Below are 72,089 nucleotides of genomic sequence, written 5' to 3'. Positions count from 1 at the left end.
TTGACCGACCATCTCGATCACTAAACCATCACTAAACTTAACAAAAAACTCTTTTACATTGCTAAAACGGTTTTCAAACTGAGTTTTCCGACCAAACAAGTTGATACACTATCGTCGATTTCTCGTCTCAAGCCTAGCATGTAAGTATGAGGGTGTAAAAAACTCACTTATTTCATGTCTTTACTGATTTTATGACTTTATAAACATGAACAATGCATAACACGATTCAAATATAGGTTAGACGAGCCAAAACTGAGTTTTGGCCTGAGACAGAAGCCCTTTGCCATGCAAAGAGACTCGCGCCTCATATGGCTTCTCGGGTCAGACTCAAACGTGTTTGAGTTCATCTTCCTTTAACACTTTCTTTTATTTTCTTTCTTTCCTTTTACGGTTTTTACTATTTCAAATCATTTTTATGACAAACTTTTTTACCATTAAAAAATTCATCCTTGGTTCCTTATACCGTAACGGTTTATTCCGTGACTCGATGATATTATTGGTTAATTACACATTATTGGGTACTTTAAATCATAATATCCTAAAATTTTCAAAAGGGTTTCAGTTTTCTTCTCATCCGAACTTCGGGACGAAGTTCCTTTTAAGAGAGGCAGATTATAATACCCCAAATATTTTAATATTTTATTTTAATAATCTGTTTTCTATTTTAATATTATATTTTAGGAAAAAAAAAACATCAAGTCGGTTTAATCCTACATAAGGTTTAACCCTTCTGTTTATCTATCCATCCTTTTCATCTCATTGCTTTGGCCGCCTAAACCATATTCCTTTTTCTGCTTTGTAATTATGCAAGCACGTGATCCATCACCTCATCAAATTATTTCACACTTTAATTTAATTTGTATTAGTCGTCAATCTTCGTCAAACTTGTGTTTAGCTGCTGTATCCATACCAACGATATCATGGTCATGAATCTTCTTAAACTCCACCTTTAACCATCATAATCATATTCATCGAGGTTGTTTCCGACATATATTATTTGAGGTAACACGATTCTACCAATCCTATTATAATGATTATTGTTTGGCGTTATATGTTTATTTGTTAGTTATTTGTGTTATATGTGCTTAATTGATTATTGAGTATGGCCAGCGATAATTGTTACTCGATTATTTATAATACTAATTTTATATTTTCTATTATATTAGCAGTGAGATGGCGTAGAACTGATGAATTTGATGGCCTAATATTATGAGAGTTTAGTTAAGTTGATGAAGGATGGTCAATTTTACCGTAAAAGTGTGTTTGTCGAAAGGTAGTGGTATTATTCATATGGGAGTAATCTTCGGTGCCAAGAATTAGCTAGTGCATCATTAGTGATATTAAGAGAACTTTGGTAAATTTGCCCGATGATGGAGGAGTACTTATATTTTTAAAGGAGCAATGTATGAGGTTTGTTAAGATAATGTGGATTGTCATAATTATAGACGTTCGAGCAATTTTATAGTTACTCCGATTTATGTTTGGTTGTTTTGTGTTTGAATTATCGCTCCTTTGACCTTGACTCGTGGGTGAGTAGCATAGAGTTTATTCTAAGTGTTGAGCACGGTTCTTTAAACTTTTGACAATATCGATATTGAAATTGAGATGGAAATTGGTTACTGGTATTGAGTTATGAGTTATGGGGCCTTTGAGCCGAGTTATGTTTTACGGTCCAGTGTGACCATGGTTATTGAGTTATTTGAGTTTGAAATCGATATTGAGATGGAAATATTATTTCGCGTTTTTTATCCGCCAGTTCACCCACCCCTTGTTCTGGTCTTAGGGACGACGATGAGAATACGATATTTGGTTACTATCTTATGAGACGGAGTAATGAGTGAGATGGAGTAATGAGTGAAGATTGAGCTAATTATTAGGATGAGAGTGTCTATTATATTATAAAGTAAGTTTGAGTTTGAGATTAGTTTATTGGGAGTATTTTTATTATTCTCCGTGTTTCTTTTTATTTTTACATGTCTATGTTTCCACGCCATGACCAAAAACTACGCCGGGGAAAACTAGGACATTTGTGCTTCCCCCCAAAGTCCTTCTAGAGACTGTTACAGGAAGACCTATCTAGGATCCTGGGAATTCCCCTCAAGATCATAACCAACATCGCTACACCCCTAAGTCTTTCTAGAGATTGTTATAGGGAGAACTATCTAGGCTTCTAAGGATTCCCCTCACGCTCGTAATATCACACCTTACCCTTTAAGGTCCAGATATGGGATTCTGATCCCACATTGTTTACCAACCCTTTCGTGCTCAGGCCACATCAAGCTTGAGACCCCATTTCGAACCACATCACAAGCCGTAACCCATCGGCCTAAACACCACAAATACAACCTCCAGATTTTTATCTGTCAAACAAACCTCTTATTACCAAGCTTCACATTCTAAAATACCGAAGCCATTTTCACCCTGACCCAGATACGGAGTCCTCGAAAACATTGCTCCCCGGAACGGGACATGCCCATTTCATTCATAGAGTCCACTTTTTAGTGTGCTCATGTAACAAGAAACATTTTCAAACTATGCCTCTTCGATTCATGATCAAGAGGGAATTCTCTCCAATCAACTTTCGAATCACCAAACGAAATTTACCGTCGTGACCCTCAGCTCCAGATTTCTATCCGTCACACAAACCTATTATTACCAAGCTCCACATTCCATAATGTCGAAGCCATTTTCAACCTGACCCAGATACGGAGTCCTCGAATGCTTTGCTACCGGGAACGGGACATGCCTAGTCTACCCTTAGGGTCCACTTTTTAGTGTGCTCATATGATAAAGAACATTTTCACAAACTATATCTCTTCGACTCATAATCGAGGGAATTTTCTCAAATCAGTTTTCGAGTCACCAAACGGTATTTACCGTCGTGACCCTCACACTTTAAGGTCCTAACAGTTAGCTTAGGCACACACACTAGGGATGTCAATGGATCGGGTTCGGGTCGGATGAAGCCTCATCCGTCATCCATCCGTCCTTTTAAAATCTCATCCAACCCGTCCGTCATCCGTGAACCATATCATCCGTCATCCATCCATCCATCATCCATGGATGAAACGGGTGGATCGGGTGATAAACGGGTGTTGTGTATTTATATATTTCAAGTTAAAAAAAATGATGATTTTTTTTTTCTCTACAAAAATAAAGTTAAGATAATTATTTAGTTTAACTTTCTAGTGGGTAGGTTCAAAAAATTTCTATATTGAGAGTAGACAAATATGAAAATTTAAATATTTTATATCTTAATAATGTGTTATACGTAAAAAAATTAAATAAAAAGTAATAAAATCGGGTGATGGATGGATGTCGGGTGGATGTCGGGTGGAATTTCTTCATCCAACCCATCCGTCATCCATCATCCGTTTCATCCGTCATCCATCCATCATCCATTTAAGTCGGGTTTTCATCCATCTTTTAGGATCGGGTGGATCGGGTTTTGATGGATGCGGGTGAAATTGACATCCCTAACACACACATGCAGAACTACGATCTAGTTTGATTTCACACCACGTGAATACGTAGGTAGTCCTTCAAGGATACAACCATACACCTCAAAATCAATTATCAACACACAGCAAGAACTACGATCTGGTTTAATTTCGCACACACGCGAATACGTAGACAGTCCTATTACAAGGGCACAACCACAACCCCACACACAATCAATTCACACCCAGCAGAACTACGATCTGGTCTGATTTCACTTCAAATGAATACGTAGGCAGTCCCCCAACAAGGACACAATCGCATACCCCTTTCACAATCGCATACCCCCTTTCAATATCAACCATCAGCATCAATCCTCAAAATCAGCCCACCCAGCTGCTAAAATTTATCTTATACCTCTTTACTGGGGGGTTGTTTCCTTAAGACGTCACCCATTCCTCTTTTTGTCAAATTCCCATCTTCTCACTCTCGGAGATTCTCTTTAGAGACGCTACCCGTCCTTTATCCTTAAACATATTTTGAGTCTCAACTACAGTCCAAAATAAAACCACCCATAGTCTAGCGCTCGGTTTGGACGATGACAAGATCTTGGTTCCGCTCTCCGAATCATCAAAACTCGAGAAGGGATCTCACACAAGCAAACGGAGGCAAAGATGGCTGGAGAAGATAATAAATTCGTGTTCCCTAGCCAAGCAGACCTTCTACTCTAGGGATCTGATGCACGTTGTCACCCTTTATTGGCTACGAGTGCACTTACATGTGCAAAGTCTGTCAAAGTCACCCCCGAGTCGTGTCGATACTGAGCTTGTATCACATTCATGACCATCTATTTGTCAGTCTGTCAGTATGCGTCCGTGTGAGTCAATGTCGCAACGATCACGTGTCTCCAATCTATCAAATCACGGATTTACGAGTAACAAGACTCAATTTAAAGCTTCACAACTTTCAAAACTCCTATCTCCCCTCACGCGAGATGTTACGTGCTAATTGCTCACATGCTTATGTGCTTACGTGCTTATATGCTTGCATACCTACGTGCTTGTCGATGCGACTGCGGAGTTCTGTGATCATTAACCATGCAGATAATCTTGAGAAGACAAACGCACACCAACTGAGTACTAGGTTCTTCCCAACAAACACCGACCCGTCAAGTCCAAGGGCTTTGACCGCGTCGATTGCATGGCATACGCTACCTCCTAACGAGCAGCAACTCATATCCCCGGCGAGTCCTGAGAAGTTTTTAACTCCCTAGCGAGTACCGATTTTCAAATGGAAGTCACACGGGTCTTTTAAAAGATCCTCGCAACATCGTTCATGATCCCGACGCAGCGCTCTCCCTAAATGGTTTTCCAGAGAGCCTTACTTAGATGATTTATCCCCACGGAGTTCGTTTAGGACCTCCTGCAAGTTGGAGTTTGTTGCTCCCTAGCCAAACCTATCAACGTCAACCTGGTTGGAAGTCATTACCAAACAATATCTCGAAATAAGCCCGATGTTTTAGGCTATTTCCCGCAGTCGATCTTTCGACCATCGATGGTTGGCGAGCCTTTACGCACCTTCGATGGCTGGGGAGCCTCAAAACGTACCTTCAACATGGCTGGCGAGCCTATACGCACCTTCGATGGCTGGCGAGCCTCAAAACGCGCCTTCAATATGGCTGGCGAGCCTCAAAACGCACCTTCAACATGGCTGGCGGCTTCAAAACGCACTTTCAACATGGCTGGCGAGCCTCGAAACGCACCTTTAACATGGCTGGCGAGCCTCAAAACGCACCTTCAACATGGCTGGCGAGCCTCAAAATGTACCTCCAACACGGCTGGTGAGCCTTTGCGCGCGAACAAGAAACAATTCAAGGACATATCCCGAAGATGCCTCAGGTATGACTCCTTCCTATGGCTGGCGAGCCTTTATACGTAGTCTAATGCACTTTAAACGACCCGCATCGACAGTCGACAGACTCTAAAATGTTCCCGATGGCAGGTTCTTGACTCGCATCCCCGAGTCGCCTTGACGTCACCCTTCCCGACGGCATGTCCTTGGCTCAAACCCTTTTGAGTCGCCTCGACGTCGTAATGGTCTTCTGGTTGTAATCTTTGATTGACCTGGAGGCCATACTTTGACTTTCGCCCCGTCCAAGCCTCAGTCAAAGTGGGGGCTCTGTAGATACCCAGTATCTGCACCTTCCAAAAACCACCCGATGATGATTGGACTATAACGTGTTCCTGACATGCGTGCGTGGATTGACTATACATGAGACTGTGTAATGCATTACTCGGATATGAAAATTGATTTTAAAAATGGTTTCCTATCTTCATTTGCATTAAAACAACACTATTTACAGTTAAAACCGTCTTCGGACCCGAAACCGATTCAAAAACCCGCAACTCGAGTCAATCTGAGTCAACCCGAGTCTCGAATGTCAATAATAATGCCATGAATGGCTTTCGCACATCATTTGCATTAATATGACACTAATTAGAGTCAAAACCGACATCGGGCCAAAAACCGACTCAAAATTCAAATCCCTACTCAACACGGATCAAACCCGAGTCAAACACAAAATGCCTACCCCGAATAACACCTAAAAATCATCTTATTAGATGCCCATATTTTTTCACGTCCAAATTGAAAAGGACAGGGCACTCCATTGCGTAGCAGGGGAGCTCGCGCCTCTTTAGGCTTCCTGCTTAGCCTCTAATCAAACTCAACCGACCTACCACCACACATTTCTCTATAAATACCCACCATCACACACCATAATCTTCACGTGAGCGTTCGCCCCCTCACATCTCCCTTAAACTTCTAAACTCGACTTCTTAAGTCAAAAAATCGACACTTGTTTTCGACCTACCGATCGAAAACACAAGCCTTACACATTTTGTTTGGCACCGTCGTCATGCATTCGACCGACCCATTCGACCAACTCAACATTAATCAATATGTTTTTCAACAAAATCCTTTTTAAGGCACTCTTTTAAACTTCTTTGATCGTGAGTAGTAGCATACGAGAAAACCGTCTCTAAAGTCATCTACCTCGCAAACATCAATAAATGTAAGTTTGAGGGTGTAAAAAACTCACTTATTTCATGTCTTTACTGTTTTTATGACTTTATAAACATGAACAATGCATAACACGATTCAAATATAGGTTAGACGAGCCAAAACCGAGTTTTGGCCTGAGACAGAAGCTCTTTGTCATGCAAAGAGACTCCCGCCGCATATGGCTTCTCGGGTCAGACTCAAACGTGTTTGAGTTCATCTTCCTTTAACACTTTATTTTACTTTCTTTCTTTCCTTTTATGGTTTTTACCATTTCAAATTATTTTTATGACAAACTTTTTGACCATTACAAAAATCATTCTTGGTTCCTTATACCATGACGGTTTATTCCGTGACTGGATGACATTATTGGTTAATTACAAATTAATGGGTATTTTAACATCCTTTTCTTTTATTTACCATTTTTCTTATTTATTTACACTTGCAAACATATTAGTCATAATTCATAGTCATCCTTGGTTCCTTATACCATATCGGTTTAATCCGAGTACGATGATAAACGTGACTAATTACAAAATAAATGAACTTAACATATTTAGTTCAAATCAAACATTTTCCTTTCACTTTTATTTCATTTTATTTTCATCTTTGTCTTGGTCATATTTCATGTCACCCTTGGTTAAAATAAATACCATGTCGATTTAATTCAAGTACGGTGATAAAATGATTAAGCACACACATTTTACATTTTTATTTGTAAACTGTGCTTTTCAAAGTTGCAAATCTGACAACGAATATTACTAACATAATAGTAATTATTCCGAGTCATGCAAATCATACTTGCAAATCATTTAATCACAACAGCGGTTTTAAACAACCTTTTTAACAACCAGGAGACGCCCCTTGGGTCGTCGTCTGACTCGCGCCCCAAGAGGCCGTCTGTTTCATATTTCAAAACCTGGACAGGCCTTGTTCCCTCGCCTAATGTCTCGCGTCCCTACGCGGGTGCCTGGCATTGTTCTGTCTTGTTTTGGTACTTGTTTAGGACGATCCTGATTACGGTTAACCTGAATACGTGACAGATGAGATTGACGAGTTTAAATTTTATACTTTGTCACTTGACACTCTTTTTCAAACAATTGGATCGTGTTAAGCATCATACTCCAAATTTGGTAAATGGATGTTTAATTTCCGTTTTCACATGCAAATCAATCTAAATCCAACTCGACATCATTTTCTTGACATTTGGATAAACAAACCGACTTAGAAAATTATCACATGTTAGGTTAAACTTTTGGATGCGTATTCATGCATTTAGGAGTCGTTTGGTTACATACGGGAACTTACAATGCCTAGGAAGTGTCATATCACATGATTTTAGAATTCATGTGAATTAGAAAATGTTGTTTGGTACATGTAGGCATTCTAATTCATGTAGGCATTCCCACTTACCCAGGGGGATCTAGGTAAGCAACTTCCTCCATTATGGAGGAATTGGAATTCATGGGAAGTTCCAATTCATGTGAATTGGGGTAACCAAACAACCTACCCATTTTGCAATTCACATGAATTAAAGTTCCTGTGTAATTTAGTGGGCAACCAAACGACCCCTTAAACCGTTTTATCAACTTTTGCACTTAAACAACAGCGATTGATCTGTAGAGGCCGCTAACGCGGGCGGGATTGGGTGTCCGATTAAAGGGCTTCCCAATACGTACCCTCACCCCTTACTCAAAACCTTTGGATAGTGGATGGCCTTATCCAGGGCGTACGAGATTCATTCTAGCGATATGATGCTAAAGGGGGACGAGTCCTTATCTTTAGTACCAATGGCAAGCACCGCTTTTTGCCTTGATTGACTTAGGTATAAAGTGGATTCGAACGGTTTCCAGGCATCCCATAATTTCTTGGTGGCGACTCCGAACATCTCTGCATCGTTTCGAGACATTTACCGAGACGAAACTGACCGATCTAAAACGATCCGGTCGAAAGCATTTTCACGCCGCCGAGCGTGGCTTTCAAAAAACCGCCTAGCACGAGTTTCCTTCTCGGAATGGATCCTCAATGGATCTGCAACAAACACCGCACTCGGGCTCCTACACGGCCCGATACCCGGCCCAAGCCAAGCCCACACACGGCCCAAAGCCTCCTTGGGACCCAAGATCCTCTTCTTGGGCGGCCTCATCCTCCTCGAGCTCATATCATCATCAAAATCATCAAAGAAAGCACGGTTCGCCTTGGACGCATCCAGGTATTTCAAGTCGTTGACTTCATCCTTGCAGAACATTGACCTTTCTTCCAAGTTGGAAGCTCTTGACCATTTGACATAAGCGGGAGTCACCCATGTCGTACGGGCAAGATTCGGCACCTCCCAAGTCGGCCGAGTAGCCCACCACCTCTCAAAAGCCTCCACTAGTTCGGAATTTCGGAACACGCTCTCTTCGACAAGAGCATCTTGAGCGGGCACCTTTTGTTGGCGGCCCATTTGCCTCATAACCCTCTCCGGATAAATGATGGAAGCAACCTTCAAACCAACAACCATCAAAGAACAGGAAGAAGAGGCCGAAGCAGACAATCCCGTGAAGGATCTCGAAGGCCACCACGGCACCACTCAACGGATGTGAGGGCATGTTGGAGCTTGTGTCCTCCACAAATTAGTGTGATACATTTATAAATCTCTTACAGGTTCACAAGGGTATACTTCGTATTTTATCAGTTGACTAACGATTACCTAATAACAGTTGGCTTGCTAGAAAGTTTGACGTTATTATCATACAGATGGCGGTGATCAACTGGTCCCTAAAAGTCACACCTAAAGGATGTGTTTGAGAGATGTGGTTATGGAAATGTAATCACATTGATGCCTTATACGACTAAACAGTTAGTCAATGTGTTGATGAGACGATTATTTAATGCCGATTAAATAATATTAGCTGAGACGAATTAACTGTCAATTCGTAAATTGAATATTATAATATGTTATATTTAATTAATGTATATAATGTTAGCTTGGACGAATTAATATGTTAATTTGTAATTAAATGTAATCGGTTATATTTAATTATAGTTAAAGTATATTTTACACGAGATTGTTATAATATATGTTGTCAGGTCGGACTTAATAAATCGACTACAATCAGTTATGTATGGACTTTATTAAAACGGGACAACATATATGACAATTAATAAAATGTACGCATTATATATAATTTTAGAATAACCAAAAATAAGAGGATTTTATCCTAATTTGTGGTTTTTCCTAAAACCGAAAAAAAGAGAAATATAATCCTCTTAATTTCGGAAATTTGGGCCGAGATTTTGGAAGAAAAATAACTACCCTATTTTACGTAATACACGGTTTTATAAGGTAATAGGGAGATCATTATTTTTCCTCTCTAATTCTCTTTTAACCTAGCCTCCTCTCATCAAAAGAAAAAAAAACACAAAAACCTAAAGTTAATCAGTTAATTTGGGGGATCGATTCTAGCAAAAGAACAAGGGCATATCTCATATCATCTTGGGTGCAACTGATAGGAGAATATCATTGCGATATTGTTCATAGGCCTTATTAGCTAGGACCTAAGGTTATTTCTTATTCATTCTCTACTTTTGTTTATGTAATTCATTTTATGACTCGCATTCGTCATTATAATTCGTTATAATCCTTATATACAGATAATTTCCCACAAGTGATATCAGAGCCAAGGCCACGAATTTTATTTTGATGAATTTCATAAACTTGGATGTAAACAATAATTAGGGTTTCGAAAAAAAAAAAAAATTAATCGGCTGCAAATTTTTTATGCCGAGTTGTTTTGTTTTTTTTTTGTTTTTTTATTTCCATTTGATTATTTCATATTGTTGTTTTAATTAGTTAAGATAATAATATGATAATTTGTAGATGTTTCGATTTAATAAATCGAGATGTAAATGGAAATCGTTTTTCCGGATTGTTGAATTGTTTTTGCTGTTTTTTTGGCATATAACTTAATTTAACAAAAGTTCAAATCAATTGTGATAATCGGTTTTATCATGATTTAGATATTCTTTTAACAGGTGAATATGCCAATCTTGTTAATAGCAACTTTAAACATTTGTTCATTTTTTTTTTCGATCGAAGGGTGCGGCTGTTTTTCCAAAAGAAAAATATTGAGTTTTTTTTGTTTTAGGGTTTTTCAGCCGAGAGAGAAAAAAATGGGTGTTTTTGCTGAAATGCCGAGAAAAAGGAGGAAAGAAAAATTATGTTTTTTTTCGTTTTACTCCAGCCGAGAGCAAAGAAAAAAAACTCTGTTTTTTGTTTTTTTTGTTTGCCGAGACCAAAAGAAAAAAAAATCGGTTTTGTTTTGGTTTGTTTTGGCCTAGAATGATTATACATTAAATTTACAATGTATGATAAATTATTGTGAAGCGGTTCATAATTTATAGATACCTAATTATTTTAAAGAGGTTTAAAATAATGATTGGATTAAATTCATATTACAAGTTTAATGTGAATTAAGATTAAAATTAATGTGATTAATTGAGGAATTGTCACTTAATTTGATCAATTAAATAGGTGGTTTGGATAAAATTAATCTACATAATTAAAGAATTATGTCTTGCATGTTTAATTTTTTTTAGTTGTTAGTTGAATGAATCGTTGAATGGTTTTATTTACGTATTTTTGCAATCGGTTGTAATTTGTAAAACCTAGTGTGGCCTTAGTCAAATTATGTTTTCGTAATGATGGAAACATAATTTTTAATGTATTTGAGATCTCGTATCTCCGTTTTGGTTTTCTTTTTATTACGGTTTTGAAATTAGAATGTAAATAGGTTTATTATGTAATTTTTAAATTGTAATTTTTGAGAAGACTAAAGATGGAGATTGGAGCTCACTCCCGCTACATGGATCAAGATGGAACATCAAGACAAGCTTCTCGGGTCCATGGATGGATTCCAAAGTTGTATTTATGTTCATTTTGATAGGATAGGCCACACTAGGACTTTATTTTGTTTTACGTTTTACCGTTCTTATTGCTTTTCATTCACATGCTAGTTAAATGCATCATATTCCGCCTAAAACCAAACCACCTACTAAAATGCATGAAAATTGAGACATATAGGTTGTATGTTAGTTTTCATAGACATACAGATGTCACATGTTTATTAAGCCATCACCTTAGTTTATCACGCATGCTAGATATTAGTTCACTTAAAATGAATTAAAATAAAGTTGATGGGATCTTCCTCTAAAACGGAAATTGAGATTAGTCTTTATAAGGGCAAACAACTATGAATCCCTTCTTCGTCGGTAGGCATAATATGACCCCTTCTACGTTAGGTAAGTAGTTTGTGTTGACTTAGTTTATCTCAACATTATAGTCCGAAGAGTTTCTCGTGATTATGATGGGCTAAAGATAGAATTTACAGAAATTTATCGACCAAGAATTCAAACAGTAGAATTAGCCAAAAGGTTGGCTTATCAATTTACAGATAATTGAGTCTTGGGATCATTTATATAATTCTTGAGGAAGGTCAATTGTATATATGCATGAGTCCTCGCGTTATAACAGTATTGCAGTAGACTTAAATTAAAATCGATGCACATGCTTATTATTTATTCTTCTTTTCGCAGTGTAGAACACGTTTATATTACTGTTACAACAAATGGTTGGAAATAACGAAATCCCAATGCCAAGTGCCACACTTGGACGCGAGTCTGGTGAAAGTTTTTATGGACAACATGAATCAAGTACACGCGATCGAAGAATGATGGGTCCAACTTTGCGGATGGGAGGCGGCACTACGGAATCTTTGCCATTCGACGGTAAGCTCAAGTACTTAATCGAGCCAATACCGGTAAACCCAGGCCCCAATGCGGGAGTTAACGAGTCACTTGCTTATAGTGATTTCGTCATGGAAGCGGGTGCGATAAAGAACGTACTCATCTTTGCAATGGAAACAAATTTGCAGAGACGCTTCATTGCCCAGGGTGCAAACAAGATTTTCACCACGCTCACTAACGAGTTCTCAAAAGCACCGAGGATCGTTACTTATGAGCATACCTGTCGCTTCTTTAATGCGAAACTCCAAAAGGGCCAACCGGTTAGCCCACACATTCTTAACATGATTGAGAATGTCGAAAAATTGGAGGCACTTGATTGCAAAATCAGTGAGAGCATTGTCATTGACCGAATGCTTCATTCTCTTCATAATGGTTTTGCCCTTTTCAGGGCGAACTACTACATGAATAACTTAAAGAAAAGTCCTCATGAGCTACACTCACTTCTCGTACAGACCGAGAAGGATATGAAATTGAGTGGGAGCATGAAGCAGGATGTTCTCACGATTTCCAACAAGGGTAAAGGTAAGGGCAAAGCTCCAGGCAACCTAACTGTAGGTAAGCCAAAATTCAAGAAGCCAGGAAATGGTAAGAGTGGGCCTGGTGAGAGTAGTGGCTCACAGGGCAAGGCAAAGAGCAAGGGCGGTGACATTGAGTGCCACCATTGTCACAAGACTGGACATTGGAGGAGGAACTGTCCCGTGTACTGTGAGGACATTAAAGCAGGCCGCGTCGTTCCTGTTGGTATGTCATCTTATATTCATATGATTGAGATTAACCATGCAAGTTTCGGAACTTGGGTACTTGATACTGGTTGTGGTTCTCATCTGTGTAATCATTTGCATGGCCTAAGAAACATCACACCTCTCGGAAAGGGTGATGTGGACCTGCGAGTCGGGAATGGAGCTAGAGTTGCTGTTGTCTCGAAGGGAATATATGTAATTCAACTCCCTAGTGGTTTTGAGTTATTTTTAAATAACTGTTACTATGTACCCAGTTTGTCTAAGAACATTATTTCAGTTTCAGCAGTTTCCATGAATGGAATTTACATCTTAGATCAAACCACGGAAGTATTACACGTGAATAATAAGAAATTAAAGGTTGGTGACAAAGATCAAACCTATCTATGGCATTGTTGAATGGGACACATCAATGAGAAACGCGTGAAGAAACTCGTCGATAATGGGACTATTCCCGCATTCGATTTTTCTACATATGGCACGTGTGAATCATGTCTCATCGGCAAAATTACTCGAATTTCCTTCAAAGGTGTTGGAATGCGCGCTAGTGACCTATTAGGACTCATACATACTGATGTTTGTGGACCTATGTCAATTACCGCTAGAGATGGCTATAGATATTTTATCACTTTCACAGACGATTTGAGTAGATACGGATATGTCTACTTAATGAAGCATAAAAGTGAGTCCTTTGAGAAATTCAAGGAATACCAGAACAGGGTTGAGAACCAACTGGGTAGAAAGGTTAAAGCACTCCGTTCAGATCGGGGTGGCGAATATCTTTCAAATGAGTTTGATCAACACCTTAAAGACTGTGGAATCGTTTTGCAGATAACTCCACCTGGAACACCTCAATTAAATGGTCTGTCCGAACGGAAAAATCGAACCATACTTGATATGGTTCGATCCATGATGAGTCACACGGTAGTGCCTGATTCTATATGAGGTTTTGCTCTTTGGTCAGCTGCTCTTATACTTAACCGAAGTCCGACTAAAGCTGTCGACAAGACTCCATATAAAATGTGGAAGGGAACGGTCCCTAACTTGTCCTTTATTCGGGTTTGGGGCTGCGAGGCTTATGTCAAGTGGAGACACGAGGATAAGATCGGCCCGCGATCGGTCAAGACATACTTTATAGGTTATCCAAAAGGAACGTTTGGTCATTACTTTTATTCGCCTACCGAACATCGAGTATTTGTTGCGGCTAGTGCGACGTTCTTAGAGAAAGAATTTCTCGAGAATAAGACAAGTAATAGAACCTTCAAGCTGTCGGAGATTCCAGAACCAACAACCGAGGAACAGATGGAGGAAGTAGTTCCTCCAACTGATGATACGGTTAATATTCCTGAGGAACCTAGGAGGTCGGGTAGAGTCTCTCATCCTCCGGACAAATACATTGGTATGGTCGAGGAGAATAACGTCAGCTGGAAGAGTTCCAAACAGAGTGTTGTAGCAGATTCTACCACTGAATCCGAGTACTATGCCGCTTCGGAAGCAGCTAAGGAAGCGATATGGATGCGTCAATTATTACAAGGACTTACGATAGTTCCTAGTTCGAATGACCCGATCACCATCTATTGTGTCAATAGAGGTGCCATCTTCCAGGCTAAGGAGCCAAAGTCTAGCAACAAATCTAGACATGTACATCGGAAAGCTCACCTAATCCGTGATTACGTGGAGCAAGAAGAGATAGTGATTGACAAGATAGCTTCGGATGATAACATCGCGGACCCTCTCACTAAACCGTTGAATTTTGATAAGCATGAAGGGCACGTTATTTCCATGGGAATTAAACGTGTTCTTGAGTTGTAGTAGTTGATTATGGATTTGATACATTATCTTTTTCATATACTATTTATAACTTCATCGTTTTTATAATATTTTGTTTTTCATGTGGATTTATCGACAACATTGAACGCCACAAAGTGAATGAATTACATTATATTTTGTTTGGTCCGTAATCGCCTTAGTGAGCTGATAACTCTGGCTATTTTATTTGATCGATTGATGGTGGGTTCAACGAGCCATAAGTCAAACGGTTGGTGATCGATCACGAGATGCGAGATTATAACGATACCTCGTAGGACAAATTTTTGTGACAACGTAATGGAGTCCTAAATGTTTAAAAACATTCGGTGCCAGGTCGTGGATAGGACATCCATTGTGTTCCTAGAGTCGATTCTTTTGACTATCGACTGTCTCTTGAGATTAAGGCAGTTTTTGGGTGACTTTGGTTTCTTTCTCACGGTCTGCCGTGAATCGGAGGCTAAGTAGATTTTTTCCGGGTCATTTCATACTGCGTGCTTATATCTCAGGATTCGAGTTGAGGAAAATATCCAACCTTTATCAGGTATAGTTATTTCTCAGGGCCACTCGAGGTGTTGTAACTGAAATGCATGGCCATGCCCGAATGATGATTCGTTTATCAGTTAAGTTACTCTCTAGTCGGGGAAACCACTCTTGATACATATCACTTGTAAAATAAGACCTTTGTAAATACGGATTTTGCAAATTGTTTTACATTGAGTGGGATAAATTTTAGGATATGAGAATCGGTTATCGCACATACACTTGTGAGGACAAGTGGGAGTTTGTTGGAGCTTGTGTCCTCCACAAATTAGTGTGATAACATTTATAAATCTCTTACAGGTTCACAAGGGTATACTTCGTATTTTATCAGTTGATTAACGATTACCTAATAACGGTTGGCTTGCTAGAAAGTTTGACGTTATTATCATACAGATGGCGGTGATCAACTGGTCCCTAAAAGTCACACCTAAAGGATGTGTTTAAGAGATGTGGTTATGGAAATGTAATCACATTGATGCCTTATACGACTAACAGTTAGTCAATGTGTTAATGAGACGATTATTTAATGCCGATTAAATAATATTAGCTGAGACGAATTAACTGTCAATTCGTAAATTGAATATAATATGTTATATTTAATTAATGTATATAATGTTAGCTTGGACGAATTAATATGTTAATTCGTAATTAAATGTAATCTGTTATATTTAATTATAGTTAAAGTATATTTTACACGAGATTGTTATAATATATGTTGTCAGGCCGGACTTAATAAATTGACTACAATCAGTTATGTATGGACTTTATTAAAACGGGACAACATGTATGACAATTAATAAAATGTACGCATCATATATAATTTTAGAATAACCAAAAATAAGAGGATTTTATCCTAATTTGTGGTTGTTGCTAAAACCGAAAAAAAGAAATATAATCCTCTTAATTTCGGAAACTTGGGCCGAGATTTTGGAAGAAAAATAACTACCCTATTTTACCTAATACACGGTTTTATAAGGTAATAGGGAGATCATTATTTTTCCTCTCTAATTCTCTTTTAACCTAGCCTCCTCTCATCAAAAGAAAAAAAAACACAAAAACCTAAAGTTAATCAGTTAATTTGGGGGATCGATTCTAGCAAAAGAACAAGGGCATATCTCATATCATCTTGGGTGCAACTGATAGGAGAATATCATTGCGATATTGTTCATAGGCCTTATTAGCTAGGACCGAAGGTTATTTCTTATTCATTCTCTACTTTTGTTTATGTAATTCATTTTATGACCCGCATTCGTCATTATAATTCGTTATAATCCTTAATAATAAGGTAAGTATACAGATAATTTCCCACAGGGCCGCCCTCCTCCATCAACTTCGAGGTCCAATAGGCCTCGGTGCAAGCAAAACTATCCGCATACAACTTCTTTCTCATGGTAAGCTGGCGAAAGGATTAAGAAGAAGCATCAATAGGAGGCTCAACATACCTTAACCTCTCCATAAGCCATACTTGGAGATATCTAGGTGATCCAAACGATGGTGAATCTCCACAAGGCACCTTCTTATCCAAGGCTTGAACGATCTCACCAAGCACCAACAAAAACGGGTCTCGTACATGCTCCATTTGCTCAAGAATGCGAATGAGGGTCATACTACCATACCATTTTGACAAGAAGATAAGCATGCACTAGGTAAAAGGCAAGGGCCTTTTTCCTAGAAACCTCTGAAACATTAGCATGCAACCGATTGACAAAGATGTTGATAAAGGACAACATGTCAACACCATGAGGAGTAAGAAGGAAGTTCATTTGGCTCACCGACAAGCCGATCATGGAGCGGAATGTCTCCTTATAGCACAAACGAGTCGGAGAAAACACCAGAGTACAACCCGACCACCTTCTAATAACACCTACTTCGCAGCAAGTGGGCAAATTTCACCTTTCGGAAAGACGAAAACATGATGTTTTGTATCCCAAAACTGAGAGCATGCATCAAGGAATGAAGATTGAACCTTGACTGGGCAAAGCACCAACAATTGACCAACTTCCATTACATCGAGTTGATATTTTTCGGGATGCTATAAATCTTGACACCAATGTCGCAACCTACCTTCGAAAGTATCCATGAAATTTTTGTGGAATAAGAAGGGAAGTTTTTGTGTAGTTTTTTGTGTTTCGGACGATGAAGCAATGAACACAAACTCGCTATTTAATCAAAGCAACCAGAGCATTTATTCAGAAAAAAGGGGAGTCCCCTTGCATCGCTAAGATGCTCCCGCCTCTGTAAGCCACTTCTAAGGATTCGCACCTTAACTTGTCTCTGTCAAGTTGTGTTTTCTCCCGACACCTCTTTTTTTTCGCCATAATGCTCGCATCTCTTATGGATGGCCCAGGAATTTTTGTGTTTTATCACACTCACATTTCATTGGATTCACGTTTTACGAAATCCGACACGATTTTCACGACTCGGCTTTAAACATACGAGTTTCCTTTTCTTTTTTTTTAAAAGGGAGGAAAGGACTAGTCGCCCCGATCCCAACGGATCGTTTCCTTGATGAAAAATTTTCGCAATATCGATTTTATAAATTTCGGTCTCGCAAATCGCTCTCGCAAATTCGAGTTTCGATTTCGCAAATCCAAATATCAACACATTTACAAACTCTCCTTTTATTTTCACTTCTTCTTAAATTCAAAAAACGGTTTGAGTTTCAATTTAAATTGCAAATCAATTTTGGCAAAATTTGATGCAGTTTTTTCGAGATAATTTAATTCAAACACGAATTAACTGCTCAAAATTTTGAAACAACTCCCTTTAGAAAAATCCAAGCGTGACATTTTATCGCGGAAGTTTCAAAACTCCAATTTCAAATGAGCGATTTCAAATTTTTACTTCGAGTCATCGCAGTTATTTCGACAACATTTTTGCCTGTTTTTACGTGTTTATGTGCATGTATGGATGCGTACGTTCTACCTGTTGTTTGTTTTCTACACTAACATTGCAAGTACAAATGACCAAAGCAAGCGAGAAACCATTCGTCGACCATACTTCTCTGAAACACAACACAAAAAAGCCAAGCACAAAAAAAAAACTACAAACCAAAAACACACAAAAGGCCATATATAAAAAACCGCCTCAAGCAAATATGCCTATACACAAAATACAAACCAAAGTCCGAAAGGTAACTACAAACTGCTTAACACCTCATGGCAAACACGGTCTCGCAGTCAGCAGCACTGTCAGGGGAACTCCCCAATGGCTCCCGCTCCATCACGATGGCCGGCTCCGGAGAACCACGAGAAGCCCCCATCGCAGACAGCTGAGCTCTAAGAGAAGCGATGTCAGTGTCCCGACTCCGTAGCTCCTCCTTGCGACGCATCAACTCCTTGTCTCGAGTGTTTAGTCCAAACTCCTGTGTTTGGATCGTCGCTCTCGCCTCATCCAAATCAGCACGGATCCGGGCCAACTTCGTCGGATCCGCAGTACTCTTAAAAAAAATGAATCGTCAAGTTTGCGAACCGTGACAGCAGAGCAGAAGCAAATCACAATGACAACCGACAAAAGGTACCTGAACGAGCCTCCCTCCCTCCCTCCCTGCCAAGTCACTAGCAAGCGCCCTCTAATGGTTAGTTATCTGCTACAGAGCCTGATGACCAGTAGTCGACACCTACACATAAAAAGAAAACCTGTAACAAAAAAAAACACAAAAAACACAACACAATTCAAAACCAAAACCTGGACGGAAGAGTTCAAGCTAGCAACTCACCCTCAAAACTGTCAGTCTCCACTCAATGCTGACGTCTGTCACCTCAAGAACCTGCGGGCTGTGGCAGACGTAACTCCAACTTCTCACCACTCTGCCCCAAGTAGATGGTTTGTGCCGTGAAAGCTGGGGGCTGGGTCCCCATGAGGTGGTCAATACCCTGCGTAGGAAACCACATTAAAAAGACCGCCAATTCCTTTCACAAAAAACAAAAGCAATAGGCACGGGGTGATGAAGACGTACCTCGATCGGATACCAACCAAGCCTTGACAAGCATAACGTCTCGTAAGACACCCCAGCAACAACAACTCCTCACCTCCATGAACGTTAAGGTGCTCCAAAGCCTCGTCAGGCGTCGACTCCTGGAACAACACCCAAGGCGGGTCGACAAACACCACGAAAGTCTCACTGAAGCACTGGCGAGCTAAAGGCTCACCAAGGTATCCGACCGGGTCGATTGCTTTCTCTAGGTATAGGCGACGACAACTACGAGGCCGTAAGCGCTCTCCAACAAAGGCAGGCACCCCTGTGTAGTGCACCCAGGGCCTCGCAACGAACTAGATTCAGAACAAGACTAGTCCAATAAGTTTGGGCTTTCTAGCTACCTAGTCACCATATTCCTACCAATTCTCGCAAAACGGAAAGGTTAAGGAAGGGAAACTCACGTCGCCGAGCTGAATAGTGTTCACCTGATGTCTGCACTCCAAGTAAGTCGACTTGATGGACTTCTTCCGAACCCCCGTCCAACCCCACACAGTTGGGTAAACCCGAGGCACCTCGCCCACCTTCTTCGGACGCAAGGCAGGCAGGTAAGAAAACTACCAAGCCTGCAACATAAAACACAACAACAACAAAATAGCCAACTTTCAAAATGTCGAATGGCAACACCCACAAAAATAAAAATATATGTTCGTCCCGACCGGACACTTCACAAAACACAAATTTTCAAATGACAGAATAAAAAACCGTTACTTTTCTCACAATTAAAAATGGCGAAATTCAAATTCGCTATTTTCAAAAAATTCTCAATTATTGGAATTAAAAACCATTATTTTCTTCACAAATACAAATGGCGAAATTCAAATTCGCTATTTTCACAAAATTTTCAAATAACGAGATTAAAATCGTTATTTTCATGACAATTGCAAAATGGCAAAATTTAAATTCTCTAATTTAAAAAAAAAATTAAATAACGGAATTAAAAACCGTTATTTTCCTCACAATCGAAAATGGCGAAATTCAAATTCGCTATTTTCAAAAAAAATTCAAATAACGGAATTAAAAACCGTCATTTTCCTCACAAACGCAAATGGCGAAATTCAAATTCGCTATTTTCACAAAAAATTCAAATAACGGAATTAAAAACCGTTATTTTTTTCAAAATTGCAAATAGCGAGATTCAAACTCGTTATTCTCGGGAAATCCAAATGCCTAAACCTTTCAGAACTGCAGGTGGCGAAATTCAGACTCGCTATTCTCGCGAAAACCTCGAATGGCGGCAATAAAAACCGTCACTCCTCCTCAAATTCAAAATTATAAATGGGAGTAATGGAAGCCGCCATCTGCAGGAGCCAGGCCCAAGTTATAAAAGGCCTTCTTCTCCCAAGCACTACAAGAATCTCCTTACAAACACCAAAAATTCCCCAGCGGAACTCTTGAAGACCTCCATACGGAGTCATCCTTTAACAAACTTGGAAATCTACCTGCATAAGCAGCAACGACCGGGCATCATACAAAGCAAAATCTAGCACCTTCCGCCCCCGGCAGCATCGATGTCAAACCCCATTGGGTCGGTTGGACAAACAACCTCTTGAAATAGGTCTGATGATTCAGGCCCTTTCCCGCAGTCGATAATTCGACTAATAATGGTTGGCGAGTCTCTACGCACCGATAACAAACAACCTCTTGAAATAGGCCCGATGATTCAGGCTATTTCCCGCAGCCGATCATTCGACCATTAATGACTGGCGAGTCTCCATGCACCGACAATAGACAACCTCTTGAAATAGGCCCGATGATTCAGACTATTCCCCGCAGTCGATCACTCGTCCATTAATGGCTGGCGTGTCTCCTCGCACCGATAAAAAATAACCTCTTGATGTCGGCCCGATGATTCAGGCTATTTCCTACAGTCGATCACTCACCATCAATGGCGGGCGAGCCTCAACGCACGTGCAAGAACAAACCAAGGACATATCACGAAGATGCCTAAGGTATGACTCCTTCCTATGGCTGGCGAGCCTTTATACGTACTCTAACGGACTTTAAACGACCCGCACCAGCAGTCGACAGACTCTAAACTGTTCTCGACGGTAGGTCCTTAACTCGAATCCCCAAGTCCCCTCGACGGCGCCTTTCCCGATGGCAGGTCCTTGGCTCAAATCCTTTTGAGCCGCCTCAACATAGCTTCGGTCTTCCGGTTGTAATCTTTGCTTGACCTCAGGGCTGTACTTTAAATTTTGTCTTGTCGAAGCCTCAGAAAAAGTGGGGGCTCTGTAGATACCTGGTGTTTATACAATCCCTAACAAACACCCGATGATTATCGGAGTACAACATGTTTCGGAAATCGCTACGTTTGATCGATGGTTTATATAACTATGTGTCGGAAAGCTCCGAAAACGGCTTCGAAAACATTTTAAAACATTTCAAAAATACCTGTAGTGTTTTATGCACGACGACGGGGTCGCAATGACATTAATTAGAGTAAAAACTGACACCGGACCAAAAAATGACTCAAAATTCAAATCCCGACTCAAAACAAAATCAAAACCGAGCCAAACACAAAACACCCACATTGAATAACACCCAAACACAAGTTTACATGACTTTGCAAACACAATCAACCACAAAAAACATCTTAACAAAACCTAGGATAAAGCAAAACACAAATTCCAAATTTACGAAAAGGTTAGGACTGCCCTTGTATCGCCCACATGCTCGCGCCTCTTTGGGTAGCCAGCATGGCCACGTCGCCCAAAATGCACAACACCACCCATTTCTCTATAAATACCCCCAAGCACCACCATTTACAACCATGCGAGAGTCTGCCCCTTCTTTCTCCCTTAAAATTCTAGACCTCGCCTTCTAAAGTCAAAAACTGACACGTGTTTTCGACCTACCGATTGAAAACATAAGCCTTACACATTTTTTGGCACCGTCATCGTGCATTAAAAACATCTGACTTACCACTTCGACCAACTACACTCACACTAAAGCAAAGCAACACTCCATATTTAGAAAACAGATTTTCAAATCGAGCTTTCCTACTCACAAGTTTTACACTTTGTCGATTTCTCGTCAAGCAACCGAGCATGTAAGTATAAGGGTGTTATTAATCTTCTTCTTTCATGTTCTTTTTACTGTTTTCATGACTTACAAATCGTAAAACATGCATAACATGATTCAAAATTTGGAAAGATCGAGCCAAAACCGAGTTTTGGCCTAAGACAGAAGCCTGTTGCCTCGCCTAGGGGCTCGCGCCTCATATGTCTTCTCAGGTCAGAACTCAATGTGTTTGAGTTCATCATTCCTCAATGTTTTATTTCGTTTTTCTTTCCTTTGTTAAAGCGGTTTTTACCATTTCAAATCATTTTTATGATGAACATTTTTAACCACGAATCATAATCACCCTTATTTCTTTATACCATGACGGTTAATTCCGTGATTCGGTAACATTATTTGGTTAATTACACTTTAAAGGGTATTTTAACACTCTTTTCGTCATTTTAACAATTTTTCTTTTTTATTCACATTTGCAAGCATTTTAGTCATATTCATAATCATCCTTGGTTCTACATACCATGTCGGTTTAATCCCGAGCACGATGATAAACTTTGACTAATTACAAAGCAATGAACTTAATATAATTAGTTCATATCAAGCACTTTCCATTTTATTTCCCCCTTCGTCTTAACTATATTGCATGTCACCCTTGGCTAACATACATGCCATGTAGATTTAATTCGAGTACGATGACGAAACGGTTGAGTAAATACATTTTACATGTTTATTTACAAAAATATTCATGTCAAGCTTGAAAATTCAAACCCGACAACGAATATCATCAACATAATGATGAATACTCTGAGTCACATTCTACACTTTAACACAAACGCGGTCTTATCGACCTTTTCAACAAAAGCGGTTTCAAAAACCTTCTACACGGTTTTAACAACCTTTTGCATAACCAAAAGGCTCATTTGGGCTGCCGCCTGACCCGCGCCCCATTGCCCTTCCGTTCTTCATCTTTTACAAAACCAGGGGGAGCCCCCTTGCATCGCCTATAAGCTCGTGCCTTAAAGGCTGCCTGGCACTGTTTTTATTTCATTTCCAGCACTTGTCTAGGACTATCTTGATTTCGGATAACCCGAATACATGACGGATCAGATTGACGATTTTATATTTTACATTTCACATTTTAAACACCTTTTTTTAGACAAATGGATCGTGTTAAGCACCGTAAACCTAACTTGGTAAATGGATGTTTAATTTCGTCTTGGCATGCAAATTGACAGGGCAGTCGTATACCTATCAAAAATAACTAACTGGCTCTAACTAATATACCTAGGGAAGTCGGGTCGATCTCCACAGGGAGATGGGAAAATGTCAGCTTTGTCTAAGTTCGTCACGGTAACCAAACTGGGGGGTTTAATTGTATTATTCTAAACTAATGAGAGTAAGAAAGAGAATAAGGCAGAGAAAAAGGATTAAGCAGATAAGGAAAGCAGCTAAGACAGACGGTTCACCATGATCATTCAGTCAAGTAATCTAGGTTTCAGGTTAGTGCAAGTATAGTCTAAGGAGCAGTGAATATCTCTTTTCGGTCTCAATTCGCCCTAAACCACAAATAGCTTAGCTTTCGCCCTCACTATAGTGCCCTATTGTTCGCTACGAGTCTCACCCTTTCCAACCTTTCGGTCCAGGTCAAGGTCAAGGTTTACTATAATTTAAATGCCTAATTGCGTCGACTCAATTAGACAGATACAGACAAATGCAGCAATTAGCAACAAAGACTACACCAGCATTAACCTAATATGGCAACTACTATCCCTTCTTAATCATGGATCCCCTAGTCTTAGCAGGGGAAATTAGCTATGCATCACTATTGAATCAACAACAATAACATATAAATAAATGAAATTAGACATACTAACAAAGCTAATAGAGATTGAATAGGGTAAAGATGATAGCAATGAATGAAAGAAAGAAATAAAGCAACAATTAAGATTAAGGAATTAAGAAGGAATAATAATACCGATCATAAATCTGAATTCGAGTAGCAAAAGGGTAGAAAGAGAGCAAAATCCAAGAAACAGTAGGGAATGATAGAGTAAAAGTGAATGAGGAAGAGTTACGCAGTCTACTGTATTTAGTAGCATACGAAAATCCCCCTCTAAACCTAATCCATAACTAAATTACAAAAGCCCATACGAAAATAGGCGGAAAAACTTTAATACAGGCAAAACCACTCGATCGAGTGGAAATAAACCACTCGATCGAGCAACTAAGCACCAAACCCCTCGATCGAGTGGAATTAAACCACTCGATCGAGTAACTCCTTGTAATGCCTACTTGATTGAATACTGGGACTGCTCGATCGAGTAACCTTCAGTATATAAAGCATTCGATCGGCTAGAAAAGTAGTCGATCGAGCTAACTTGGTACGTTTAGGCACTAAACACCTTCCGAAACTAGCTCACGCGTCTTCATAGTGATAGATTCCAAGCTCCGACTCCTTGTTCTCCATAAATGCATGCAAATGGGATGAGTTTAGGCTCGATTTAGCTCCTCTTTGGTTTATTCCTGCCATTTACATAAAACGAACCAAAGTAGTAAATAATACAGAAATGCGTGTAAAAATGAGGTAAAAACCTTATATAAAATACACGCATCAAATCTCCCCAAACCAAACCTTTGCTTGTCCCCAAGCAAACTATGAATGCAACTAAGAATAAACAGTGGAACGGGACCAACACATCAGCTACAAATCACCCACCAAAACCAGTTTAATGCAACAACTAACAAAGCGGCAAATGAAAAGTGCAAACGAGTTAAATCAATGTTTCAAACTTACTGAACCGTCGACCTTGCAAGACTCAAAAGTATCGGACTCTCATGGGTCGCTCATCACTCAAAATTAGGCACAAGGTGAGTATATATGTGAAAGATAGAAAGAAGTAAAGACACTCACCTAACTCGACCTACAAGAACATGCATGCAGTTAACATGAATAAAGTCTCTACAACCGTACATACGCATTCCAACCATACTAATGACCAAGAAACATGTCGAGGACTTACATTTGGGTAAGTGAGGTAATGGGTAAGAAGGGCCAAGATGAATTTGGATATGTAGGGCTAATAGCCAGGCTAGCAACAACGAATCCAAATATGAACTGCATCCCAACTTCGTACTCAATATAACAAAACAAAACAGTGCAAATTCCATGCACTCAACTCACGAAACATCAATACTTGTCAACTCCCCACAAGATATAAATTAGACATGGGAGTGAAAATCATCCGTACAATTTCTCATTTTTTCCTTTTCGCACGTGATTTTTCTTTCTTTTTCTTTTTCATATTCCATTTTTTTTCATTCTTTTCTTCTCTTTTTTTTTTCATCCGTCATTTTTCTTTAATTCCCTTCAATTCTTTCACCATCTTCTGATTTCAAATAAAAATAACCAAACTACAGTAATGCATTCCAAACAGCTACTCATTACTAGCTCGGTTAGGGTAGGAAAAACTATAGTATGTAGCTAAAAGGACAAAAAGACAATTTGGCTATGTGGGGCTCATGGGTAGAATGAAATAAAAGGGAACTGCCTCTCCTAACATGTGTCACCATCCACAGACCGAATGCATACAGGTATTAAGAAGACTAGACTCATGCTTAAGAAAATTGATGTTACATGTCTTAAAGAGAGTACTACTCACATCCTAAATGAAACCGGTCATGAATGTCACCAGTTTATAAAGCTCTAACCTCAGAATGTAATGTAGCTTGCCGATATATGAGTCAAGTCTATTCGTTCAGATAAGAGAGAAACAAAAACTCGTAGATCATGCATATAATCATGCCAACTAAATGTCAAGAAAATGCAAGGTTAAGGTAAGGATTCAATGTAGCGTCAAATTTCAAACGTTCCGACTCAAATTAAACGTGAAAATTATTGAATTTTATATGATTTTTTTGAATTAAAAACGACAATTCATGCGAAAATAATGAAACGTGCAGGCAAGCGAAAATGTAAGAAAACATGCAGACACAGATATGGATGCATACCTCCCCAAACCAAACCGTACAATGCCCTCATTGTACCAAAAATAGAGAAAGAAATGTAAACTGAGGAGAAAAGGATAAGTGGAGTCGGAATACTTACAAAACGTCGTGAAGAGGGACCTCCCCAAACCGACCATGAACATGGGAGGTCAAGGAAGTCAAGCAGTAGCTCAATAGACGTAAAGTAGCAGCTGGAAGACAAAACTACTCGATCGAGTAGCTTGGAATAGCTCGATCGAGTGAACTAGTGTCTGGAAGGGCTCGATCGAGTAAAATAATCACTCGATCGAGTAAACGTGATTATGCAGCTTGTCGATCGAGTATATATATCACTCGATCGAGTGAATATTATCCCAAAAGTGCTCGATCGAGTAGGAAAACTACTCGATCGAGTGGATTTACCTGCAAAACGCGAATAAAAAGCAAGGAGAAAACAAAGGGAGTATAGAAAAGCGTCTAAAGTTTAACATAAAGCTACAAGAAAGGAAATTGTTCAACAAAAATACAATAAATCAGTCCGGGCTGCCTCCCGGAGAGCGCAGGTTTAAGAGGTCCCGCACACGACCTTTCTGGCATCAATTAACTGGCGTGTCAAGCTCGTCGAAGTACAATACTTCAACGCAATTGTCTGCTTCATTTGCCTCGTGATAATGCTTCACATATTGCCCATTCACCTTGAACCTACTTCCTTCGGAATCTTCAAGCTCCACGGATCCAAATTTGGTAACAGCCGTCACCGTATAAGGACCACTCCACCTGGACTTCAGCTTGCTAGGAAACAATCGCAGTCGGGCATTAAACAGCAACACCTTTTGCCCGACATGAAACTCCCGAGGTAGAATTCTTTTGTCATGCCATCTCTTCGTCTTTTCTTTATAAATGTGCGAGATATCATAGGCATTAAGCCTAAATTCTTCCAACTCATCTAGCTGCAAAAGACGATTCTGACCACACAACTTAGGATCAAAGTTAAGCTCACGAATTGCCCATCAAGCCTTACATTCCAACTCAACAGGTAAGTGACATGATTTCCCATAAACTAACCTATAAGGTGATGCACCAATTGGTGTCTTAAAAGCGATTCAGAGGCCCATAATGTGTCTTCTAATTTAAGACTCCAGTCCTTCCGTGATTTAGAAACTACCTTAGACAAGATCTCTTTCAACTCGCGATTAGAGACCTCAACCTGACCACTAGTTTGGGGATGATACCCCAAACCACGCCGGTGTTGGACACCAACTTTAGACAGAATAGAAGTTAGTTTCTTTTCTTTAAAGTGCATTCCCCCGTCACTAATGACGACCCTAGGGACACCAAATCGGGGAAATATGACCTTTTTAAACATTTTTATCACGGTCTTGGCATCACAATGAGGTGAGGAAATTGCCTCAACCCATTTCGACACATAATCTACAGCCACTAAAATGTACCTGTTACCTTTATTAGACGGGAACGGTCCCTTGGAAATCAATGCCCCAGACATCGAAAACCTCAACCTCTAAGATACCATTTTGTGGCATCTCATGTCTCTTTGAAATGTTCCATTATCGTTGGCAAGCATCACAAGCTGAAACAAAAGACTTAGCATCAGCAAACAAAGAAGGCCAGTAAAAACCAGACTGAAGTACCTTAGCCACGGTGCGCGATGGACCGTGGTGACCACCATAGGAAGAGGAGTGATAGCCTTCCAGGACTACTTTGGCCTATCACTGCGGAATACACCGTCTGTAGAGACCGTCTGCACATTCCTTAAACAAATTAGGATCGTCCCAAAAATATTGCTTAGCGTTATACAGAAAACGCTTCCTCTGCTGATGAGAAAGGTCAGGCGGCAGCTTGCCACTGACAACGTAATTAGCTATATTTGCATACCAAGGCTCTTGGTTAACAATAGACGATAATACAACAAATAAAGTATCGTCAGGGAAAGAGTCATCAATAGGTATAGAATCTTCCCCTTCCTATCGCGTCAGTCGCGACAGATGATCAGCTACAACGTTCTAAACTCCTTTCGTATCCAAATCTGCAAATCAAACTCCTGAAGAAGGAGTATCCATCTCAATAGTCGTGGTTTAGCCTCCTTCTTAGCGAGGAGATGCCTCAAAGCTGCATGGTCAGTAAAAACAGTAACTTCTGACCCAATCAAATAAGAACGAAACTTCTCTAAGGCATAAACTACAGCTAGCAGCTCTTTTTCAGTGGTAGTGTACTTCACTTGAGCCTCATCCAGAGTTCGGTTAGCATAGTAGATTGCATTTAAAGCTTTGTCTTTCTGTTGGCCCAGCACCGCTCCTAGTGCATAGTCACTGGCATCACACATTATCTCAAACGGCAAGTCCCAGTCGGGAGGCTGTATGATCGGTGCAGAGACTAAAGCCTGCTTTAACCTGTGAAAAGTAGAAAGACACTCATCAGTAAACACAAAAGGGGCATCCTTAAGTAGCAGCTGTGTAAGTGGTTTAGCAATTTTTGAGAAATCCTTGATAAACCGGCAATAAAAGCCGGCGTGGCCAAGGAAACTCCTCACCCCCTTAACATTAACAGGAGGTGGTAATTGCTGAATCACTTCCACCTTTGCTTTATCAACCTCTATTCCCCTATCAGAAACTAAGTGCCCTAAGACAACTCCCCGTTGACCATGAAATGGCACTTCTCCCAGTTAAGCACGAGATTAACCTCGATGCAGCGCTGCAACACTTTATCAAGGTTAGACAGACAGTTAGAAAAATCACTTCCATAAACACTGAAATCGTACATGAAAACTTCCATAATAGACTCGATAAACTCTGAAAATATCCCCATCATGCACCTTTGGAAGGTGGCAGGGGCATTACATAAACCAAAAGGCATCCTGCGATAAGAAAACACGCCTTGAGGACAAGTAAATGTAGTCTTAGCTTGATCGGGTGGATAGGGATCTGAAAGAACCCTGAATACCCGTCTAAATAGCAGAAAAACTTATGAGAATCTAACCTTTCTACCATTTGATCAATAAAAGGAAGGGGAAAGTGATCTTTCTTGGTGGCGGCATTAACCTGTCTGTAATCTATACACATCCGCCAACCGGTCACTACTCGAGTGGGTATTAACTCATTTTTGTCATTCTTAACCACGGTAGTCCCTCCTTTCTTCGGGACTACCTGCACTGGACTCACCCATTTAGAATGACCCAGAGAATAGATAATACTGCGTCGAAAGCAACTTCATTACCTCAACCATCACAACATCTTGCATCTTCTCGGTTGGTCTGCGCGACCACTGTCGCAAGGTTTGTGATCTTCCTCCAGCTCTATCTTGTGCATACAAATATCGGGACTAATCCCCTTGATATCGTCCAATGAATAACCCAATGCTTTCCTGTTTTTCTTAAGCACAGCTAACAAGAAAGTCAGTTGATCATTATCAAGCTTAGCACTAACAATGACTGGATATTTCTCAGTATCGTCTAAGAAAACATATTTTAGATGTGAAGGAAGAGGCTTACGCTCCGGCACCTTTACCTCAATGGAGCAAAGAGTGCTAATCATCTGTTCCACTTGCTCTCCCTCAGCGTCGGTGAGTCCACGCTCATCTAAATCATCTATAAGCAAATCCATCACAGCGTCATCGTCATCTGGGCTATCTGCACACTCATCCAAAAGTATAAGAGCTTCTAGTGGGTCCTTCATGAAAGAACCCGACCAGAAGTCATAAATAGACTCGTCAATAATATCAACCGAATAACAAGTATCCTCTATCATTGGCCGAGCCAAAGTACTAGGCTGAAAGTGATTGCGTCATCCCCTACTGCAAGAGTCAAACGCCCTTGTTTGACATCAATAATGGCTCCAGCTGTACAAAGGAATGGTCTTCCTAAGATAATTGGGGTCCGGGTGTCCTCAGCTATATCTAAAACAATGAAATCTACTGGTATAAAGAGCTTGCCTATTTTCACAGGCACGTCCTCTAAGACACCTAAGGGTCTCCTAACAGATCTATCAGCCATCTATAGGGTAATGTTAGTCACTTTAAGATGACTCATGTTCAATTTCTTGCAGTTAGATAGGGGCATGACACTGACGCTGGCTCCTAAATCACAAAGAGCCTTTTCAATAACCACATTGCCTATAACAGGTAATAGAGAAGCTACCCGGGTCTTTAATTTTAGGTGGAGCCTTATTTAAAAGTAAAATACTAGACTCTTCCATAAATGAAACTGTCTCAAATTCACTTAGCTCTCTCTTACGCGTCATAATATCTTTCATAAATTTAGCGTAAGTAGGTACCTGGGTAACAAGTTCGGTAAAAGGGACAGTTACCTAGAGGTTCTTCACAACGTCCACAAACTTACCATACTGTCGCTCGATCTTCACGTCCTTCAGATGACCTGGGAAAGGTACTCTGGTAGTAATGAGTGGACCCGCGACTTTCTCTTTACCTTTATCAGTGCGTGACGTCTCCACAGTAGGGGAAGATGACACGGTAGCGGTATTAGATAGCAAAATAGGGTCTCCGCTGCTTCTGGTACTCGATCGAGCACTTTTACCACACGATCGAGTGGTTTCATATTGGCTTTTACTCATTGACTTGCTCACTACCTCGGGGATTTCCATATTCTGAAACATGAATGGCCATCTCTTCAATAAGGCGCCACCCTTGGTCATCTTTAACATTTTTCGTGAATCTCCCCTTAGCTACACTATTTAGAATAGATCTTTGGTTTCGATATAACCCGTTGTAGAACTGGGTACAAAGGAACCAACGTTTGAGACCATGGTGAGGCACAGAACGGACGAGCTTCTTGAACCTCGCCCACGCCCCATCCAAATCTTCAGTAGGTAGTTGCTCAAAAGAAGTAATCTGAGCTCTCAAGGCATTAGTGCGCTGCGGTGGGAAATATCGCCTGTAAAAGGCCAAGGCAAGGGAACTCCAGTCGGTTACACCAACTGCCTCCCTATCTAGATCCCTCAACCATTCCCGGGCATCATCAGCTAAAGAAAAGGGAAAAAGAGCTCCCTTCACTTTGTCCTGTGTCACCCCATCAGCAAGAGGAATGGTAGAGCAATACTCCGTAAACAGCTCTATATGCCTGCATGGATCTTCTTCAGGTACCCCCCTAAAGAGATTTCTCTCGACCAGCTGTATGTAAGATGGGTGGATTCCAAAGGTTCCCGAATCAGTAATGGGTAGTAAGAAACCTTTTGGAAGGGAATCCACATTCGGCTCTGAATGGCTGGTTATATTCGGCATTATGGCAAATAGAATTTACAAAGCAAAACAGGTAACCTGCAAAACTAATCAAAAACTTTGCAAAAATGAGATCAGTCTCAAGGAATAAATTCCTTGAGACGAGAAACAAACTTAAATAAAGCAACAAAATTGCGCCACCTCCCCGGCAACGGCGCCAAAATTTGACAGGGGCAGTCGTATACCTATAAAAAATAACCAACTGACTCTAACTAATATAGCTAGGGAAGTCGGGTCGATCTCCACAGGGAGATGGGAAAATGTCAGCTTTGTCTAAGTTCGTCACGGTAACCAAACTGGGGGGGGTTTTAATTGTATTGTTCTAAACTAATGAGAGTAAGAAAGAGAATAAGGCAGAGAAAAAGGATTAAGCAGATAAGGAAAGCAGCTAAGACAGACGGTTCACCATGATCATTCAGTCAAGTAATCTAGGTTTCAGGTTAGTGCAAGTATAGTCTAAGGAGCAGTGAATATCTCCTTCGGTCTCAATTCGCCCTAAAGCACAAATAGCTTAGCTTTCGCCCTCACTATAGTGCCCTATTGTTCGCTACGAGTCTCACCCTTTCCAACCTTTCGGTCCAGGTCAAGGTTTACTATGATTTAAATGCCTAATTGCGTCGACTCAATTAGACAGATACAAACAAATGCAGCAATTAGCAACAAAGACTACACCAGCATTAACCTAATATGGCAACTACTATCCCTTCATAATCATGGATCCCCTAGTCTTAGCAGGGGAAATTAGCTATGCATCACTATTGAATCAACAACAATAACATATAAATAATTGAAATTAGACATACTAACAAAGCTAATAGAGATTGAATAGGGTAAAGATGATAACAATGAAAGAAAGAAATAAATAAAGCAACAATTAAGATTAAGGAATTAAGAAGGAATAAGGGGTTGTTTGGTTCACTATGGGAAGATGAAGTTCCTAGGAAGTTAAGTTCATGTGAATTTACAATTCATGTGAATTATAAAAATGTTGTTTGGTTGTCATGTGGGAAATGAATTCATGTGGGAAGTTGCACTTACCAAGGGGGGGCTAGGTAAGCAACTTCCTACATTATGGAGGAATTGAAGTTCCTTGGGAAGTTCTAATTCCCATGAAATGGGCAACCAAACAACATCATATTTAAGCAATTCATGGGAATTTCTACTTCCCATGATTTAATAGGGTAACCAAACAACCCCTAATAATACCGATCATAAATCCGAATTCGAGTAGCAAAAGGGTAGAAAGAGAGCAAAATCCAAGAAACAGTAGGAAATGATAGAGTAAAAGTGAATGAGGAAGAGTTACGTGATCTCTTTTGTATTTAGTAGCATACGAAAATCCCCCTCTAAACCTAATCCATAACTAAATTACAAAAGCCCATACGAAAATAGGCGGAAAAACTTTAATACAGGCAAAACCACTCGATCGAGTGGAAATAAACCACTCGATCGAGCAACTAAGCACCAAACCCCTCGATCGAGTGGAATTAAACCACTCGATCGAGTAACTCCTTGTAATGCCTACTTGATTGAATACTGGGACTGCTCGATCGAGTAACCTTCAGTATATAAAGCATTCGATCGGCTAGAAAAGTAGTCGATCGAGCTATCTTGGTACGTTTAGGCACTAAACACCTTCCGAAACTAGCTCACGCGTCTTCAAAGTGATAGATTCTAAGCTCCGGCTCCTTGTTTTCCATAAATGCATGCAAATGGGACGAGTATAGGCTCGATTTAGCTCCTCTTTGGTTTATTCCTGCAATTTACATAAAACGAACCAAAATAGAATATTCGGGGGCAATTATAGCTAGATGCCACGTAAATAATACAGAAATGCGTGTAAAAATGAGGTAAAAACCTTATATAAAATACACGCATCACAAATCAACCTTTAAATCCAACTCGACATCAATTACTTGATACCTGGATAAACAACTAACATGGAAAATTTTCACATGTTAGGTTTAAACTTATGGATGCACATTCATGTATTTTATCCGTTTGATCAACTTTTGCACTTACCCAACCAAGATCGATCAGTAGAGGCCGCTAACGTGGGTGGGATTGGGTGTCCGATTAAAGGGCTTTACAATATGTACCCTTACCTCTTTTTCAGAACCTTTGGATAGTGGATGACCTTATCCAGGGCGTACGAGATTTATTCTAGAGATATGATGTTAAAAGAGGGACAAATCCTTATCTTTGGTACCTATGTCAAGCACTACTTTGTGCTTCATTTCACCGAGGTATAAAGTGGATTTCGAACGGTTCCCTGGCATCTCATAATTGCTTGGTGGCGACTCTGCACATCTCTGCATCGTTTACGAGGCCTTCATCGAGACAAAACCGACCGATCTAAAGCAATCCGGTTGAATGCATTTCTACGTCACCGATCATGGCTTTCGGACAGCCGCTTGCTCACAGATTGACGCGCGGGTGGCCCATGTGCACAAAAAATACCACTTGTCGGACCTTATCTAAAGAGTGAACACCGACCTTGTGATGCGGTACTTTCATGAAATGGCCTATAACCATGGTGTGCGACCCACACATCGTCAAAGCTATTGGTCCGGGGATAGGGACACCTCAGGTGTCTTTAAGGCTTACGAGATCTAACCATCGTATTGGAAGACTACGATTCCCCATGGTGCAGGGAACTTTTTTGGCCCTTGGTCCGGACCTCACTATTCTATGGGTTACTACTATGTCAATGACTCCCAAGGAGGTGGAAGTGGTGAAGGTACATCCGGGGTAGCGGCGGAGCCCATGGAGCATGATGGCGATCGTGAGAAGGAGGTGCTCGTGGAGGATGAGGGTTTAAATGAGGAAGAAGAGGATGGGTGATGTGAAGGGGAAGAGGAATCAAGCTGGAAGAGAAGAAGGAGTGATGAAGAACAAGGTGGCTTGGAAGCCATGAGTGAAGGTGTAACACTACGGATCTTCTTTGGAGCCTACTCGACCGAGTAGAGCCTACTCGGCCGAGTAGTGCTCTTAGTGCGTGTTATTTCGGTTCTGCCGAGGAATACTCGGCCGAGTATAGCGAATACTCGACCGAGTATTGGACACTCGGCCGAGTGTAGTTACACTCGACCGAGTGTCCGGTTTGGCGAAGTTATATTTCGACGGTTTGATTAAGGAGTGATTAGGGTATTTTATATTTCCGCGTCAGTTTCTAATATCACTTTTCACAGCGTTATCATTTCTACGTTACCCTAATCATACCCAAATCATTCCCTAATCATTCCTTTGAGCATTTCGTAGCATCTTTGTGTGGATAATTGCGGTGATTCTTGCGTATAAGTTCTTGTTGCACTGTTGGTAAGTACATCTTTGTAATTATTGCATCATTTCGGGTTGCTATACATTTATATGGAAGGGGATGTTGGGAATTGTACAAAGTATAATTGTGTTGTATGATCATTGTATAGGAGAAGACTTCGTAGAGGAGCCTTTTTGATTGTCCGTGTTGCTTCATCTGCTTTGTGATTGCTAAGGTAGGGTTTCCCTACTCGGTTCTTGTGCTTTTCATGACATGTTGTTGTAATTATCGTTTGTCTGTTGATCATCGTAATATGGAGATTGTTGTGAGTGTTGGTGTGAGGAGATTGAGATGACAAATGTAATGTCATGTGATTGTGATTATGGTGGAGTCACTTGCGGGAGTGGCTTCACACCCTAGTTCGCCCTCCGTGGAACCCGCCACGGGAGGGGATGTGCACATTAAGGGACGGGGATCGTTGTCGCTCGTTGAGGAGCTGGACTAGGTGGGATCGGCTGCGGTCACCCACTGGCGGCGAGGATTACCTGTTGCGATGGGTAATCTGGCAGGGCTACACACTTTAGTGTGTAGTCGGTTACTATGTGAGACAGGGTGATTGGGAGTTGATGATGATCAGACGAGTATTGCATTTGTTTGTCTTGTTTGTTGCATAATATCCGACCCGTTGTTGTTTGTGGAATCTGCGGTGATCCATTCGGGGATGGTGAGCAGGCTTGACAGGTTTTGCTAGTGAGAGCTTGGGGATTATCTTGGGAGAATTGACACCACGAGTCATAGCATCACTGTCTGAGTTCTTAGCGAGTTTTCTTTTATTATTAAGACTTTGAAGTTGTAATTCATTAAACAGTATTTGGTTTCGGATATTGTAAACTTCGCTTTTTTACATTACTTTAATAACTGTGCTCAGTTCAGACGCTTTTGATATGTACTAACCTCGGGCAACCGAGATGGTAACGTACTCTCATGGTAGGGTGGTCCTGGTAAGGCACCTTGGTATGAGGGGGTGTTACAGAAGGGCCTTAACAAGAGAAAGAAGTCACTCCGTAATGTTATGATTATGAGTCGTATTCGTGGAACATTTGTGTCGGTTTGACACTTGAATTATTTATTTTAGATGTTATAACCTTGGCCATAAGGCTAAAACTCTTCATATCTTTAATAGTATGATGGTGTGGTAGTCACCATTGAGACTTAATTGTTTTTGTGTGGGAGGTAGATACATTTGGAGGCCATTTGCGGGCCAAAGACACCTTACTCAGGCGACGCTCGACCGAGTACTCACTTCACTGGAACGAGTGTCAGTTACTCGACCGAGTGGACCCCTTCACTCGATCGAGTGGAGCCATGAACAGAACGTGGAACATCCTAGAAGTTGGGCACTCCATCGAGTAAGCTCAGGCACTCGATCGAGTGCACCTGTTTTACCCCGGTTTGCATAATTTCGACTAATTATCAAGTGCATACCCTTGTTTAGTGACCATAATGACCTCCTACTAATCGAGTGGGCCTAGTAAGACTTGCATAATCAATTTTCATGAATGGTTTACGTTTGGTAATGATACTTGGTGTGCCACTTTTGCTTGGATTGTTAACATTAAAAGTGTGTTTAAATAATATTTGCGATATAGCATGATTAAATAGACGACACAAACATGTGATAATCGTATGTAAACCGTGATGATTTTAGTAAAATTATAACAAGTGCTACTAATGAATTTCATGATGGTTGGTTGATACATAAATAAGTCTTATCACGCTTATAGACGGGAATACTTCCATGAAGGGAAGATATACACAATGTATGTGTGATCTAGTGGTACATTCGACGCGGTATATCTGTGGCATAAGGATGGCAATTGAGTTCCGTTAGAATACATAAATTATTAGGTGTGGATGAGAAGAAGTTGAAGACCATTGATCTAAAAACTCACTCCTCTAAACTCCTCTTACTTTCAAAATCATCACATTAAACATTACAAAATACTCAATTCAATCAAATAATAACAAAATAAAACACAACTCAAAATGAGGAACAACACCGCACCAAGATCTGAAATTATAGAAAATGATGGTTGGCTTGGTTTTATTGGGTTTAAGAGAATCCGGTAGTGTTGGTGGTAGCGGATGTGATGGCGTGTAGTGGCGTAGAGGTTGGGGCGGTAGGTGTCGCGTGGGTGGGAGGGATGGTGGGGGACATTGGTGGCCGGCTGATGGTGGAAGATATGAGAGAAGAAATTGCTAGGTAAAAAAGAGCAAAGGAAATATTATGTAAATCACAAATTTAGATCGGAAAATATCATGAAGTATATTAAAAAAAAGTTTTTGCAAAATAATCAGAAAACTATTAAAAAAAAGAATGATTATCCAACTTCTTAAATTTAAATTTTAAATTCAAAATTTTCAATTTTAATACCCAAAATTTTGTAATTGAAAAAGATTCTATATGATCCCTACCCAAATTCACGTGTCCTCTTATTATTCGTCTAACATGGGCCTTATACACGCCGTATAGCCTTCTCGGTTAAAGTAAGTCGAAAATCCAATATTAAAACACAAATTGTTATTTCAGACTGTCATATTCGTCTGAAATGGTTAAAAGACGGATATCATTTCCTTTCACAAAAAACCCATTTAAGGTGTGGGTGGGAAAGCACAAGGGGTGTCCCACCATCCATATGCTTCTCACTTGTTAGAGGTCTTATTGCGATTAAGGCGATCTGAAGCAAGACGGACTGATATTAAAATGCTCAAAATGTCTGGATGTCTCTTTCAATCTGTCTCCTTGCTTTTTAACACTCTACTCTCTCTTTCTTAATTTTTTTTAATAAAATTGTCTTCTTTCTTCACTGTCTAACATCACTCGCTCACTTTATTTCGCTTTTTCTCACCTCCTTTGAAACACAAATTCTCATTATAGACGGACGGATAGTATCCGTCTATACGTATAGACGGATATCATTTTCCCTCACAAAATACCCATTTGTCAGTGGGGAGCATATGGGTTGTCCCACCTTGTCCCCCTACCCATTTTATTAGAAATCTTTACCCGTATGTTCGCTCCACCCGTCTATACCAAGACCTATTGACTCTATTCATTAAAATACCAACATTTTCCCCCAAGCATAATCATTTTTCTCACCACTTGTGTTCTTACTTCGAGTAGTACACAGTACACACACCACTTGTATAATTGCAGTTTTCAATTTCTAGGGTTTCCAATTTGGAGATGATAAGTAACCAAGGAATTCAAACAAAGATTCCGTATGTTGATTATGGAGTGTAATTGGTAGCTGTATTTGTGTTTTTTTAGCTAATTCTAGGAATTTCGAAGTCGTAAACATGCATTTCGGAAAGCTTGATGATTCTCCTATGTTTCGCCAACAGGTTTCTTTCGCTTATTTAACTGTTTAATTTGCGACGTAGTTCTGGTTTGTTGATTCTGAGTTATTGAATTTGATAATGCACATATCTGATCTGCTCTTTTTATGTTGAGTCTTGTGTGAGACGGTCATACATTAATTTGTCCCATATTCGTCGTTTAATTGCAAGGTTAATGCGTTGGTCGCACCTGTAAGATCGTCTTATATTAATTTGTGTAGCAGTTTTCAGCAATGCTCGTACACCTATGGCTATAAGACCGTCTTATATTATAAATGCTTAATCGCCTGCAACTAATCTTTATGAACTAAACATGTTTGCCTCTCAGTTAATACCACTATACCAGTGAGCTTGCTTATGTTGGTTCCTCTGCAAATTAAATAAATAGAAAATTTTGCGAGTGCGGGTGGATATTTTTATTTTTTTGTTTCCTAGGACCATATATATGAGGGTCTAGATTTAGAAAATAATGTAGGTTACTGCGGTTTATGGTGGATACATCTTTAGAAACTTTTTGATAGATGATCTACCTCTAGCTTAGTCCTTTACATATATGGCAGCATGTTGAAGAGGCTTCAATTAGGATATGTTTACTCACATGTTTGATCATAGATGAGAGTATTGATCATTTTATGAATAAAAGTAGGGAGTTACTCCGTTCATTTTCCGTTGGTTTTAGGATGAACATCCTTTGGATTTATGAAATGGACTCTCTTTCTTCATTATGGCTGTGACCTTGACCCGTTTTATGTGGAATTTCACATGGTATGAGATGAAGATCCATTGGCTTTGTCCTATGTTTTATGAATTTAAATTGGGCGAGTTGTGCTGCTGGAGAGAAAGTATTGGTTAAGGCCCTTGACGTTCAGGGTTAATGATTATCCCTCAAGAATCAAGACTGTTTTTTAAGAGGCCTCACTAAAATATGACTAAGGCCAACAAATGCCTTCGTTCACGATGCACTGCCCCAACCTCCTACTGTGTGGAGATAACTTTCCTCATGATGCTTTGAACCCCTTCCCTTTTTATTCTCCCTTTTCCTATTCTGATCTCCACTATGTTATTTGCCTTATTTTTGACTCCTCACTTTCCAACCCGACACTTGGGGATATGGGTGCAAAATCAGTACTCGACCGTTACGACCTTACTAATTTAACACCTTTTGTAGCAGACTAGCAGGGACATAACTGGAGGTTCACACGACAAAAGTAGAGGAAAAGATTAGTATATGAAACCTTTAGTATACTTCTTTTGATTTTAATAGTTGTGCCTCAATATCTCTCTATATCACTCATAGATATCACTCATAGTTAGTAGTTCAAACTTTCAAGTAAAAATCTATCTTGGACTTGGCCCCTCATTTCGAATATAGTCATCATGTCTCAAAATTTGAGTTAGGACAAGTACAACACTTTGATACGTATCCGTGTATAGCACTAGTACCCAAGTTCAAGTAACATAGACCACCACTGATTCCCTCCCGCGTCTTCCATGGCCGTCTGAACTCTGAATTTCTCCTCCGTCGCATATTCTTATTTCCTCTTTCTTCTCCCTTTAAGGCTGCATGTTAAGTGTCCAGACAAACAATTGCTTTTAGATTACATTTTTAATGTTTGAACCTCTACATACTGTTGCAATGGGCTATCTTGGCACCCCATGCACCAGTGTGCTGCGTGCCTACCTATTGAATTATAGCCTATCACCGCTCTCTCCCCCACCCCAACTGGTCCTCTGACTCATCTCTTATATTCATGGAATATAAGCATGCTTCTAGTTTGCTGCGGTCCATGAACTTGTTAGTGTTAATAGCTAGATTCTTTTCCATCTATTTTGACTATGTTGTGATGCAGCTTCAGGGCTTGGAGGAGAGTTCTGAATCATTAAGGGAGAGATGCCAGAAGTTTTACAAGGGAAGTCGAAAATACACGTATGTCTGAACTTCTTCGTTGGATTACCCATTTTAATGAGCGCCAAAATTTTGAATGTACCTACTTATTGTTCAAGCCCGCAACTTAGCTTACCGGCATGCTTTTGTCCTTAGTACACATATTTTTAGATGTCTACGATACTTGGAAGAAATATGTAGCGTCCATGAGACCTTAAGCTCTTAACTCAACAATCAAGGGGTATTCAAGAAAGGGACATGCTAAATCCAACACAGAAAATTCTAAATCCTACACACTTTTTCCCCCTTATTTCGACTTTACCCCTCTCATTTCTAACACAAATAAAGGACATATTATTAATAAAAAAACTATAAATCCCCAAAAAAAACCTCCATAGAAGCCCTACCTGCCGCCCCATCAGCCACCCTATAAACTGACCGATGACGGAGCAAGGTTAGATGTCAGGGCTTAAGGATGGGTGGAAGCGATGGAGGTGTTGAGGAAGAGAGCAGTTAGGGGAAGCATGGGTCGCATGCGGGGTACTCGACGCCGCAGGATGGACGACGGCAGGGTTCGTTGACGACGCTGGGTTGGTCATCGGTGTTGGGGAAGGGAGAAGGGGAAGGATGCGTCGCACGCGGGGTTGGTCGTCGCCGCAGGTAAGGTGGTTGACGGCTGGGTTGGTCGTCGGTGCTGAGGGATGGGTGGTCGGTGCTGGGTGGTCAGGGGCTGGGGTGGGTGGTCAGGGATGGTGAGGAGGATTGGGTTTGTTTTTAATTTTTTTTAAGTTATTTTTTTTATGATGAAGGGTAGTGATGGGAAAAAAAAAGATAAAATGTGTAGGATATAGTAAAATTGTGTGCGGGATTTAGCAAATACGTTCAAGGAATATGTGTTTTTTCTTCTTATGCTAGGAAGTCTATAGGCCAGAAGCTATGCAAGGAAATTGAGTGAGGACCTTGTAATAAGAAAATGCTGATATCCAAATTTTTTTTATGTCATTGTTGAGTTGTTGCCTTGACCACTTTGTATATACTTATACTACTACAATGAAGATGATTAATCAGTGATGTAATTAGAAACTTTTTTATATTGGCAATATTTGAAAATTGATTAATCAATGGGTATTGGAAGTGCTATATCTGAATCAGTCTATCATGTTCATGTTCACCATGATGTGAACAGCTCTAAGTCTAAAATTGTACCATTGCTGATTGGAGATGCTTATATGCTATTTATTTTCTTTTTGTGAAAGAGGTATTAAGTACCAAGAATTCATCTGTTCTACCTTATAGTGAGCATTCGACTCATGTAAGCTTGTCAATACTTATTTTCACCATCTATCAGTAATATATGATTTGAGCTCACAATTTGGTTGAAATGATCTTTGATTATTTTCTGTTAGCTAAACTCCTTCAATTTATTGCTTGACGTTAGATTGTCGTTGTCTTCATTAAGACTACTGGTGGCAGGGACCCAGAGTCCCTTTCTCCCTTTTCATGGTCTTCCATTTCCAGTTTTAACAATGACAGTGGATCTTGTTTATTTAACCTTCCGTTCCGATTACACCTTTTCAGTGAAGGGCTTGGTGAAGCATATGATGGTGATATAGCATTTGCAAGTGCTTTAGAAGCATTTGGGGGAGGGCATAATGACCCGATAAGTGTTGCTTTTGGAGGTACGTGAAAGGTGTTTCATATGTTTCTTTTGGAGTATGTATGAATTTCCCATGTTGTTTGTGGACTAGTGCATTTGTTTACTGGTCACATCGAAGCTCTTACTGATGTTCGAATTTATGTTGCCTGTTCTTTCTCTTGTTTTAATTTTGCTAGTAATACCTCACTTGTATTGTGTCTGAGTGAATTTTGACATGTTTTCTTTATAGTATTGATGGGAACATAATTGTATTCAGGTCCTGTCATGACAAAATTTACCATTGCGTTAAGAGAGATTGGAACCTACAAGGAAGTACTTCGATCTCAGGTAGACATCGCTCATCAAAGTTGTACCTTTCTTACTGTAGTTAACCTGTAGTAATGCTGGGCCTTGACTGTTGCTATGATTCCTATGAAACCTCTGGTTGTGCTTCACAAGTTTTCTTTCTTTCTTTTTTTCCATCTATTTGTTTACCTTTCCGTCTGCCTATCAAAACTTGTTTACCTGTTCCATGTGGTTATCCTCTTTATTATTGCTGATCGCTGTTCATGTCTAGACACTACACCCATTTGGGGATTGGACGTTAATGTCCAAATGGAATTCTAGTAATTTATCAATCATATTTTTAGACACTAGTTGTCCGAGAAAATTTAAATGTAGGAGTGGAAGTACATGGTGTTGCGACTTGCGAGAAATACTTTCTGTTCAGGGTTCCATTGTCAATCTTCTACAGTTTGCCAACAGAAAATCGTTTTTTCTTGTTGTCTTTTTTGCTACTTCTTGACCAACGGTGTTGTTTAGGCCCGTCACTTATTTTCCATTGCAGATTGGAAGTCAGGTTCTGGACTTTTAAGTCTACAAATCTTCAATTTTTCAAATTGTTTGTGTACGAGAACTATCGAGTTTGTGTGGTGCTCCTTAGTAAATTTTTCGTAGTTTCTCTCAGTGATCCTTGAAGGTGGTTTGTAAAGGATACCATCAAGCCTTGGTAGAGCCAGCTTCCGCTATGCCTTTTTGGCATTTATGGCTTTTGCACTGATTTGCTTGAGATCCTTGGCTTTCCAGGTTGAGCACATGGTGAATGATAGGTTGTTGCAGTTTGTCAACATTGATTTGCATGATGTGAAGGTATGCTGTTTATACATTTCATACAATTATATGCCTGGCTTTCTTGCATAAACAAATCCCTAGTTTAGTGTTGAAATTGGAGATTTTCAGATAGTGCATTAGATTGATTTTTGATGAAATTACACTGTCATGGATAAAAGGTTCCGTGTTACTTTCTTTTTTCAGCGGCTATCACTTAATTATGAATCATGATTTTAGTGCTTCCAGTCATTGAATTTGTAGCAGAGAGTAATCATTGTTATTAATCCTACATTTCTTTGTTTTGTTATTAAAAATTTGTTTTACTGCAGGAAGCACGTAAACGTTTTGACAAGGCATGTCTTGCATATGATCAGGTTTTTCTCAAACATTTTATGAATAAGTCATAGGATTGAATTTTGTTGATTGTTCATATCATGTCTTCTAAATGTTTGAAATCAGGGTAATCATCAAACAGTGTCTTCTTTTGGGGGAAAGGGGTGATAATAGAAATGACAAATAATCGTGTAAAAAGAGAAATAGTTAAATTGTACAGTTCTAAGTTTCAATCTTATCATATGGTGTTTGATACATGCCTATGTTCCATGTTCAGTATAATATTTGTGTTTGTCTTTCACTTTGGTAGATTGGTATAGCTAGACAATCCCGATAGTGAGATATATTTACAGGTACACAAACCTCTCTCATGTGATTATTTCCCCTGATCACATAAATGGTACATCATTTTTTTACCAGGCACGGTTTCCATCACTTACCATTTACATCTTCAAGGACAATTAATTAGGGATGAGGCATTTGAGACACCTTAACAGTCTCTTCTTATGTCTTTTGACAAGTGACTAGTGATGCTCCAACACTGATATATCGCTGGTCTTTCTTGGATTTTCTTAGTTCAAGGTTTTAAGACAATCCTTTGTCTTGTTCATCAAGCATAATTAATTCTATCCGTTACTAGAAGAGTAATAACTCTCTCACAACTTCAAATTTCTTACCTAAGCTAGGGAACTGTTGTCTATGCTCCATATCATTTCCATTGAGCCTTATGGATAGGGAACATGTTGTGCTAAACTAGTTTCTGAAGTTATGGATGTTGTTATGGTTTGGGACTTGAAGCTTCTTGCTACATAGGGACTATGGTTATTACTTTGAGGTCACTTGAGTTTGAATTAAATTGATTGAAAATATATGATTGGAACAGGCTCGTGAGAAGTTCCTGTCCCTGAGGAAGGGAACAAAAAGTGATGTTGCTACGCATGTGGAGGAGGTATGAATCGATATTTATTTGTGGCCTTATATTCACTATATGCTGTATGGTCATCTAGTTTTGGTCATCGTATCTTGGTTTTCAATTTTTCTCGGAAATAGGAGCTCCATCAGGCAAGGTCTACATTTGAGCAAGCTCGTTTTAATCTGGTATGAAGTGTGCTACTATCATCTTTGTCTTTTCTTTGCAGTAACAATGTGTTTGTCAAGTGTTGCTTATATAATCTTCAAATTTTCCGAGTATCATTTCCATCACCAGGTGACCACTCTTTCTAACATAGAAGCAAAAAAAAGATTTGAATTTCTGGAAGCAGTTAGCGGGACGATGGATGCACATCTTCGATATTTCAAGCAGGTTCTTGGATTTATAGCTTCCTTTTAATTTTTAAACCCCTCCATCCGAGTACCCACCATTTTTAGCTGTAAAGGTTTTGGTTAGAACTGGTTGTATGTTTCACTTACTGTGAATGTACATCTTGTAGGGGTATGAGCTCTTGCATCAGATGGAACCGTATATAAATCAGGTTTGCTCCTCTTCAGAAATTGCATCGTTGATGTTGTGTAGAAACATAGATGCAATTTTCTTCGAAGTTCTCTGAAGTTCAAGATGCCACTAATAACAATATTTTTTGAGGGTGACTTTTTTTTTTTTTTTTTTTTTTTTTTTTTTTTTTTTCGTGTGATATCTTAACTGCTCACTTCGCCTAAAAATAAGAACTTTGCGCAATTCGTGAAAGTTTGTTTGGATACAATAGTTAGAGGGAAAGGGAGGGAGAGAGACAATGGGCTATGGTGTTCTCTTTCAAGTTTCAAGATCTTCACTATGTTATGAAGATTTTAATTTGGATGGTAGGCTTGGAAATAGATCCCCTCATCTCCCTCTCTCATTTCACTCCAATCCAACTTACTCTTCAAACAAAAAATTTGTTCCTGTCCCTTTCCCTTCAAATCCCTCCACCTAAACGAAGGGGAAGTTTCAGAACCTTGTCTTTGTTGTCAGAACCTCAACATTTTTGGGGATGCTTCTCTCTTCTCAGCATTCCCCTTTACCATGTGTCACTGCTTTCAGATTGCTTTGTTGGGTAACCACTGGTAAATTGTAGCCATCTTGTCTCCTCCCAGCATTCTCCATTCTGTGTCACTGCTTTCAGTTTGGTTTGTGTGAGAAAACCTTGTTGATTGCAGGACTTCGATTGCTGCCTTGTTTAGGAGATGCTTTATAGGGTAATTACTAGTGATAAATCACAACCTTTTCTTCTTTTGTCTTTTCCTTGTTTTTTTAGGGGGTGGGGGAAAGAGAATATTGGCCCTTGATCATTCCTTCTACATTCAACAATAAAAAAAGTTACCAATTTAGTTATGGAAGTTGTAACCTCTTTTTTTGGGAGGCGGGAACATTGGTTCTGAACTATATAGTACTTTCTTGTCTGGGAGGTTGAATGGGTAGATTGGGGCACCTTGGATATTGAGTTACTACGTATTACTAATCTCATACTCAGTGACTTGAACTTTGAAGTGACTTGAACATTGATTTAACCTAGAATCTCGTAATTGGGATATGGTGTTTCTGACTCTTTCGCTAAAGTCAGTTGTTCTACTGACTGCATGCATACACATGTTATCCTCACCTGACTGTAAGCAATTGCTGTAGGTCTTGACTTATGCTCAGCAATCAAGAGAAAGGTCTAATTATGAGCATGCAGCTCTTAACGAGAGGATGCAGGAGTATAAAAGACAGATTGACCGTGAAAGTAGGTGGTGTTCTAATGGATCTAATGACTCCCCTAATGGTGATGGTATGCAAGCAATTGGTAGAAGTTCTCATAAAACTATTGATGCAGTTATGCAATCTGCTGCGAAAGGAAAGGTTCAGTTCCGTCTCCTTGCAATTTTTGGTTTCCTATCTACTGTCTTTTTTATTGCCGCCTTCATGTTTTTGACTTTGTTGGATTTTTTTTCTCCATTTTCTGTTTTTGTTTGTTTCTCAAAAGTGTGTTATTCAACTTCTACTATTTAGGTTCAAACCATACGACAGGGTTACCTGTCGAAACGTTCATCTAACTTGAGAGGTGACTGGAAAAGGAGGTTTTTTGTCCTCGACAGTAGAGGAATGCTTTACTACTACAGAAAGGACATCAGCAAACCTTCCGTAAGTACTATTCACTTTAAAGGGCAATTAGTTTACTTGAAGGCATGCTAGTACACATGTCACGCTGTTGGACAGGCACACTTAATTTCGGATTGAATGTGACCCGAGTGTTCTTCGCATTCAAGTTGTATGCATGTTGGGTTAGGGTCAAAATATGGATCGTTCAACGCCTTTTAACGAATTGTTTTCAATATTTTTACGTAATAAATATATACGAAAATTAAGTTTTTGACGTGTTCTATTTTTGTTTGTTTTACAAACCTTTTTGCCACTTGAATTTGGTCTTTCACATTTTCTTAGTTTGTTTTTATCTTACAACATACTTACTCCCTCCTATGCAGTCTTTTCTTCCCCATTTCCGTTTTGGCTTGATACATCTTTTCTTCCCTATTTCCTTTTTCGGGAAGCTTTGTGTGGTCCAAATTCACTTTCTTATTTCTTGTGCAAAAAGGAAAGGGGAAGGAAAGAGTGAATAGGAGGGAGTTTTTCGTTTATCTTTATTTTATTTCATTTACTTTTTGTTTTATCATACCCTTAAAAGTTTCTTTTATTTTTCCACATAGTTGGACTCATGCCTAAACTTGGACGCATGCCTAAATGGTTTGGTATAATGATTGATCTTAGCTGACCCCAAAAATCATTTTGAGATTATTGTTTACTGTTGCTGTTTGTTTGTTGTTTGAAAGTTAAGTGTTCCTATATGGTGTATGTGGATATTGAGAAGTGACTACAGATTTTATGTGAGAATTGAGCCTGGGACACTCTAATCTATTTACTACTGTACTTGTTCTGGAAATATAAGATGAAATGACCGAACAGGCTGACTCTAACCATTACCTGTTTTGGTGCTGGTTTCTTTGCTTATCTGGGGTTAGTAGTTGAACATTCGGCTTTAAGACAGCAAAAAGTCAGGTCAATTAATGACAGGTCCACATGCAAGTGCTTTTTCCCCTATTTCTGGTGAAATTGTTTTTAAACAAGTGCTTTTCCCCCTATTTATATTCTTAGGATCTGCTGTGATTCTACTGGCACTTGTATGAGTTCTATTTCCTTGTACTAATTATTTTGATGGATCTGTTATACAGAGCTCTGGACCTCGTAATTCAGGTCAGAGGAATGGTTCGGAACTTGGATCTGGATTGCTAAGTCGTTGGCTTTCTTCACATTACCATGGTGGCATGCATGATGAAAAATCAGTTGCTCATCATACTGTCAATCTACTTACTGCAACAATTAAAGTTGACGCAGACCAGTCCGATTTACGCTTTTGCTTCCGGATCATCTCACCAACGAAAAACTACACTTTACAGGCCAGTTAATATTTGATTTCAACTTTGTTTAGCAAGAGATTTTTTGCAATACGCCCAAGTTAATGGTTAATTAAAAGCCATAGGACTAACTCGTTTGTACAAATTATCTGCTTTCTGGTACAGGCAGAAAGCGCTTTGGACCAAATGGATTGGATTGAGAAAATAACAGGCGTCATTGCTTCCTTACTTAGTTCTCAAACCCCTGAAAGGGTAAGCATTGTATGAAATTCCTGAGCGGTTGTGTTTCTTCCTTGATGTATAATGCTAATTTGGATAGCCATTTATGATCAGTGTATGTCTACTCCCATGGGATGTCTTCATCGATCAGCCAGTGAGAGTAGTTCTGTTGAAAGTTCCGATTTTGACCATAATGTAAATGAAGAAAGCACTTCTGAAAGGTGCCTCACATCACTGTATCCTGATAGGCCATTGAGAAGTTCACTACAACAACGTTCTTACTTTAAGTCTGAAAAAACGATGGATGTGCTGCGACGGGTGAGTGGGAATGATAAGTGTGCTGATTGTGGAGCTCCTGAGCCCGACTGGGCATCCTTAAATCTTGGGGTCTTAGTCTGCATTGAATGTTCAGGTGTTCATCGTAACCTTGGTGTCCACATATCAAAGGTTAGCTCCGTGCTTCCCTGGTATATTGTGTTCTATCGATTTACATTGTTGTGATTGCTGTTTGATTTGTGCTAGTTTGTCAGTCAGTTTTCTTGGCCATGGCTATATTTGTTTGGGAATTTAGATCTGTCGCAGGTTAAGTAGCTATACATAGTGTAGAATTGATTTTTTTTATTCCCTTAAGCTGCACCATCTCAAAATAGGAACTTGTTAAAGACTGCTAGGAACTTCCAGTTCTTCTAAATACTTTTGATATTTTGTCCCAAGAGCGTGTAAATCAATAGGTCCTCTACAAGGTGTTCACTAAGTGCTCTCTAAGGTAGTCTCAATTGTTGAAGAGCAAAGTAGAATGTTTTTTTGCCCACAATAGAGGCTCTTCAATGAAAAAGATTCATACAGTAGCTTCTTCATTGAGAAGGAAACATACAGTAGCTCTCTATTGAAAAAGTAATAGAGTTTACAGTAGCTGTAGCTCTCCTTATGCTCTCCCCCAAGAGCACTCAAGGGTACTTGAAGCTTGCTGTCAAGATTGGGTCATAATTAGACCTGACAAAATTGACCCAGCTCGAATGGCCTGATCCGAGTAACCCGCCTCGATACCCGATCTGAGGCCCGAGGTTGACCCATAACCCACCCAAATGTTTATTGTTGCACACTTTTCATTATTCCTAAATAACTTCATAATAACGGACCCGAAAGTGACCAGAATCTGAACTGACCGATCCATTTTTTTTTTTTTTTTTTCAATTATTGTAACTTTCATAATAACTGAACCTAAATAACTTCATAATACTGGCCCGAAAGGGGCGAAAGCGAGTGAGTGTAAATGGAGAGCAAGCCATGTGCTCTTAGGGTATGTTTGGATTGAAGGATTTGGAGGGAAAAGAAAGGGAGGGAGAGTAGGGAATTTAAAATCCTTTGTTTGGATATCAAATGAGGGTGGAGGGAAATGGAGGGGGAGAGATTTGGAGTAGGGGTGTTCAGAATAAACCAAACCGCAATAACCGAACCGAAAAACCGTCTATTTTAAAGGTTCGGCTAACCGAACCGTTTCGACAAGGCGTTTCTTTGAACCGAACCGTTAACTTTATTATGCAAAAGGTTCGGTTAAATTTCGCAATTTTAGAAAACCGGTTAACCGAACCGAACCGTTTCACAAAAAAGTATGCGAAAAATTAAAATATTGTATAGAAAACTGTTCTTCCGTTTAATTTTTATAGTGTATCCAAATTTAAAATTTCTTAAACTGATAAAGCTAAAGTTTAACTAATTAACTTTATTGTTGGGTATGATATATAATTAAAATTTAATCAAACTATTAGAAAAAATAAACGAAAACTGAAAACAAAAAGTATATATAGAACGATTATCGATTAACCGGTAACCGAACCGCTAATAACCGTTTAAAGTGGTTAACCGAACCGTTTATAACCGTTAGAAACGGTGCGGTTTAGGTTCGGAGTTTTGCCGAACCGAACCCTATGCGAACCGAATTAAATTAGAGGTTCGGTGAACCAAACCGCGAATGAACACCCCTAATATGGAGGGATCCAATTTCCCTCCTCCAAGCCTAATCAAAATCTCTCCACAATAGGCAAGATTTGGAGGGAAATTGATCCAAACACAGACACCCCATTCCCCCTCCCCTTCCCTTCTCTTCTCTCCCTTTCCCTTCCCTCCTTCCCCCTCCCCTTCCTTTCCCTCCACTTTTGCTATCCAAACACACCCTTAATTTTGATTATTCTATATGCTCTAAGAGGCTAGAAGCTTTTACTGGAAAATAAATTTCATATTTTCTCCTTTTCTAGAAATAAGTATCGCTAGTGGACTTGTTATTGTGCAATGTATTAGGTGTCAATTAAGTCGGGTTATATCGGGTTTAGGTCATAGCAGGTGAACATATCCTTTCGGATCAATTGATGTGTCGGGTCGGGCTTGGGTCGGGTCATTATCAGGTGAACATATCCTTTCGGGTCAATTGATGTGTCGGGTCGGGCTTGGGTTGGGTCATTATCAGGTGTGGTTATCGTCAACTTTTTTTTTATCGCGTTACTTCATTCTTTTACCAATAATTTTAGTTTTCGGGCATTATTTGGTTTGGTTACTTTATTATTAAGTCAAATGTATCAAGCTAAACACTAAATCGTTTTCATTTGGATCAATACTAAGCTTAATAATTGTCGCCTTGTCGGGGTCATCAATCTTATCGGATCAGTATAGGTTTGGGTTCGGATCATGATACGGTTAAATCGCACACCTATAAAAAATAAACCAACTGGCCTAAACTAATGCAGTAGAGGTAGTCGGGATCGTATCCACAGGGAGGCTGTTTGCAATCTAAATGTCAATTCAAGTCTGTGTCACAAAATTGGGGGTTTGAATTGGGTTTGTCTATTAACTAAAGTAGCAAACAAAGAAAATAAAATGATAAACGATTTCAAATAAGAGAGAAGCAGCTAGGACGGTCGGTTCACCACGGTCTACAACGATCTAAGATAAGGTCAACGGTCAGCATTAAACGGTCTAGCAATAAACGGTCTGAAGGTTACTGAATGAAGGGTACTGAACAAGTCCTCTCGGTCCACTATTCGCCCTAGAACTCTAATGTAGCTCTCGCCCTAGTTAGAGTATTCTATTGTTCATAGCAAGTCTTCGCCTTTTCCAATCTCTCGATCCAGGTGAAGGTTAACAAGATGGTCAACTAATTACTTGCACTTAATTAATCAAACCGCTATCAGATGCTACGATTAACAATTCAGACGGAGTAAACTGCTAAACCTAGTAACCTAACAAATTACATCATAGAACCGTGGATCCCCTAAATCCCAGCACAAGAAGTTTAGCTACGCATAATTAGATGGAAAACAACAAGTAAAGAAGATGAGAGATCAAAGGATTGCATGACGGAATCAAGTAGATATCTAACTAGCATAAAATGGAATTAACAAGAACAATAAAAGAACAATAATAAAATTAAAGCAAGATGAACGAAGAACGATTGAAATTACCGAAATTAAAAGGAAAGAGTTACAGATTCAGATCCGAAATTCCAAAAGCTAAAGTAATGTAGTACTGTGTTTTTGCAAAAGTAGAAGATGCCCTAATAAAGTTCTCAGCCTGTCTTTATATAGAAATAGCTAAGAATTATTAATTAAACGACTAATGGGCCGAATTAACAAGTTAAGCAAACACGGCCTGGCATGAAAATAGTAGATCGACCAAAATTCCAGTCGATCGACTAATCCTCTGAGCAAAACCAGTCGATCAACCACTATAGGCTGTCGATCGACTTTTCTGGGAGAACAACAGCGTCCATCATCACTTTATCATGCTTCCTTACGTCTTCACACATTCCAAGATGAAAGACATTCCAAGATGATCATTCTCGAGCTTAACTTTACGAGTATCTCAAATGCAACTCCGGGGACGGGTTTTGGCTTGGTTTACACTCTTTCGGGTCCAAATCTGCATAAAATACAAAATAACCCAAAGTAGCCATTTCATGGGAGAATAGTAGCCAGTCGCTACTAAATAAGCATAGAAATGCGTGCAAATGAGTAAAGTAAATGTATGAAATAGGCACGCATCAGATCACTATAACAGGGTTGTATCAGGTTTCGGTCCCAAATGGGTCGGGTCATTTCAGTTTCGGGTTTCTACATTTTCAGGTCGGGTCAAGTTTCCAGCTCTAGGTTCTTAATCATGTTGACTAGTCAAGAATATACTCATGGACGAGTCCTACGGATTTTTACGTGAATTCTAGGACCAACAGTTCATGGTCATCTATATGCAGAGTACCATCTAGGGTGTGAATCATCTAGATTAAATCTAGAACGCCCTCATGTGTGATTCTTAGGAATATATACATGATCCTGTGAATGAGAGGTTTGTGAATCGTGATTCTATGTAAGGCTGCGGAGATGAACTCGTTGTAAATAAATTATTCAGAAACCAATTTATCAACCAGAATCCGTGGAGCTATGATTTCAAATCTAATTTTTATCCCTATCACGTAGCAGGAGAAAACTGTGATTAATGATCTAAAGGAAATCAGGAAAACAAGTTTTGAACCAACAAAGGAGGTGGTAGGGTATTCCAGAAAACCCAAAGGGTTGTGAAACTAGAGATGTATAAGTTATTTGTCACTCACATATATATAGATAAGGTGTTCCTTTATTAATAATACCTCTTACCTAAGAACATATATGTTACAATTTCACACTCGAAAAATTATCAAAGCTGCTACAACTGAGGCCTGGATCATCTTCTAGAGAGGGAATATGTAAAGTGAGTTTTAAGGTTTGGTAAATTGAAGAAAACCCCAGACCTTGTATGTATCAAAGGTAGTAGGGAATGGGTGTGAAGGTAGATGAAGTGTGTAGAGAAAGGGAGGGTGGAGAGAGTCCCCGTGTTTTCCTTTTAAGCCTTTCATTATATTTGAGGGGATTCAAATGTGGCTTGTAGGAAGAAAAATAGATCCTTCCCTCCTTTCTCCCTCCCTCAAATCTCTCCATCCTAACCAATGCTAACAAATCTTGGGAGGTTAAAGTGGATGAAAGCATGAAGAATCTTTCTTAGAGGGTGTCTGTCCACCTTCTCCTTTCATCCTTATCTCCAACCTTATCCCTTTTTCCTCTCACAATCGATTAAACTAGTATATATCATGTGGGGTCGGAAGGAAGTTGGATGAAGCAAAATATATGATATTTTAGTCGGTTGTGAGAGAAGGTAGATAGTTATTCTCTCTTTCTTAATATGCACAATAGTAATTCACCAAAAAAAATGCGCAATAGTACAAATCCTTCACAGCACTGACTCCAGTTGTTTATGAACCGGATACCGATGGGAGTCTTATCGCTTTATTGCCACATTTGTTACTTAATCTCCTACAATTTGGTAAATAGGGATGAGATGGAACCTCTTTTGTGGTTTGGTTCCTCAGACTCGGCGTTTAATTTATAGCCTGTGGTGTGGTAAGAATAAAGAGAGACCATTGCTATTGAAACAGTACGGCGTTTAATTTATAGCCCGTGGTACGTTTATTTTTTTTTTTAATCATAATGGGAAACAAGTAGTGGTCCATTACTAACATAAATGAATGGTGACCTTTTGCATGATGGGTCAGCAAGGATTCAACTCTATTTGTGACTTAATTTCGGGGGTTCCGATTTATATCCGATTGTCAGCTTATGGAGAAGAGAAACCAAGCAAAGAAACTGGTGTATACTAATGTTTATCTACATGTGAAATGAGTATTTTATCTTGTTTACAGTGTGATGCATATGTTCTAATGAGATAAAGTGTGAAGTGTCTCACATCTGCAAGAATTTTTAAGCCTTTGTGGACAGGGTGGTTTAAGGTAAAGGTGACAAGATGGGGACAGCGTTTTAGCTGTTGGGGATGACTTAGTTTGAGGGGTATAAATGTAATCTTGTCTCTTTATCCTACCCGTTTTGGCCTCTCCTAAAGATTTGTGCAAAAAGCAAACATATACAAGCTATTTGCAGGAGCAGAAACAGAACCCAGATTCTTATGTTCATGGCAGAAATAATTGCCTAAATTCTTGGCGAAAGGTTCCATAGTTGAGTGCTCTGCTTTAGTGTGATTGATGAAGACTAGGTTTGAAAATATGCAAAACAAATGAAAAGAGACTGGAGTCCATAGTTGGCGAACAGAAGCAAATTCAACTAGAATGCTAATCAGGAGAGACTTCGTATCAGGGTTTTGGAGGTTGATTCAAAGCCAAGGTTGCATCGTTCTGTTTCAGTCGACTGAACTTCGAATAGAATTGTCGGCACTGGAACAGAGCTCCTTTGGGAATTAGGCTGCCAAAGTTGTTTACATTTCTACACGTGAAGGTAGGTAGCATTCTGCGAACTCAAATTCAAACTCATCCCTCGAACTGAATCGATTCGACCCTGAACACAAACCGTAAGGTAAGCACTAAGTTTTTGGTTGGTATGTTATGTGTATGTTCCCTCTCAAAAGAAAGCCAAGTAAAATGTATCAAAATAAGGGGGATTTTTCTAGGCTGCAGCTATCGAGCGTACAATATAAATGTTGGAAAGAATTTCAGCTCCCCTTCAAGTTAGATGAATATGCTCCATGGAATTGTATTAAGAAAGGGTTCAGAGGATGTGCATCACGCTTCTAGAACTCAATTCATTGCTGCAAGTATGAGTAGCTTCTGATGAGGTTGCATTGAGCCCATTACCTTCTCCTCAAGTTGAGCCTCTGAGTCAAATTCACACACCTCCTTCTGATGAGAATGCTATTGGTCCGCAACAAAAATCTCCAGTGATTTTTAGAATTGTCAAGTCATACACCTTGTTCTAGAGGCTTGTAAGTCACAGAACTTTGATATTGATAACCCTGCTAAGTATTGAGTCTTATAAGGTGAAAGAGTGGCAAAATACTATGGCAGATGAGACGCGATCGTTAAAAATGACACTCGTGGGCTTCTAAATAGATTTGTCGTACGTGTGAAGTGGGTTTACAAGACTTAAACTTAGTTCAGTTGGCTGAATGAACAAACAGAAGTGCAACGTTGCTTATTAAGGAATATGTATACCACAAACTTAGCTTTTCTAGGTTAGTGCTTGAACCAAGCACTATTACATTGCGATGACAAATACAGCATTGAGATATTTAAAGGGTAATACAAATATTGGTGTGATGTTCAGGCTGAGCTCAGAAGCTAAGCTAGGCCTTGCCTTCTCTAATAACGAGTATTTCTAGAGCGTTATTAAATAAAATGTATCGTTTAGGTGCATGAATCAAAGACTAGCCTAGAACATACTCATGCATAAACCCTAGGAACTAATGCGTAACAAATTAGGAACTACATAGGTTCATTATCTTCTATTTAAGGTCTAGGAGGTGAATGCATTTGAGTACAGAAAATTCAAACTATTTTTTCTTTCAAAGATTTTCCTAATTTTCACAAGATTCGATTTAATTATTCGCTTTTGATATTTTTCTTTCGACTTCTAGTTAGTTGACATGGTATGAGCCTTGAAAAGTTTGTGAACATATCCTCTTATCATGCAGATTTGCTTTTGTATAAAATGCCTATATTTTGCTTTTATGGTTAGTTTGTGTGGTAACACACACAGACCCAAGAGGCAGCTAAACTCTCAAGTCTCACCCTTTTTTTACTCTTTGTAAACTGACAGTGGCTTATAAATCTGTAGGTTAGATCACTGACACTTGATGTTAAAGTGTGGGAGCCCTCTGTTATCTCATTGTTTCAATCTCTGGGCAATGCTTATGCCAATTCGGTATGGGAAGAGTTGTTGCGGTCAAAAGGTGCTTTTCATGTTGATCTTCCACCTTCAAGGTAAATATTTCCCTGGGTTGTACTAAGTTTAGGATGTATTTATTTTATTATATTCGTACTGATTGGGGGTGTCTTCTTGTTTGACTGGTAAGCTCATTGAAGGCTGATAAGTCCCACCAGATTTTTATTAGCAAACCTAGTGCTGCTGATTCAATAGCCATAAAGGAAAAGTTCATCCATGCAAAGGTGCACTCTTTTAACGTTTCTTTTCCTGTTTCTATTACACAATTGTTAAAGAAGGTGTGTTTAAGTAAGTATGTTGTATGATGCAAGATAATTATTATTGACAATTTAACATCATTAAATGAGGTGCATAATATGGGTTGGTGCCGTTGTAGCCACCATACAACAGTCTTATTTGAGTTTGTGTGTTAAAGAAAAATTGTCGGTTCTCCATGAATTACTGATATAGAGCAATTGTACTATTGTGCATATTAGGAGCACATACTCTATACCTTAGTTGTAGACCTGTCAAACTGGTTGGGGTCGGATTGGGTGACTCGGTCACTCGGGTCAAATGGTCAATACATGTTTAAGTTGGATCAAGGTCATATTATAGGTTAAAATCATTTTCTTACACCTTTTTATTTGCCATTTTCCATAATTTTTTTTTTTTACAATTGTATTATATCTTATACGGAGTATTATTTAGTACTCCGTATTACTTTTCTAATCATATGAAATTCTCCGTACTTAAAAAAGTGTTTAATTGAAACACTTACATTAAAGTATTTTATAAAATTGAATGAGCATAAAAAATTTAATGTGATGTTAATAGTTGTTTTAATATACTTGTGAATCACTAATATGAATATGAAATATCAATTCTGTATAAATTTAAATATGAGTTAATAATAAAATAATACGGTGGACTTTAGAGACTCGTGGGTTCAGGCTGAGCAGGAGTAAGACTGAGTATTTGAGGTGTCAGTTCACTAAGGTGGCGGGGTTGAGATCGACAGAGGCAGGGAGTATTATTTTCGATGGGAATGTTGTTGAGGGTTCGGATTTCTTCAGATATCTAGGATCTATTATTCAAAAATATGAGGAGTTAGACGGAGATGTGGCTCACAGATTTAAAGCGGGATGGTTGAAATGGAAGAGTGCTTCAGGGTTTCTATGCGATAAAGATATGCCCCAAAGATTAAAGGGAAAATTTTATCGCACGGCAATTAGGCTGCTTCTACTTTACGACTCCGAGTGTTGGGCCGTGAAGCATTGTCACATTCAAAAGATGAGTGTGGCGGAGATGCGCATGTTGAGGTGGATGTGCGGACATACAAGGCAAGATCGGTTAAGGAATGAGGTGATTAGGGAAAAGGTAAAAGTGGCGCCAATAGAGGACAAGATGATGGAAAACAGACTAAGATGGTTTGGCCATGTGAGAAGGAGACCTATGGACGCACCAGTTAGGAGGCTGAAGACTTGGAGAACAGAAAAGGTCCCTAGAGGCAGAGGAAGACCGAGACAGACATGGTTGAGAGTGATAGAGCACGATATGAGAGTTCTGGGGCTTGAGGAGAGTATGGTGACGGAGAGGGCACAATGGAGGGAAAGGATACATGTGGATTTTTAGTATTTGATGTTTTTTTGACAGATTTAATGTTTTTTATTTAATTTAAAAATTAAATTATTTATTTTTTCTCTCCTTTATTACACTTTTTCACCAACCACTTTCTTATAGATTTTACTTGGTTCATTCCGGAGCCTTAACTCTATTTCGGTTTTTAAAAATCGTTTTAATCTTTTCTCTTGATTTAAATTTTAAGTTTTTATAAAAGAAAGACGGAATTCGATTTTAAAACCCCTAAGTTTACCTTGACTTTCCACTACATTTTCGTTCTTCCTTTTTGTTTTTCATCTTCCCTTTTTTATTCGCATTTTGAGATGTGCGTTCACCCATGGACAGTTCGAAAGGATGATTCATGTCAGCCAACCCCAATTCATTTTGGGATTAAGGCTCTGATGTTGTTGTTGTTGTTGTTGTTATTCAATTTTATAAAATGTTACTCATAATATTTTGATACATGTGGATTTTTAGTATTTGATGTTATTTGATATATTAATGTTTTTATTTAATTTTTAAAAATGTATTTGTTCTTTTCGGATTTATTACGCCTTTTTACCAACAACTTTCTTATATATTAATACTTGGTTCACTTTTAAGGTATTCCGGAACCTTAAGTCTTACTTCGATTTTCATAATCGTTTTAATCCTTATTCTCGATTTAAATTTGTAAAAGAAATCCGGATTTCGATTTTAAAACCTTAAGTTTACCTTCTTTTGTATTATGTTTCACTCCCCTTTTGTTTTTCACTTTTTCTTTTCTATATTTTCGCATTTTGAGGTGTGCGTTCACCCATAGACGGTTCTAAAGGATGATTCATGTCAGCCTTCCCCAAATCATTTTGGGATTAAGGCTCTGATGTTGTTGTTGTTGTTACTCATAATATTTTGATCTTATTAAGGACTTAATAGATCTTAAGTAGAATTACTTACGAACATTTGATTATTTTTCTTTCTATACGCTTTACTCATTTTGGATAAAGCTGTGATAGTTTAGGGTTGGATTAGGCGGACCGCTACCATTGCTTAGTATTTAGTAACTGTATGTCTTATTGTTCAAACAGTATGCAGAAAAGCTTTTTGTTCGGAAGCCAAAAGACACGCAACATCTACGGTCATTGTCACAACAAATATGGGAAGGTGTCCGTACAAATGATAAGAAAGCAGTGTATCGGTGCATTGTTAACTTTGAAGCAGATGTTAATGCCATATATGAGATTTCATCCTCAAACTCTTCTGTAACTCTTGCCAAAGTAATGCTGTTACCAGAGCAGACAAACCATGGCCAAAATACCAATGAATGGACTGGAGATTTGTCTTCCAAATCCTCGGAGAGCTCTAATTTGTCTGCTGAAAATGAAATCCCAAGCATGGAAGATCTAGAAGGTTGCCACTTGCTCCACCTTGCCAGTGAGTTTGCTGACATAGGCATGTTGGAGCTGCTTCTGCAATATGGTGCAAATGTTAATGCGTCCGATTCCAGAGGTCACTCACCACTTCATCGATGTATTCTAAAAGGAAAACCAATAGCAGCAAGATTGCTTCTCACCAGGTGATCTTCAATTTTTAGTTCTTGTTGATGTTAAAATTTACTTTTTTGCTGTCACCTAACCTTGGTGAGCTTTCTCTCTAGGAGTCTAGGTACTTTTAAATTCTTTATCAAGTCGATGTCAGAGAATCAAGGGATTAGTTTCTTGAAAGAGGGTCTCATATTGAAATAATGTGAGACCAACTTGTCTAATAATAAACACTACCAGTTACCCATTACCCATTGATTAAGAATTTAAGATAATAACTTTCCTCAAAAAATAAAAAAAGAATTTAAGATAATAACAACCTCATTTAGTTTTTGGGTGTTGCTCTTTCATGTACATGATTTACTCAATCATGTACATGTTTTCCCACTTTACCCCTGCTCATTTCATTTCTCTCCCATAACTCCCCCTCCATCTCTCAACCACCACCCCTACCACCACCAGTCCACCACTACCCCACCGACTGCCTGCCCTCCCCCACCTCAGGCCACATCCTCTCTTGTGTAACCACTGCCGACTAATTTATGATAAACCCAAACAAATTACCAAATGGAGAAATTTCATCTAGCTATCATATGATTGTAAGGATACATATATCATAAAAGCAATCAAACTAATACTGCAATCATCTAGGAGTGGTCTTGTCATTAATTATCTAAAGTAGCCAAATAGAAAATTTAAACTGTCACAGGCAACGAGCAAAGTGCGATGGGATCGGATTAACAGACAACAAAATTCGAAGTTTTCTAATTAGTTCAAAAACTATGTGTGTATTGAAATAGAAAAATGTTTGGTTTTTCTAGCTATCACTATTCACTACCCGTTAAGGGCTCAAATTGCACGTTTATTCATACCTTCTCCATAAACCCTAAGTTTATTAACCCTAACTTAATTTACATCTCTACTTAATTTGATGGAAAAATTGGATGGGTAATTAGTTAAGTTAGAATTATGACTTTTTTTTTTTTTATTAAGGTAAGAAAACTAGATTGATCCTCTAGTGTAGGACCAACCTATCTCATCCTTTCGAATGAGTGAGGTAAGTTGAAGCCACCGGCATTCAAACCACCTCGAAAGAAGTTAGAATTATGACTTGATTAACATGAAGTCCTATGTTACTCCGACACTTCACTTAACTGTCGTGTCGCGTGTCAGACACGTGTGTCGGTGTCCGACACGACACGACACTTCGACACTTCAATTTAGACCACAAAACAGGAAAATTCACCCCAAATAGCCGTGTCCGACACACCGACACGTGTCGGTGTGGCGTGTCTGAGTAACACTGATGAAGTCTAAGATTTATAATTGAGTAATTTGATGAGGATTTGATTAGTTTTTTAGAAGAAGAAAAGAAGAAAGAGTTTTTTCTTGATAAGGGGTAAGGCATGGAAAATTTATGAAAAAAAGTTCATGAAAGAGTAAAACTTGTCGATGAAAGAGCAACTACGTAGTTTTTATATGGGTCAATCTCATGATAATAATAACCATCTCATTTGAGTAATTGCGAGGACCATCTCATTTGAGAATTTGTGAAGATTTCTATGCCTGCAGCTGAGCCTTTGCCAAGAGGCAATTTGTTTATTTGAGACACTTTGCCACTAGCCAAAGCAAAATTTCTAGCAACAAACAGGGTATCATTTTTTATTTTTATTTTCGCATGAGGGAAATTTTTTGGCTCAAGCAGGAGGGGCCTTGATGCACTCCGATAATATTGTGGTGGTTGAGTGAATTTACCCGTGCCTGTAACTACAGCAATAAATAAGTCTTGCTGGTGGGTTTTAATTTATTGATACTAATCTCAGGGGAGCGGTTCCATTAGCCATGAACCGTGAAGGCAAGAATGCGCTTGATCTTGCAAAAGAAGTAAGCTTCAATGATCCTGAGATACTGGCTTTACTGTCTGACTTCAGGGGATAGTAGTACGTTTGGTGGCTATATATTATGGAGTATTTTAGTGTAGTTATGAGTAGTTTGTGTGTATATTTACCATCGGGTATGCGGAAAAAATGTAGCAACATCTTTATTTTCTCAACACTTTTACTCAGAGTGGAAAGGGTATCGATTGCCTCCCTTGTGGGTTGTGCTTGAATAGTGTTTTTTTGTTGTTTTGTGCTGAGGGAAGCTTAGCAGTTACGAGGTTGTCGTCTCGTGTGTGTACATTAATTTTTCGTTTGAGAGGTTTGATTGGGGATAATCAATTCTTTGTACTGGAGCTGTAATTTAGTCGTGTAACCTAGTGTGAACTAGATAACATCAATTGAAGAGTTATGGGTTGCTGTAGTCTGTAGGTATCATGTACACACTAATTATGAGGCCTAATTACAAGCACGCTAGTTTATGACGAGATCGAATTCTGCAAAGATCTAACGGATCTAATTTCATGGTAAAAGAAAAAAAGGTGATGTATTGACAAATAGAATTTATTAAAATAATTGCTTAAGAGAAGAAATGTACCTCCGTTTCTTTTAGGAAAGGAAATGGAGAGGATCCTATGACCTAATGTAATAGAAACTAGAGAGCAAATTTTAGTAAAATATATAACTACATAGATTATTCAAGTTGCTACTCTGTTTCATAATATCATATTTTTGCAAACTCTTGAAAATATATGAACAAAAATGGGGTGATTTCCTTGAATATTGTTGGGAAAGAAATTAATTCCCTACATATGGCTACTTTAGAAATAATTCTCACCATATGGTTATGCTAGGTTTGGATAAATCAAAGCAAAAGGTATGGAAAAAAAATGGAACATGGATTACCTTTGATAATGTCAATACACAAAAAATATTCCTTGCATATTGTTGCTTTAATTTTCAAATTCCTTGCATATTGTTGCTTTAATTTTCACTATTTACCAGTTAAATTAACATAGTGATAAATTACGGGTTAAATGTGTACAGAAATACTATCCTACAACCAGTTTTATAATAGCATTGTACAACCGGCTCAAAGTTGTTGAGCTCTTACACAAAGTTGTTGAGCTATTTTACAAGTTATTGAGCTATTTTACGAAGTTATTGAGTTTAATAATTATTCTGTTAAGCTCAATAACTTTGTACCGTAGCTCGATAATTTTGTTAATAAAACTCGACAACTTTGTAACAAAACTCAACTATATTAAATAAGTTATATATATAACTAGTTGTACAATACATTAAATGAAATGTGTATATATCAATTTTAAAGTAAAATACAACCCTCGTTAATACGTGTGAAAGTAATAATCACCATGACCTATTTTCCATATATCATGTTTAAAAATAAAGTAATTCGTTAGATTCATATACTCACTTAAAAAAAGAAAGGGTTATTCTCATCGGTACCCATGAGTTATCAACTTTTCTCACCGGTATCCCCGCCTTTTCATAATCTCCAATTATATCCCTTAACTTTCTTCTTTACTCTCAACTGTTACCGTAATTATTTTGTGTTAAATACTTCCGTTAGATTTATGACAGTGCGTACTATTGTATATCTCCCACCCAAAATCCACGATTATAATTCATATACTCCTACTACCTACCTCTGCTTGTTTGCCCTATTTAACTTCCTTTGCCGTACTCAACTTCATCTACTTGTTTTTCTGATTCTTCGTCAAATTTATCAACACACACCATAATTTCAACCTAACATTTTTGTTCATTTAGTTGATAATCCTCCATTTTATTAACTGTCAAATTTGCTAGATTTCCTCCTTCAATTCCAAGTAACTTCTGACTTCTTTTACATCGCTAAATCTCTTTTAAGACGGCATTATCCGTCTTAAGTTTAAGACATATCAAATAGCATATGATTTGTCTTACCTATGCAAATGATAGATTATTTCACCCATTTTAATCTTAAGACGGATCCGTCTTAAAAAGAACTTAACGTACATCACATCTATCATTCTCCACAAAGAATCAGAAATAATAGACTATTGATTTGTGATTTGTGATTAAACTCAACAAAGAAAACCCATAGAAATTGAAATTTTAAACATGAAAAAACTATAATGAGACAAGTGATTAAAAAGTTAGAAGATGTAAACAAACCCGAATAAGAGAAATTGAGTTATTGTTGCGAGAATCAAATGAAAAATTTAGTGAATAAAATAAAGTGTTGAGCACTAATCTAGTACTCCATAGCCAGTGTTGCGAGAATCAAATGGAGTACTAAATGCAGTATATTAGTTGTATATAGAAAGTCAAACTGAAATGTTATCGCCATAGCCAAATTGCCAAAGAAAAATGTAATGTACATTGTGCAGTGAGTTTTAGAGTGGATTTCGGGGGAGAGAGGAAGAGAGTGTACACTCAGCAGCTGAGTCATAGATCTAACAGAAGTATTTGACGGAAAATAATTATTGTAACAATTGGGAGTAAAGAAGAAAGTTAAGGGGTATAATTGGAGATTATAAAAAGACAGGGGTATCAGTGAGAAAAGTCGATAACTCGAGGGTACCAATGAGAATAACCCAAAAAAAAATTGGACAAAGATAAGAGAGAAAATGGGGATTCCCCTTATTATATTGTGTGTACAGTTTGCTACTCCCTCCATTCAACTCCAAATGGTACATTTTTTTTTTCACGTTTGTCAACGCACGTTATACACCGTAAATATCTTTAACTACACTGTTTTAAAAATTATAAAAAATTGATATTTTTAATGTACTCCTAAAGACGAATAAAACAAGATCCCGCATGAATATATTTTATCTTATATATTGGGAGAAAATGAGAAGATTTTTCTTACTTGTGAATAGTGTACAAAAGAAAAACCTACCATTTGGAGTTGAATGGAGGGAGTATTATTTACATATAGCTAATAGCCCAACTTTCACTATGACATAAACATGAGTACAGTTTGCTATTAATTTTAGTGTTAAATAGGAGTATTTCGTATATGTACTTAGTTAGGCAACGGTATAACTGTATAAGACGAAAACATTTTATGAATTTATATAACTCCAAAATTAAATATTTATATTTTTCAAAATTGAATTTATTGTAATTTATCTCTAAATGAGTCATTGGGTGGAAATTAAAGAAATAATATGTAAGAATAATTTTTGTAACAAGACATTATCAAAAGAAAAATTCACTTCCATCTTATTTCCTTACCTTTGTTTTGGTTTACCCAAACCTTCCGTAACCATATGATAGGAATTATTTCTAAAGTAACCATTATTGAAGGAAATCAAAATGTGCATTCAAACTTTTTTCTTATTATGAATTCTAGATATAAGTGCATATTTTTCCCGAAAGTACTTTCATTAAAATCAAAAGTTAAAGAGAAATTAAAATACATTGTCTTTTCCCCTTCTTTCTCAATAAATAATGTCTATCCTCTCATCTCATTCCATCATACCGATTACCGACTTAGGGTATGATTATAGGGTGATTCCCCTACAAACGGAATTACTTTTTTCACATATGATTGCTTTAAAAATATACCAATATATTGTTTATTTAGGTTTGTACAATTTAAAGCAAAAGGTTGGAAATAAAAACAAAAACAAAATTTTATTCCTTTACGTAATGTAATGTAAGAGAATTATTTGCTACATATAGCTCATTTAATTCCTTATTTATTTTTAAATTTTAATAAATTATAATTAATTTTTATTATTCGATATAATGTTACTCCATATATTACACCAAATTTAAATTACATTTGTGATAAAAAAAATTTAAAATTTTTTCTTTTAAATTTGTACAAAATGTATATTATTTAAATACGGAGTACATTTTTTTTATAGTCTTATCTAGTAATTGTATTATCTAAAAGTGTACTGAATCTGGAAATTCGGACTCATTGCAAAAATAGAAGATATAGGAAAACCGCCCAAACTTTAACGAAATGAAATATATTGTTTTTTTTTTTTGAAATCGATATGAAATATATTGTTGAATTCACATAAGTTTGAGTTTGCCATCTATGATACAAAAATTAGCTACAACTAGGTTTGGTGTCCGGCCCCGCCCACACTACCTCTATTTATCGTCAATTTTTTCTTCTTCTAGGAAATAAAACTACGTTAGATTTGCTTAACTCATATGTTTATCATTTATTTTGAAATATAGACTTTATCAAAAATTATGAGACACATTCACTACTTTCGCTGTTAATATTATTACTTTCATCATGTTAATACTATTATATTCTCTACTCTCCCGATTATTGTTGTTTCTTTGACTACTCACGCTATTTTTACGGCTATATCCATTCCCGTTAATTTTATCAAACTCATATTTAAATAAATAAGTTTTTTTCTTAAATCGAATTGTGAGCTAATTTTTCATATTTTCTCCGTTGTTCCTACTGTTACTTTCATTACATTTGTTGTGACTACTATTACTTTCATTACCCCCCCCCCCCAATATTATCGTTTCTTTCGCTTCTCCCGCATTTAATAATGTTAATTTCACTACGCCCGTTGTTATTATTACTTTCACACTCCCGCTGTTATTATTTTTACTTTTATGAGTAATATAAGTGATTAATATCATACTTGTTACATACAATGTTACTGCAATAGTTTTATCAAATTTAAATTTTAAATCAGTTGATTATCTAATTTTATGGAATATACATGTGATGAAATATTATATCTTTTGAAATTTAATTTTGAAATCAGTTGATTATCAAATTTTATAAAATATACAGATTATGGAATATTTTATCTTTTGAAACAATTCTGATTTATTTCCCTTTACATAGTTTCCAAAACATAAACTACTTTTTGTCTATGTTAAACATATTTGTATATCTAATAAACTATATAGTATAATGAAATTATATAGATTTATATATTTACATAGAAATTCTTTGGTGTCCGATATATATATATATATATATATATATATATATATATATATATATATATATATATATATATATATATATATATATATATATATATATATATATATATATATATATATATATATATATATATATAGATTTAGGATCCGGTGAGAACGATCACTCGGTGCAAACGGTGAGAACGACTTATAACCATTGGATTAAAACAAATTGAACGACTTAGAATAACACACACAACCTACATACCTTTTGTGCGTAAAACGTTATTTTGATCAATCTCTTTCTCTCTCCTCTCATTTTTTTCCTGCATTTCAAACTCTCTACCTTTTCCCCCCAAAATTAGATTTCCCCAAATTAATTTCCCCCAATTTAATCAATCGTCAAAATTCCAGTGAATCGAACGATTACAATGAAGAACGACGATCATTCGACTGCAATTTCTTCAGTTTAGATTCCGTAATTGAACAATTTCTCTTATTTTTCGTAGGTAATTTGCTTTTATTTGAGCTTGATTTTCAATTGTATTACTTGATTTTGTTCAATTTTATGATTTCGATCTCAACTATCTACTTATTTTCGTCCTCATACTTGAATTCACTTGTGCATGATCAATTTTTTTGCGTTTTCGTTGAGTATTTGTTAATCAGGTAATATTTTCATTGTTGTGATTAATTTAATTTTCTGTTTCGTTTCGTACGATTTATACATTTATTTTATTTGTTTATTCGTCGTTGTTTCCTGAATGCATTATTTTTTTTCGCTCTAGTTAAAGTACATTGTCGACATATCTGCTCAATTAGGTATTATCTAAACCCTAATTTTTTTGTACTTTGTTAATTTTTAGTCATTATCCATATAATTTTTTATTTCTATAATTATTATGTTCTTCTTACGAAAATTGCATTGATTACAACCTTATTTTCATCGATTTCGCATTATTTCATTTTTAATTATTGTTGTTCATTTGCCTCACGAAAGTAAGTTGTGTCATCGTTGGTAATGACAAAGATCGTTGTTCAATGAATCATCCGAGACTGCATTTCTAATAATAATTATTCAACAAAACGAAGTGATAATAGTTATTTTGGTGGCATGCGTGAGATTCACTAATTTATATACTTATGGAGCCGTTTAGCAAATCGAGTGCGTTTTAATGGCTTCTAGTTACGTTTAATTAGCTCCTAGTTACGTTTAATGAGCCATAGCTTTGGTATGTGTTACGATGTGTATTCTCTAAATATACTAGTGTGTAGAAGCATGAATTGTTTTGTGGCAGCTTACTAAAAGCATGTGTATCTATCTTTACTATGTTAGAGGTCAACTTAGCAGCTCTCATATAATAGGATCTAATTAAGTAATTATGTTGTAGATACATTATTATACTCATGTAGGTATATTAAGAATTTGGCTAGGCGTAGTGGAGTATGGAGAAGTAGAACGCACGTACTCTTATTATGAATTTGGGGTCCAAATTTTTATGTATGATGTAGCCTGTAAATAGAGATATGAATGGTATAGATTGTGTCAAAATCAATGCAAATTTCGTAGATTGTCGTTTCCTTGCAAGCTTTTTCAACAAAAAGGTGTGGTAATATCTATTTTTAGTGGTATATTGTGAAATCCACTGATTCTATACACTTAAGGCCTTAAGGCCTCCGTAGTTACTAGGTAAGTTTCTGGTTTTGTGTTGTGCTACGATGTGTATTCTGCAAATATACTAGTAGCTAAAAGCCTAAAAACATAAATTGTTTTATCGCTTGCGTTGTTTGCAACATTAGTTTTATCGATTTCTCAGCACTTCATTTATACTTTCATTTTCTGTAAATTTAATGTGTTTTTACATTACATATTTTTGTCGCCTTCAATTAATTTCGTTTGAATTGATTAGTTTTTTTGTATATTCTTGAGGTTACATTAGTTGCTTTTTGTTTGTCATTTTTTGTTGCTCGTTACCCCTGAATGCATGTTATTGTTGTCGTTGGTAGTGTCGGTATGTTGCTTAATGAAATGAATCATCTGATACATTTGCTAAGAATAAGATTTCAACACAAAGAAATGGTAATAGCTATTTTGTTGGCATTCTGTGAGATTCATTAATTTATTATATACTTAAGGTACTCTTTAGCAACTAAGTACGCTTTAATGTGTTCTAGTTACGTTTAATTAGCTTCTAGGTACGTTTTTACATATTCTAGTTTTCTTATGTGCTGCGATGTGTATTTTGCAAATATAATAGAGGCTAGAAGCATGTATTATAATTTCAACACACAGAAGCATGCATTTTTTTGCCATTTAATGAATATACTGGACAATGACTAAACAGACACCGATTTTATTCGTTTCACTTTTATTTCTTTTTCACTGATGTTATCATTTCAGACTTTATTTTTTATTCATTTCGACAGTGAAAGCATGATTGCGGTGAATACATGTTTTACATGTATTCATTGACATTTATTGAATAATATAAAACTAATGACTTAACATGACACCACTCCCTTCTAGTGTTTAGGTTTTGTGACTTAGGGTTTAGAGCCGTTTTAGCTACTAGATACGTTTTAATAGGTTCTAGGTACGCCTAATTGGCTAGTAGGTACGTTTACCCCAAATGTCCCTTCCCCTTCCTACTTAAAGAGCTCAAATAGGTATTAGGTACATTCTAATAGGTTCTAGATTCATTTAATTGGCTAGTAGGTACATCTCTCACAAATGCCCCTTAACCAATAATCCTCATCCCTCAATAAATATGCAAACAATTTTAATATCTACACAATATACAATATTAATTCCATCACATATGTAGGTACAAATATGTGATTGTTTTATTAATCAATAATCCTCAATATATATGCAAACAATTTTCTTTGTGTAAAACCTGTCATTCCTTCGATGTTGCAGAATCAAGCGTTGACACCATTGGTCCATGAAAGTACTCCAACTTATATGCCTCTTTTATGTTTTATAGATGTTTTATCCCTATCATCGAAAATAATCACTTGTTTCTTTGTGTGTGACCTGGAGTTAAAGAAAATCTATATTCTGAACTTGTTACATACTAACGATCTTGGGCTGAAAAGAAACTTGTAGCAGTTTATTTTTCTGTTTAAAGGTTATTAATGTTGTCCAGATTTTACAAGGGTACAAGCGCTATCTGAATTTACGAATGAACACGGTCTCAACAGCCAAATGGGTAAAGTACATTACTTTTATTTCTTTTTGAATGATGTTATCATCTTAGACTTTATTTTTTATTTTTTATTCGTTTTGACAGTGAAGGTATGATTGCGGTGTGAAACTTAGAGCATCCGCAAAGGTGGGGAGGTGCCTCCCCATATGTCCTCTCTCTCCTCATATGGGGCTCCTCATTGTTGCACAAAGCTCCCCAATATTTGGGGTTCCACTGTTTTTAGAGGAGCTCCCCCAAAAAAAGTAAGGTAATTTGTGTTACTTTTGGGAAGGTTCCCAAATTTTTGTGTGTGAATTGGGGAACCCCATTGTTGCATAGATGTAATTATAAAATGGGAAGGGTAAATGAAAAAGTTAGTGAAAAATGAGGTGGACGAATAAGAAAAGGAAAGAGAAAATATGGGGAGCCTCACCTTTGCGGATGCTCTAAGAGCAATTACAAGGGTTATTCAATTTATGACTATTTCTTACTGTTGGTATTTTTAATTATTGATTTACTTTTAATTTTTTTCCATTTACCTTTTTATTTCCCGTAATTTCTTAAATTATATTCTAATGTATTTATTTACATGTCTGCTATGTAGAAATTTTGAATAGGCGTGGGATTGTGTGATGGTGGAATTTGACCGCAAGCAATCAAGCAAGGAGATTGATCGTCCTATTCGAAATGTGTAATGGTGGCAATTAGGACTGTTCAATTAGGGTTGTTTTGTAATAGTCTCATTTAGGTTTGTTATGAAAATGTGTTCCAAATTCGTTAGCAACTGAAAATGTCGACTTTTGTGGCATTTGAACTTTATCCATTTACAACTGATGTTATGAGAATGTGATTCAAGCTTGTTAGCGTCAAGTGTATTTCATACATCTCAATTTACCTTGACGACAAATGTACATTAACGTGTCCAGGAGCATCAAGAAAATCAATAAGGCAACTCAATTGTCACATAATTCTTGTAGATACACTTGTAAACTAATCTAGTTACATTAATAATATGCGCAAAAACTCTTCAATCATGACTTCAAAAAAAAAACAAGTTATTTCCAAAATTAAGCCGCATATGTACCAAGCAGAGCCTACTATATTAACTACAAAAATATAATTTTTATAGCCATCTCAGATTATGTGCTACATATGTGCCGATTTCTTTTCATCTAATTAGCATACTCAAGCTATCATGTATAAACAACTCAAACATTGGCAAACTGAATACGTCCTTGAATTTAAATGCAATATCCAACTAATACAATGAAACAAGATGATAGTTCAACCTATGCACAATCATAACACCGACAAAGCACAACCTCGGCATAATCATCCACGACTCCTACTCAAAAGCGTCAAAAATGTTTGTTATCATACAGAATTCTGGTAGATACACTATTAGACTTATCTAGTTACACTAATAACCTATGTAGATGCATTTCTTATTTTTAAAAATTGTATGTGCCAATCTTTAAAATCTTCAATATTGTGCCACTAATCAAATCTTCAATCCTTTTGACAATAATCTTTATCCCTTCAATCCTTCATGCCTTCTATGACTTCATACAATAACCTTCATCCCTTCATCCAATCCTAAAAGAGGTAAATTGCACGACTAATCAGATACATAAATACAAGTATATAAAAAAAATTAAATAGTCGGACCCTTGAAATATACTTCGTAGTAGATTGAATATTATACCTTTCTATGACTTCATACTCTCTCGGACAATTCCGACTATTGTGGAATCCTACTTCACCACAAGCATTGTATTTTTCTCAGCGGTTTCTCATGTTCTTGGACAGCTTTCTCCTTTTAGGATACCATTCTTTTGAGAACCCTTAGTCTTTGATAGTTAGGGAGGTAGACGACAACCTCAGCCGATATCTTTGTACCTATAACCATTTCAAGTTCTTCATTTTTGTTTTTCAAATTTTCATGTGTTACTACTACTACTACTACAATCAGACATATTACTTTGTGAGAGCAACTTGTCCTTGAATCCTTTAAATATGTTAGAAATCGTCTATATATTCAGGCTTTTGTTCAGCAAGTGTCACACATGAGTATACTTCAATTATATTACGTACTACATACACAAATAAAACATGAAAAAACGACAATGCCTATTCATCGTCTAATTTTCTTAAAACTGATACTCATCAATTATAGTATATTACTAGATACACTAATCAAATACGAAAAACAACAAAGGCGTATTCATCGTCTATTTTTTCTTAAAAGCGTCGCAACAATTATATTACTAGATACACTAATCAAATCCGAAAAACAACAGTACCTATAAATAGTCTAGTTATCCCAAAATTAATATGCGTCAATTATATTCCTAGATACACTAATCAAGTACGTAAAATGGCAGAACATGAATTGATTACACTAACAAAGTTAGTATGATTGTACTAACAAAGCTAAATTGAACACGTTTAACACAAACAAGAAACTGAAAAGAATTGAAATACATACACAATTGAAATACATGAATTTGAACACAATTGAAATACGATTAACACAAAAACAAACTGAACACAATTTGAAACGATTAAAACGTAGATACATACCTAAATCAAAAGACGTTTTTTCCAATAAGATTGCTACCAATTGGAACAATTGCATAAGTAGGAACAATCAAATCACTAGAACTTTCAATCTTCGATAAATCCCTAGAAAAAAAATCAAATCAGTAAAAATTGCATGATACATACATAAATTATGTAGTAAAACTAGAAAATTAAAGAAACGTACATAAATTTTCTTGATTAATGAGTATTAATTAAGTTCAATTTCATAAAAGATTGCGTCGTTTTCTGGAGAAACTTCGCGGGATTTTTCTGGAATGTAGAGAGAGAAAGGAAAGGTAGAGAGAGAAGAGAAAGATTGTGGGATGGCTGTAGGTTTTCTTTTTATTTGTTTCGTTGGTTGTATTAGTCGTTGGATTATAGTTTAATCCAATGATTGTAAGTCGTTCTCACAGTTCTCACCTTAGTAGTAGTCGTTCTCACAGGATCTTGACTCTCTCTCTATATATATATATATATATATATATATATATATATATATATATATATATATATATATATATATATATATATAGAGGCGGGATCTCGTGAGTTGGGGTCTTATGGTGAGTTGTGAGTTGGGGAAATCAAATTTGAGATTAAAAGATAAATTAAAAAAAAAGGAAAAATCGAAAAATACAAAAGCGCTGAAACATGAAAACAGAAACCTCATTCTAACGATATTCTCTCTCTCTCTACATCTCTCTACAAATCAAAAACAGAGAAAACTCAAAAATCAGAACGCCGACTATAGAAAATTCATAAAAAACCTAATAAAATTACACAAAATCGTTGATTTTTAGCTGCAATCGAATTACAGGTAATGTAAATTCGTTGATT

The 72,089-nt window shown here is 37.9% G+C and overlaps 1 protein-coding gene across 4 annotated transcripts; it reads left to right on the top strand.

The window, feature by feature from the left end:
- The first annotated feature begins 37,724 nt into the window (after positions 1 to 37,724).
- LOC141633117 (ADP-ribosylation factor GTPase-activating protein AGD3-like) lies at positions 37,725 to 69,553 on the top strand. 4 transcript variants are annotated; one of them, XR_012537921.1, is made up of 21 exons: positions 37,979 to 38,260; positions 40,105 to 40,181; positions 41,718 to 41,818; positions 42,053 to 42,123; positions 42,862 to 42,924; positions 43,215 to 43,259; positions 44,102 to 44,167; positions 44,269 to 44,316; positions 44,426 to 44,521; positions 44,649 to 44,690; positions 45,818 to 46,033; positions 46,184 to 46,315; positions 47,401 to 47,625; positions 47,749 to 47,835; positions 47,917 to 48,249; positions 55,443 to 55,588; positions 55,681 to 55,774; positions 58,220 to 58,707; positions 68,631 to 68,693; positions 68,775 to 68,937; positions 69,274 to 69,553. XR_012537921.1 is itself a non-coding variant. In XM_074445599.1 (20 exons), exons 1-19 carry the CDS (start codon positions 38,216 to 38,218, stop codon positions 68,656 to 68,658), a joined length of 2,403 nt encoding a protein of 800 aa, XP_074301700.1. In that variant the 5' UTR covers positions 37,979 to 38,215; the 3' UTR covers positions 68,659 to 68,693; positions 69,274 to 69,553. The 4 variants fall into 4 exon arrangements, 3 of the variants coding, with proteins under 3 accessions (XP_074301698.1, XP_074301700.1, XP_074301699.1); XM_074445599.1 differs by lacking the exon at positions 68,775 to 68,937; XM_074445597.1 differs by lacking the exons at positions 68,631 to 68,693; positions 68,775 to 68,937; positions 69,274 to 69,553 and adding an exon at positions 60,496 to 60,973 and having other exon boundaries at positions 37,725 to 38,260.
- Positions 69,554 to 72,089: the final 2,536 nt, after the last annotated feature.

The sequence above is a fragment of the Silene latifolia genome, chromosome Y (genome assembly GCF_048544455.1).
Source record: "Silene latifolia isolate original U9 population chromosome Y, ASM4854445v1, whole genome shotgun sequence".
NCBI lineage: Eukaryota > Viridiplantae > Streptophyta > Magnoliopsida > Caryophyllales > Caryophyllaceae > Silene > Silene latifolia.
The sequence above is the reverse complement of the archived record's forward strand: the minus strand, read 5'-3'. Positions and strand labels throughout refer to the sequence as shown.

What these genes read in the sequence shown, in the direction of transcription:
- LOC141633117 (XM_074445597.1), top strand. Translation starts at nt 38,216, where the DNA reads ATGCATTTCGGAAAGCTTGATGATTCTCCTATGTTTCGCCAACAG. An exon ending in GTTCTCAAACCCCTGAAAGG is followed by an intron (nt 47,836 to 47,916) that starts GTAAGCATTGTA and finishes ATTTATGATCAG; the next exon opens with TGTATGTCTACTCCCATGGG. An exon ending in GCAAGATTGCTTCTCACCAG is followed by an intron (nt 58,708 to 60,495) that starts GTGATCTTCAAT and finishes TACTAATCTCAG; the next exon opens with GGGAGCGGTTCCATTAGCCA.